Here is a 72,089-nt window from a genome sequence, read left to right as displayed (position 1 = left end):
AACTTGTGTGTAGTCCTATCTCTTCCTATTTTTTCCTACTTTTTTAAGTGATTTTTTTCCTACTTTTTCTACTTTTTTAATTTTTGATTCCTTATTTCCTACTTTTCCCCCCTCAAAAAACCAGTTCGGGGTCTGCTTTTGGTTGCATTCGGATGTTCCAAAGGGGGTCTTTTTACACCTTTTTGGGGTAAAATCATTGTATATTTCAATGTAAACTCAAGCGGTGCTATAATTTGGCAAACACTTGGCAATATATTGCCAAGCTTTTGGTCGCCAAGTTTTATCGCCAACTTAGCGACGAATTTGGCGTTTTTTTTTTTTTTTTTTTTTTTAAATCTGGTTTTAATTTGGTCATATATAGAGAGTTAACCATTGAATCACATTAAAACTGCCAATAATGCGAAACTTTATCTGTATAAAACGTTTCTCTGCTTCGGTTCGCAGCAAACTTGGGGTGAAAATATTTAAAGAGTTTCTTTGTTCACTCCGAGGCTTTAAATTGGAGTAAAAGGAAATCATGTGATGCACACATCAGCTCGTTTCAAAATGCATTTTAAATAAAGAGAGAAGTTTTAGCTTCTGGTTTGAAATGGAGTCGGGAAGTCAAAACAAAATCTAAATACTAGAAATATGAACCTAATCGTACGTATAAGATTCACTCACAAATAGGGGATTTCTCCCCGAGTAATTTTCGAAATTGTATAGTAGGGTGGGCCGAAATAAGCCGAAGAAAATTTTTCTTCGAAATCAATTTTTGGATAGCGCTCAAAAGTTGCGTAATGAGCTAGTTAGCACTCACAAAAAATTTCTTGGATATTAAAAAATATCTAGCCGGCGCTATTTGACACTGAAAAACCGAAAAAAAAAAGACAAAAATGAATTTTTGTCAAAAATTTTTTTTTAAAACTAAATTCCAAATATGTTGCTGGAATGCACCGAAAATGTTATATAATGAGCCAGTTCGAGCCCATAAAATGTTTCATTGATTTTAATGAGCATTTAACCGCTCCTTTCCGACATCAAAAATTGGAGAAAAACGAAAAAATATTGAATTTCTTTAAAAACCAATGTGAAAATTATTTTTCAAAATTAAATCATAGGCTAATTAATTTAATAGCACTATTAATCATAGTAATTATTATCACGCAATAGTATCATACATTTTCTAGAATTACATATATGAATAATAAAATTTTAAAAAAGAAATCTTCAAATTTGATTTATAATGCCTCATGCATAATGAATATTATTTTTTGGAATAATATTGTCCCTTGTTATCAAATGATAGAAGTTCTTTCCTAGCTTGAAGTTTGGCACGAATGTATCCATCTCGTGCAGTTACACCACGAACTTTTATTGCAGTTTCGGTTATTAGTTTCACACAACGTTTCACAGCTTGCGTGTGGCAGGGAAATTTCTCGAGAGTAAACTCTGTAGAATGTTATTTGAACATTTCTTTCCATTGTTGGTCTTTTAGATGCATTGTAAGAGTTGGTTCTCTTACAACACAGTTTGCCCAATCAACTAAATCAACTGCTTCAAAATTGATTTTAGGACGCTCAAAAAATCGTACACCGTCCGAGCTCTTCGTCTTATTTCTAGAGTTCAGAATGCGCCTAACAGCGAATTCCCGAATGTATTTTCTTGAGTCAAACAACATTGCCAACAGTAGCTGTTCAGGATGAGCGAAATATGCATTACTTGAGAGAACTTTGAAAATTATCTTCTTAACGTTGTCTGGAAACTGCCTTGCAAGAGAAATCATTTTCCAAAAATGTTGGGAGCCGTACTGGCAGTTCGGTTTTATTTTTATTTCAAACCACATTGGAGCATAAACTAACATTACATACTTTACAAGCATTGTAAGATTTTCTGATGGAGTTGGAGTGTCTATATGCAAGCGTAACAAACGGTTTGCAGTTATCAGCCATCGCGCATGACTGACTGAGTTTGCCTGAGCTACTGTCAGCCACGCTTGAAGGACAACTACCATCTTTTACGGCAAGACAGATTCTATACAAATATTGCTGTTGAGTACTTAAATTTTTTATATCTTCCATGTCCAAAACCAGAAGATTGCAGTCAATTTTATCAAATTTGACCACCGGATTTTTTGCAATCTCTAAGAAGTTGTTCGATAGCTCCAGAATATGAATGTGGCCACTTTGTGCAACCGTCCAATTCCAGTATAAGATGCCTCAGTGGCAACTCATTGCGGACATTGGACACAAGAGAGGACCCCTTTAATTGCTTAACTCCCAGCTGTGGAGGTGTAGAATTACAGCATTTCTTGTCGGGGGGTTTTGTCTCTTAAGTGGGTCATGAAGTCGAGAGGAAGAAATGGCGTGAGAAAAAGAAGAATACTTGCGTTCAATTCATTAATCAGTTTAAAGGACTTCAGAGGATTCACATTTTTTTAATACTCAAGGGCTCTATTTGTGAAATTTATATAAAATAGTTATAAAATAATCTTAGGAATAAAAGAAGTAGTTGAGCGCCGTTTATTATCCAGAAGAAACTATTGGAACCAAAGATTAAAAAATTAGCATCTTATGTAACTATTTTTTATTTGAGTGTGTGCATTTTTTTAAAATTGGCGTACAAATGTCGCATAAAATTGATTTTTCACTGTTTTTTCTAAGTAACGTGTTGCGTAACACTTCAGTACTTACTTATTTCGAAACTACTTTTTTTTTTTTTTTTTTTTCATTTTTCTAATGTTTCAGTCTTAAAGGAGTGTAGCTAAATATTCTACGAAATGTATAAAAATCTTTGAGGATTTCAACCAATTCACTGACAGATACTTCTAATGTTTGTTGAAACTAGCTTCAAACTTTTATTTTTGACCCCCCCCCCCTTTTTTTTTTTTTTTTGAAAAAAGTGCATTTTTGTCCTTTTTTTTCAGTTTTTCAAGGTCAAATAGCGCCGGCTAAATATTAAACAAATTTAGCGAAATTTTTTATGGGTAATAACGGGCTCATATAGCAACTTTTCCGCACTATCCAAAAACAGATTTCCAAAAAAAGTTTTTTCGGCCCACCCTATTTTATAGTCTTAAAAATGCATTTTAGACTATTTTTGGTAGTGTGAGAGGGAAAAGGTTCAAAGTCGCTTCCCTCGTCCATTTTTCATAACTTTTGAAAACGCCGTTGTTATCTCCGATTGTGTTGAGAAGTGGGGGGTTAACGGGCTCTCCCCTAGAAATCGTTCGAAATGTAACTCTAACAATGCAATTTCAGACGATTTTTAATGATGTGGGAAGAAGAGATTCGGATGCTCTTCCTTGGAATGTTTTCGAAATTCATCGAAGAACTTAAAACGAAGTTTAAGACGATCTTCAACGATGTTGGCGAGAGGATGTGCTTTCCCGGGAAATTTTTGAAGTTAACCTTCAAAACGAAATTTTAACCGGATCTTTTTAGTGGGCGGAAAAGTTTGCTGACCCTCTCTCGGTATTTTCCGAAATCTAAATTCCAGAAATACAATTGTTGATGATCTTCAATGCTGCTATCACGGAGTTCGGGTGCGCCCCCCCCCCCGAATGTTTTTCGAAATTGAAGCTATAAAATAGAAATTTTAGACTTTTTTTCATAACATTAAATTGAGAGTGGTTCAGGGATCTCCGAAAGTTTTTTCAAATTGAGGTCCAAAAATCGAAATTTTAGACAATCATTAATGATGAATAAGGTGCGTATTTCTCAGATTTTGGTTGGGCGTTTCTCTGGGATTTCAGTTTAAGTGCTATCCTTGAGAATTGGTTTTTGGGAATTGACATTTCCTAATATACAATTGTAAGCCATTTCTGATGAAGACAGTGAAAAATATGGAGCTTGTGAACTCTCCCACAGAATTCCTGCAAAATCAAAGTTTCAAAAACGCTATTCTAGGCTACTTTTGTTAACATAAATTGAAGGGACAAGTTTCGTCGACTTCCCTTCCTTCCCTGTTCTTTGCTATGTTATAGTCATCTTTTTTGTTTTTTGGTTATTGATAAAAATATTGTGGAGAGCCCTCCCCGAGTTTCTCTTTTCCAAAACCGTTTGAGTGCTTTGAATTTAAATAATGATATTTTAAATTTACAACCTGATATTTTTATTTGTTTAAAATACGACTATTTGCTGTCTCGGTAAAAATTCTTTTAACATTTTAGATTGATGTGGTACCTTTTAGTAATACAGGAGTAGCTCTCGCCGAGGGTGTAACAGGAAGAGGGGCTGTAATTTGTCAAGACTATTTCAAAAAAAAATTATGAATTTAAGTTGATTACTTTAATGATTTTTTTCGAAGAAGGTTATCAACAATAGAGCTAGAAGGGAAGAAGAGAGAATCCGTAATGCCCCCCCCCGCCCGTCAAAAAAGAAGATTTTTGTATACATGGGTCTGTTCAATACTTCTACACTGCAGTGGCGTATTTGGGAGGGGTTAGGGACGGTTTTCTGCTCCAGATAATCACTCTTTTTCGAAAAGGGCGCGGCATTTTACATCTCAATGGAAAAAGAAATATTTTGAAACAATATTCAAATAAGATACAATATAAGTTACAAATTAAAAGGGGAGCAAACTGCTCCCAGAAATATTAATTTCGTAAATGGTCCGAGAGACTGTCCCTGGAAACTATTTCACTAACGAAGGTCGGCCAAAATAACATTTTTGGAACTTCGCAAGTTCGAAAATTTTCCGGAGAGAGCCTTGAATCTCTCCTCCCTCTAAGATCACCTGAACTCCCCTAAAACTGCGTTTTTCGAACGATAATTTTGAATGTTACTGGGAGAGAACCTCCTTTCTCTTAAAAGCAGTCGTAGGTAATCTACAATTGCACTTTTAGAAATTCAATTGCAAACGTTGCCGGGTCAAGGAACCCAAACTTCTCCCTCCATTTTCAAAAATCGTGTAAAACCGAGTTTTTTTTTCAACTACAATTACGAGGCTTTTCTACGGAAGAAATCCTTGGATCCCCCTACTTCTGCAGGAATATTTTACTTACGATTAGATTCTAATGCTTCATATTAAATTGCTAATGTTATTTTCAAAAATGAATTTCTATGAAACAGTATGGGAGAGACGGGGAGGCACCATCCTTAAACTTTCCTTCATGGACTTCCAGATACTATTTAAAAAACTAGTATGATCAAAAACTTACCATAAAAGAGTTATAGACTTGCAATCAGACTGATTATGTTTACTTGCTTTTATAATATGATAACTGGAAGCCAAGGTAAAAAAAAAAAAATCGGTTATTATTGCAGTAAAAACGTAAGTTATTTGTAACACTTTTTTGAAGGTGTTTTAGGTACATTTTTAATTATTTTAATTTAGATAGCTTTTTTTCGTTTGTACTATACATTATAGTTCGATGACATTCGTTTTGGGCTGTACATTATAGTGACAAAAATTATTTTCTCTATACTAAACTACCATGATATCAAACACAATTACTAAGTCACACTTTATTACTTATGATAAAAGCAATATTATGACATTAATAAAACAAGGGTATAGTTGCCTATAACTGACTAGTGGGACAGTAAAAAAATGCAAGTCAAAGCATTGTAGCTTGAGTACAACTAACTGGATGCGTCGTTATCTCTTAAATGCAATTTCCTCATCTTGAAGTGCATTTTATGAGCATGCAGAACCATTGCCCATAGTTATGTCACTAGTTTGTGAAGAGACATACACCGTAGTTTGAAATGTAGGCATCAAGTTCTATACTAACCCTCAGTGTACTGAGATACAGGCCTCTAACAAGTACATTTTTTTTAAATCATATTTTGATGTTTTTCTTTCACTTTGCTTCTAGTTATCATATTATAAAGTATGCGAGTAAGCATAATCAGTATATTTGGAAGTTTATAACTTTTTTATGATAAGTTTTTGATCATACTAGTTTTTTAAATAGTATCTGGAAGTCCCTGGAGGAAAGTTTAAACCCGGATAGGTTGACTGAATTGAAAACTGAATAGTTCATTTTACTATTTTGAAATACGTATTGTGTTCTTGAAACGAATTTGCCCATAGTTCTGTCACTTGTTTGTGAAAATACACGTACTCTAGTTCAGTGGCGGATTGGTTGAAGAAATCGGCCCTGGCATTAGGAGATGTCGCGGCCCCATAGCTCTTATAGATACAATTCAATTTTACTTAACGATTAGGATATTACCTAAACATGAGGAAATTATTCTTAAAAATTAAATATGTTTTATTTGAATAAAATTTAACAGATAGAAGCATTATCTGTGCTTTAATGGTGAACAAATTGATACAGTATTAGCTAAACCTAGTTTAGGAGGAAATCGTAAGTGTAATTGTCCACTTAAGTTTTTTTTTGAATGTCCGGAATCTTGATTGAATGTTTCCGTAATTAAAACGTTGTTTAGCTAGTATGTCCTTTTCTGCAGTCATTAGAAGTGAGTCTAAATTGTTCTGTTCTGTAGAACGGATCTTGCAATGTTCATTAGTAAAAAGCTAGGGCCGTCATAGCACGTGATGGATCCCTAGGCACAAACATGCATTACTGGGCCCTATCATAAAAATTCCCTTTTTTATACTGGCCTACCTTGACTACCCCCAGACTCGATGCAAATTCAAAAACCTGGTGGGAGGGTACGAGTTTGAAAGCTCCTTATTTATTTTAAACGCGTGTATCAATACAAAGAGAGAGTGGAGTTAGCTTTCTGGTTTGTAGGAGACATTAATTATTAGCAATAGAAATTTCCTGGAAAGATTTATATTGTGTCAGAAATAGGGGGTTCCGGGGACCTCTCCCCCGGAAAATTTTCGAAATTATCGTCTTGAAAACTCAATTTTAGACTATATTTGATGATGCTAGGGGAGTGGAGGTTCAAGGTTTCTCCCGCGGCAATTATTTGAAAGTAGAAATCCAATTAATTTTAAATTTTCTTCGAGTACTGGTATAAAAAGGGGATCCGGGGGCTCTCCCCCAAATTTGTTTTTTTTTTTTTTTTTTTTTTAATTTTAGCTCTGAAATCGCAGTTTTGGAAGATCTTTGATGATGTTAAAACAGGAGAGATTCCGAGGTCATCCACCAGAAAATGTCCAAATTGAAGTCTTAAAATCCATTTTTGGTAATGTCAAGGCCACCGGCAGCTACTCGAAAGTAAGTTCCAAAAACGAAATTTTGGCTGACCTTCAGTGAAGTAAGGAAAAGAAGTTTTCGGCAGGCTCATCTCAGAATATTTTCGAAATTGAAGCACTAAAAACGAGATTTAAAACGTTCTTTATTGATAATGCCGAGAGGGAGGAGGAGGTGGGGGACTTTCCCACAAAAGTTTTGATACTGTTAATTTAAAAATGCAGTTTGAGACGGTTTTTGGGAATGACAAAAAAAAAAAAAAAATGAAACGTTTGAGTACTTTTCCCCAGCAAATTTTCGAAACTGGAATTCCATAAACGCAACTGTTGACGATCTTCGATGATGCTATAGCGGGAATGTAATCGGCTGATCTCCGATGAAATTATTCAAAATTGAAGCTCAAAAATTTTAAGTTTTAGACGATCTTCGATGATGTTAGAGGAAGGAAAAGTTCTGGAGATCCACCGGAATTCTTTCGACATAGAAATTCTAAAGACGAAATGACGGGTAGGGTTTATTTCTGCGTCGGTGGTGACGGTGGGAGAGCTCTTCTAAATGCATTTCGAAATCGAAGTCCCAAATGCACAACTGTAACAGGTCATTTTTAATGGTGTTAGGAGAAGGGATGACGTTCAGGAATTTTCCCCAGCACTAGAAAGAGTGAAAATTGCCATATACCTAGAAAGACTAAAGGGGCCAGTGAGGCACCATCCTGATTTTCAAGTAAATTCTAAGTAAATTTTTCTGGAAAGAGTTCATTTGCCCTACACATACCCTCAAATGATTAAATAAAAACTGAATGCAAATTAATTTCTGTGATGTTGTCTCCACCCGAAAAACTGTTAAGTGTTAGTTTCTCTTTCGAAGAGCGATCCCTGCAGTTTGGCTGGTGGACAGTCGGCAGTATATCGCATTTGGAATTACATCCAACGTCAAACCCAGCAAGATAAAAGTGGAACTAGAATGAGTAACAATTTTTCATGCAACAATACGTAGAAGAAAGGAAAATATTCTCGTTTTGTATTACAAAATACCTCAAGAGTCACTGGCCCCATCAGTCTTTCAAGGTTTTAGGCTCAGTATTCACGTTTTTGTGAGACTAATGACTGAATGATTAAATAAGCAATCAAATGCAATCGTATTATGAAAAGTCAAAAAAGTCATTACCTAGTTATTATTCCATTCACTGAACAGCAAACCAAGCGAGGGGTCACAGAGGCCCTCTTCCGACTTTTTAGTGACCAAAACGCACTTCTGGGCTAAGGTTGGTGACGTAAAAAGAAGGGATAAGCTTTGGAATCCCTGTACTCCCCCTTTAGGGCTACGTCCCTCTCTTTTGTTCATTTTTTTTATGTCATTGATGAGAAATAATGTGGAAAACCCAACAACAGTTTTCTTTTCTGAAACCATTTGACGTTACAATTTTCATTAAAAAGTTTTCATTTAGAAACCTAATATTTTATTTGTTTGAAATACAAGCGTCTGCAGCGCCAGTAAAAGAACTTTTAAAATGTTGAACTGATGAGGCACTTCGATGCGATACCTTGATCCCCCCCCCCCCCCGCCGCTTAATCTTATTTTAAATGCCACTTCTTCATAAAGTTTTGCTTTACTTTTGATTTTTACAGTTAAACACTTAGAACTACTGGTGCGAATGTTTACTGTAACACTGCTATTTATTGCAGTGTATTTTCAATTTTCCTCTTATTTAAAACTTATTTCGGCTCTCCTTGTATTTTTCTCCACTTGACTGCGATTTTCGTGATAATATTTTTTTTATTATTTAAAAAGATTAAATTTGTAAATATGTGTGCTGCCCCTGAGAAATTTTCATGTTTTTATCTACTTATTTTCTTTTCAAACTGAGGGGCCCGCAGCCCGAAACTGTGAGTTTGTACAACGTACAAAATACTTTATTTTTCGTCAAAAAATGTTTGGATCGCACATTTCGGCGACTTTTGCTTTGGTAATCTTAACAATGCAAAATCTTTCATGCTCCTCAATGTTATTTTAAGATTGCATTTTTTTTTTTGTAATTTTAGTTGAAAAATACTTTTTGTCACTTTTTTTCTAATTGTTATAAACAGGGTCGCCGAGAGCAAAAGCGGATCCGATGTTATTTTTTTCACAGGGCTCCTTCTACACCTTTTACCATTAAGATATTTTACCCTCTGCACAAGTTCAATTCCGAGCCGGGCCCCTGTTCTTCAACTAAGCTGACATGACCTCTCGTCGACCTTTGTTGCAAGTTGCATTTTATAGCAATAGTGAATGGTCATTCATAAATGAAAGCGTCAAAGGGACCCGAAGTATTTTAACATTTAAAGACCACTAAGGTCCCCCTCCCTTTTTTAAAAATTATTCATTAATTTCTTATTGCACGACCACTAAAAGAATATAGGCGGCCCCATTTCAGATGCTCCCCCTCCCTTCCTAGCGACGGTCCGGCCTCTCTCCACCCTAAAGCCCATGCGTAAAAAGGAGCTGAAGCTGGTGTTTTGTGGATTTTCGCCATTTATTCCAAAAAAAATGCGCGCAAAATTTACATTTTGCTGTTAGTACAGAGGCCCGAAACATGACTGACCCACCGGGCAAATGCCCGGTCGCCCGCCGGCTGTATCCGCTACTGCTCCAGTTTGAAATGCAGGCATCCGGTTCTACACTGACACTCAGTGCACTGAGATAAAAGCTTATGAAAACTTCACTTTTTAGCATTTTTTGTAACAAAAACTGCCAAGTTAGCCATGCAACTAATGAGGGTATTGAATAATTTATATATATTCTTACACAAATTCGTACAAAAATCATGGTTGAGCCTGAATGCAGGGAACCAGAGGTCCTCAAACATGGCACTTTTTCATTTTTTTCGACCAAGTTTGACGACCCCTGAAAGGTTGTACTGAAGGTCAGTCACAAAATTTACGATATATTTCAATTTAGGTACTAAATGTCATATTGTCAACGCAAGAATTTCTTTGACTGATGCTTAATACACAGAAATAATTGCATTAAAAAAAACACTGATTTGGAAAAACCTCTGCGTCGGCCTCCACTTTACGAATTTTTACAGGTTTCCAAAAATTTTTTTGGAGGGAAAAAAATCTGTGTCTTCTAAAATCTTTAAAAGAATCCACCATAAAAATTTGAGCAAAATCAAAAATGATGTATATCCGAACACCCCATTTCTGCCCGGTTCTTATAAAAACTGACTCTTGATTCTAAATAATTTAATTATATGACATTACGAATTATTATCAAAAGAGAAAATGATACTTCTTTGCCTTGCTTGGCTAGCGCTAATTGTTTTGCATTTTTCTCAAATTGCCGAATCGGTTAATTTTTAAAATTTTCTGTTTCGTATGTTTCTAATTTCTGAATTATGATTTAACTCTGTCATGCTATGCAAATCATCAACAATATTCTCACGGACGGTGGTAGTTTTTTTTTCAATTGATCTACCATTATTTCTTTTAACTTATCGAATTCTGTAATGTTTCTACCATTTTATTCCACTTATGATAAAAAATAATAAAATAATAGTTTAAAAAACTTAAAAAAACACGCTTTCGTAGCAAAATGAACTAAAAAGTGAAAAATAATCTTTGGATGATAGTAGTTGACCAATCACTTAATTTTAATGTAATACAAAAAAGCGTGGGGTGCTGTCTATTTACATTTTTGCTTGGACATTAAATGGAAGAAATTCAAGACAACTGATAAGAAGCCCCCCACGCTTTTTTGTATTTCATTAAAATTAAGTGATTGGTCAACTACTATCATCCAAAGATTATTTTTCACTTTTTAGTTCATTTTGCTACGAAAGCGTGTTTTTTTAAGTTTTTTAAACTATTATTTTATTTTTCTGTTTTTTAGTCTTTTGTTGGAGAATTATCAGGCAAAGGTTTTTTTTTTTTTTTTTTTTTGTGCGGTATATGAAAATTTGAATCAGATTGGGACTTAATTGACGAAATTATTTATGAAACGAGTGCGAGGTAATATCTCAAAGTTAAGACAAGGACACTCCGATGGGAAGCTACTGTGATTCATCGATGTATGTTTGCGGAAATCATATTTATATTACTTTGAAAATTTGAGATGCATTTGAATAAAAGTTTTGTTCAACAATGGTCTCATCAGCAATAAATTTCCAATTGAAGGCTCACCTCAATTTTGGCATGAAATTAGTTAAAAACAGTTATATTTCATGTTCTAATTACCTTGGAACATTGGAACAAATTTTGTCTGATGCAGAAAAATTAAAGGTTTTTGTAGATATTTTTAAATAACAAATTTTTGGTGAAACTATTCTGCTGATAATGTAAGCAATAAAGTAAAGTTGGCGCACTATTTTGGCGCTGAAAATTCTCGGCTTTTGTTTATGATAGCTCAAATTTCTTTCTCGGTTAAACGTTTTTCATTTCGTTCTACAATAATATATTCAAGAAAATATTTTGCATACTGTCCTTTCCAACTAAATGCTGCAGTAAAATAAGGTTAGTTAAGTTAATTATTTTTAAACTAGGCGGAGATGAAACCCCGAATTCTTCTGCTAATGCTATTAAATCCTTCTTTCGAGCTTAAGAAAAAAAAAAAAACATATTCGCAACTCCAATAAACTATAGGGGGCGCTGCAGTAATTTACTGTCTAATGGCGGATGAAAAAGGTAAAACAAACAAATGCCGTAACTTATAACCTGCATTGACGATTAGTGAATGACAGTAATTTTTCATCGTGTTTGTGGGAAACTTTCTTTTCTATTCTTTCTTTTCTTTTCTAAAAAATAAAAAAAAATAAAAAAATAAATAAAATAAATAAATAAATAAAAAGAAGAAAAAAGTTAATTTGAATTCTGAAATTTTGAATTCAAATTATGTGTTTCGCAATCACGAGTTGCGAAAGGATCCTACTCATTGGAGCTATTGCTTCACCCAAGCGTGCACTTCCTCTTGGGCGGTTACGAGTGTATAGTTGTGTGTGTGTGTGCGTAGGCTTGTGTGTATGTACGTAGGCGTGTGTGTATGGGGCATTCCAAGGTATTTTTAAAATTATGTAAAGTCCGTAACGTGACCTTTTTTTGCCATAACTTTTTAATTTACCTTTTGATTTGCAAATAATTTTAATTTGAGCTGGTGTGTTGGTAGGAAAAGATCAAAAAAAAAAAAAATATGCTAATCAAACAGTAAACTAAAAAGTTATGGCAAAAAAGGTTACGTTAAGGACTCTACATAAATGTCAAAAATACCTTGGAATGCCCCGTATATGTGTGAAGGCGTGTGTGTGTGTATGAGCGTGCGTGTGTTAGGACATGAACGCCACCGACCAGGAGAAGCGGAATCCGGGGAAGAATGCTCAGGACCGGAGGAGCCGCGCCTGCAGAGGACGGTGGGCGGTGATAGTGCTGCAGAGGCCCCTGGTTCAAGCCAGACTGTTAAATCATCACCGCACTAGAGTCAATGCCTGTAAACTGAAAAATGACGTCATCGTGCATCGGCCGATCGTCAGCCATGCTCATGGAGCTACGAGTGATAAGGAGCCGACACGGTAGAATACGCTGAAGCCGCTTCGGAAGCTTAGTTAACTGTTTTTTTAACTGGCAGCCATCTTGTGGTTTGCAAAACATTGGAAGATTGCAGTCAATTACATAATATGTTCTTCATGTTCAGAAATTAAATATGACAAGTTGTACGGCTTATAACTGTACAAGTCAAGCTACAAAGAAGGTGGAGTGCCCACTTAAACGAATACCGTCAGTTCCGAAGAAATATTATTTGTTTAAACGAGGTATATATTTGATTAAGCTGGGGAGAATTTCTTTACTTTTCCAAATTTACAATATCTGTAGCAATAGCAAATCAATTGCTATATACTGGAAGTAATTAATCATTTATATCCGTCTAGTTTTCGCACGAGAAATAAGGTTGGAATCGGTGTTTCTTTCAGGCATCTCCCGGGGAGGGGGCAGTGTCCCCCCCCCGGAGAAGAATTCATTGTACACTACCATGAGAAGTTTTCTTTTTCTTTTTTTTTTTGAATGAAAAAAGGAAATAATTGAATATTCCGAAATCTTTCTGGAAGGGAAGGGGGGGGGGGGTTCAGCCTCTGTGTCCTCCATTTTGTCACTTTCAGTGAAAAGTCTGCCTCTGTCCATGGGTGGATACAGAAAACAATTTTAGGGGGGGGGGCATGCTGAAGAATGACCCTCCCCCGCACGAACCTACGATTTCCTGTACGAAAAATATCTGAAACTATTTGAGGGTCAATAAAAAGCAAAAAATCGTTTAGGAATGAGGCACCTAACTGGGGGATAAACGTTGTAAATTAAAGCCATGAAACGAAGTAGTAGTTCAAATATTTACTTTAAAAAATAATTAATGAATTGAAAAGACACTGTAATCGTTTACATTTTATGCATAAATTGTTTGAACACAGTGTATACGGATAATGTTGTCGGCGGTTTAGGGAGGGAGGGGGGATCATGATCCCCATGACCCTCCCCTTGTATCCCCCACTGCCTCTATCTTCAAACTGCCATTTTGCCCCAGGAAAAATACGGGCAATTAATGTTCGACGCTTAACAAACAAGAAGCGATGTTTCCTTTTTTGTCTGTTGTCTATTTATTGCTGTTGTTCAAGACAGCCCCCCCCCGGGGGGGGGGAGTAACCTGGCGTAGACTGCGCCATTGAAATTTTTAGGGGAGATTGTTTTGAGGGGTATTTTTTTTTGTAGGGGGGATCTGACTCTTTAGCGGGTCTTTGTGGTATTTGTGTGCACCCTTGCTGTTGGGGGGATAGGCAATCCTGTGATAGGGGAGGGGGTGAAACTATGGTCTCTATCCAGTTGTAAATTTAGATATTTCATTGGTGAAGTCATGGTGGAGTGGTCTGGTTTGGGTCCTTCAGACATGTGTACTGTGGGCGCTCATGCTACAACCTGGTTGGAAATCACTGTGTGGAGGGGGAGGGAAGAGTGAGCTGTTTCGAGTTATCTTTGACGGGCTGTAATGGAAATGCCTATGTTCGTTTCTCGTTTGTTTGAAAATTTAAAATTATTATGAGAGGGTAATTTAGAATTTGTTTTTTAGAGAGAGAGAGCGGGGTTGGAAGGGGTCGTGTCCCCCCCTAAAAGTATCCAACCCTGGGTTGGATACTTTTTGGAAAGACCTTGTCTACAGTAAAAATTTGTAATATTCATTATGTTTGCAATGTCACTTTACTGTGAAAAGTGGAAATAAAAGTTTTTTTTGTTTAGAATGTATTTAAACTCATCGCACAGCAATTGTTCAGTTTTTGTTACAGGACGCAAGTCCTTTTAAGGTCCAAGTGAAATATTATAAGGTTTTTATTTTCTATACGTTTTCAAAAAGTAATGTTGTCCTTGATTGAAACGGAGGAAAACTGCGATTGTTCTGCTCCTTTTGTTTTTCTCGAATAAAAAATTAAAGACATATTTTGTTGCTCCGGAATGTGTTTTTCAAAAACGAAAAATATAACTTCATTAATTAATAGTAATATCTTTGTTATGTAATTCTGAAGTATTCAGTAAATAAATATTTGTAATATTCATTTTGTTCTGCATCTTCTCTTTTCAAAAAGTAAATTGAGAATAAGTGATTCAAATCAAATGGAAAAAGTCTATTCATTTTCCTATTTCCATCTTTCATTCATGTTTAAAGCCCTTTTTGAGTATATTTACCTAATGCAAAATGTTTCGTCGGTTTCAGTTAATTTTAATTTTCATAGTACTCGATGAATAAAGTATTCAAAAATCCAATGTGGTTTAAATTTATTTCAAGTACCCGATACTTAAAGATTTAGTTCAAATAAAAGTCATCGGTTCTTGAAACAAGAGCCTTGAAATCATTACTGCACAGTTGGAAATGTATTTTTATACCCTGCTTTTAGCATTAATTTTAATAAACCCCCCTTTGCTCTAAAAAAAAAATCACATCCTATACAGAAACAAAATATATCATGCATAGCAACAGCTTTTTACTTCTTGAATTAATTGAAGAGCTTTTATTCTTAGAAGCAACGATTTTCCACCCCTTTTTTTTTATTATTAAACTGGTGGGGAAACAACATTTGAGTATTGCTCTTCAGAAAACCATAAATTATCTACTCTTATTCTTATTGTTCAAAAGCAAAGCTATTGAGTCAACAAACGCATACAGGGTTTGTCCGGAAAGTAATGAGCCTTATTTTATTGTGATGCGACCGTATACCGCCAAGCGGCGCGACCGCTTGGAAGTGGTGGGGGGAACCCTAAGCTTTCCAGCGAGCCATGCATCAGTCGCCTCCGAGCTCTGAAACGGTGAGGACGTCATTTTAAGGAGACCCCTGTTTCGCGCCCTTGTCATACTAAAAATGGAAAGAACGATTGAACAACGCTACGCGATAAAATTTTGTGTCTAAGTGAACAAAACTGCCAAGGAAACCTTGGATATGCTTCAGGAGGGTTACGGGGAGGCTTGCATGTCCTATTCGCAGGCAAAAAAGTGGCACAAAGCTTTCAAAGAGGGTCGTGAGGATGTCACCAACGAGGCCCGGTCTGGACGCCCTTCAACCTCGAAAACGGACAACAATGTGAGTTGTGTGCGCGAATTGTTGAACTCAGACCGCCGAATGAGTGTTCGTTTGTTGTCAGACTCTTTGAACTTGCTGAAAACAATTGTCCATGAGATTGTGTCGGAAGAATTGGGCATGCGAAAGATTTGCGCAAAACTTGTGCCCAAAGTATGACCGATGCTCAAAAAACGCATCGCTTGGAAGTCTCCAAGGAGATGAAAAAAAATGTGTAGGAACAACCCTAATTTTTTGGACAACGTCATCACTGGAGATGAGTCATGGATATTCGAGTACGACCCAGAAACGAAAAGACAGAGTGCGGAATGGCACACCACGGCGTCGCCTCGCCAGAAAAAAGCTCGAATGAGCAAGTCACGCGTGAAATCAATGCTCATTGTCTTCTTCGATTTTAAAGGAGTAGTGCATCACGAGTTCGTCCCACCTGGCAAGACTGTTACGGGTCAGTTCTACAAAGAAGTGCTTCAACGGCTGAATAACCGCGTCACCCGCGTCCGAAAGGAGATCAAAAATTGTTGGAAACTCCATCATGACAATGCACCGTCTCACACCAGCTTTGTTGTGACCTCCTACTTGACCAAAATTCGCGTCGACGCGCTTCCCCAGCCACCCTACAGTCCCGACTTGGCCCCGCCCGACTTTTTTTTGTTTCCCAAACTGAAACGAGAGCTGAAGGGGAAACGTTGGGACACCGTGGAAACCATCCAGTCTACTACGACGTCACTTCTAAGGAGCTTATCGGTCGAGGACTTCCAGGGAGCCTTCAATTCATGGAAATCGCGCTGGCAAAAGTGTATCGACGCAGAAGGGTCGTACTTTGAAGATTTTTAAGTATTTGTAAGAATCTGATCATTAAAAGTATTTTTTAAAAAATGAGGCTCATTACTTTCCGGACAAATCCTGTATAGTCGAAAGCGTACGATGCAAACCACAAGATGGCTGCGCGAATCTTCGCGGTTGCTTCACTCCCATTTGCTGAGTTTCAGTAGCGATGTCTTCTCCTTATCACTCGTAGCTCCATGGCCATGCTACTGTGTTACGGAAATTTTTCATATCACCGCTTCTTTTAATCTCCAAGTATTTGGTATTTCAAAACAGAAAATCAAAGTTGGAAAGTTTTATTCAAAATCCGTAATAAGCGATATTTTCCCAAAATTACAAAAAAAAAAAAATTGTAAATTATTGAAAATTTTAGAGTGATTTTCTTTGACGCAATTTTTCACTTGGCGAGAATTTTTGATGTTATTCTTTGCCTCAATTTTTAGCCTAAATTACATAGAAACTACTTTGGCAAATCTATGTACGTTGTTTTTTTTTTTTTTTTTTTTTTAATTTTAACGAAACAATAAAAAAATGAGACTAAATTCGCCATTGCAATGAAAAAATATCCACCAAACATTTAAATTAAGCTTTTAAAATCCGCAAATAAAAACTAATTCATAAAATAACATAAAAACGTGGTTAAAATAATCCTGAAAACAAACAAACCAACATTAAAAAATCCACCAATATTAATCCGCCAAAAAGACTTTTTTATTATAGGTGCGTCACTTTACTTGGCAACTTGTTCATTTTCTACTTTGGCGAAACAAGAAAATATTGTTCATGTTTGCTCTTCTTTTTCGAGATTTACATTTCTATAGAACTTTTAATACTAATTAATGATGCAACTTATATGGCGGTATGTTTTTGTTATAGTGTGCCATTTGACACAGTATTGCTTTTCACGTCTTCACCTTCAACATAGAATAAAATATTTGGCCCTGAAAATGACCTTTCTTTTGATAAGGAAGGTATTTTTAACACTTAACTTTTCAAGAAAGGTGAAAAGATTTACTTCTTTAAAATAAAAAGTTTGAATGTACAAGCAATTAAATCAAAGGCAATTTTTATTGAGAGGAAAACGGAAAATCTTCAAATTTCAAAATTATTTTTAATTGAGAGGAAAACGGAAAATCTTCAAATTTCAAAATTATAAGTATGCTGCATATATATTTGTACAGAAAATATATATCGTAAAGGTATTGCAGGTATTAGTGTAGCAGAAGTACAGTTTCAAAAGGCATATTTTTCATCTTGGCGATTATTTTTCATTTTATTTGCTGTTGCAAGTTTGATTAAACTTACAATTACTTTTTTTCGCGAAATTACTTTTTTTCGCGATACCATGCATTATTTTGTTTATTAATGAACTTATGATAAAACAAACCATTAAATAAGACTAAATGTTGCGTTAAAATAAAAAGTAGTTCGCCTAATGATTGAATTAAGCTATTAAAAAGAAAATTGTCCGCCAAACAAAAAACAAGTTAAATGAAAACCGTTCTTCTGAATGAAAGGTTCTTCTGAAATTAAATCGCCAACTAAAACAAATCTTTTATTAAGAGCTGTTTCTTCAGTGTCAGAAACTTTCGTTTCTAAAACTTATTAGACGTAGCAACAGCAACAACTTTTCAAAATACAACAACAGGTTTCGTTAACTAAAACTTTCTTTTACTTACTATACTATAGAATTAAGACTTATTAAAGACTGTTTTGACTAGCGAAAAAATCAAAATTATACTCATTGAGTGATAACATTGTCGACTGGCAAGTTTTTACTCTCAACAGTTCAGAAATACTTACTTACCCAAGTGGATAAGGTAGCAACTTTTGAACACCTACTGCTGTAACTATATAAATTATTTTCAAATAAAAAAAGAACAGCCTTCAAAAAACAAAGAGGAACTAAAAAGTAAAAAAATAATTGTTCATACTTGTATACGATTTCCTACCCAAACGTATAAATCAAATTTATTTTAAAATTCCTGTACAAAAATCAACTAAACACCCAATTTTAAAATAAACACCGATTCTAATTACTATATACCTAACTAATTATATACGATCTCTTAATTTTTAATAACCATTTGAAGTCGGGGCCTCCTATAAACTACTACCTAGCATAACTGAGTAGGTTTAGTTTTAAGAACTCGCGTTCTGTTAAATTAGTGTTTAACTCAGGATAGGTGAGTTGTCATTTACATTAGGTAGTAGTTTATAGGAGGCCCCGACTTCAAATGGTTATTAAAAATTACGAGATCGTATATAATTAGTTAGGTATTAAAATAATTCATCGTATAGTAATTAGAATCGGTGTTTATTTTATAATTGGGTGTTTAGTTTAGTTGATTTTTGTACAGGAATTTTAAAATACACTGGTGTGCAAAAATTAAGGACGAGACGGTGTTTTCAATGTAACTTTGTACAAAAGCTTTCCAAATCAACACATTTAATACCGTAAGATCCCCAATACGTAAGGACATGTGTAATGTAAGCAACACTTACTAAAAGCGAAATCAGAGGGATAAAAAGAAGCTTTATTGAAAAAGTAGCATGGAGCGCAATGCGACTGAAGGCTGAAACATCCCTGTGATGGGTGTCCAGCAAGAAACATCCGATCTTTAGCAGGGGATATGATCTCCCCCGACTGCTAGGCAGGTTTCACAGCGTCTGCCCATGCTGAGAATGAGGGTGTCAATGAGTTGTTGAGGCATTGCTGCCCATTCGTCTTGCAGTGCAGTTCGAAGCTCCCGAATCGTTACTGGTGGTAAGGTACGAGCTGCCAAGCGTCTGCCTAGAAAATCCCATACATGCTCGATGGGATTGAGATCCGGAGATTGTGCCGGCCAATCCATACGTTCAATATCCTCACTCTCTAAGAGCTGTTCGGCAGCTACTGTGCGATGACATGGTGCATTGTCGTCCATGAAAAGGAACTGCGGACCCATAGCGCTTCTAAAAAGACGCACATATGGAAGACGAATCTCGTTACAATAACGGGTCTTGTTGACTGAACCGGCGTCGAAGATGTGAAGGTCTGTACGACTACCAAGCATGATGCCTCCCCAAACGAGAACATGCGACTCCATACCTGTCCCTTTCAATGATGTTCGAGGGATGATTGTGGCTTCCCCGCTCTCTCCAGATGAGTATGCGATGAGAATCGCTACTCAGACTGAATCTGCTCTCATCTGTAAAGAGTACTCGTCCCCATTCATTGTCTCTCCAATTCCGGTGTTCCCGGCACCACAAAGAACGCCTTCTCCGATGGGCAGGCGTTAGAGGTACACCCCGTATAGGGCGTCGTGCAAACAGACCACCACCGTGCAGTCTTCTGGCCACGGTAAAACGCGATATCGGTCGTCCAGTCGCCTATGTCGTGTGTCTAGCGATTTCTCCAGCTGTCTGCCGCCTGTTTCTTCTGGCCTGTAAGACAATATACCAGTCATCTGCGGGTGTGTTCCTCCTGGACGACCACTACTCAACCCCCGCATAACTGTTCCTGTAGTTTGAAATTGTCTCCAAAGTCGTGAAACGATGCTGTGAGCAATTCCGAACTCTGCAGCCACACTTGTCACACTGCGGCCTTCCTCCAACTTCCCAATGATTCGACCTCGGGTAAAAGCATCCAGATGTCGTCAAATAGATTGATTATTCGCCATTTCTCGCTGAGGCAGCAACTCGGTGTGATTTTAACTGCTATACGGCGTGCAATCTCTTTGCCAGAAATACTGATCTTACACCGACAACATGCTTTATACTACTCAGACACTCCCCCATTACGTCTGCCTGCATATCTGCGCATGTGCTACCGTACATCACCTTACTTAATCTCCTGATTGGTCTTTCTGTCCGCTCCGCCTCTTCGTTCAGCTGATATGCTAATTTTTCGACTTCGTCCTTAATTTTTGCACACAAGTGTAAATTTGATTTATACGTTTGAGTAGGAAATCGTATACAAGTATGAACAATTATTTTTTTACTTTTTAGTTCCTCTTTGTTTTTTGAAGGCGGTTCTTTTTTATTTAAAAATAATTTATTTTTTGCTCGAGTCAGAAAGTGTCTAACACAGGAGTCTGAAAACAGCTAAGATGAGCAAAATGGAGAAAGAAATCGAGCACAACATCTCGGAGATTTCCGAAGACTGAAGAAAGGCTTTTTCAAATGCTCAATTATTTACAAAGAAAATTGTCTTCATCATCAGTTTAACTTTATCAAAGTATGCTTTCCGAAAAAAAAAATCACGAGTCACTAAAAAACAACAGAAGTCGCTTTAACTTTGCCCATATAATTTGAAGAGTTTTCTTGATTTTTCAAGGATCCCATCTTCAGATACTGACCTGATGACCATGTGATCACCTAAGAAATATATACCTTTTTAAACGAGAAAAAAAAAAAAAAAAAAAAAATCCATATTGGTCTATGGATGTTTGAGTTTCGGGGGACACACATAAAAAAGATTCTGACGAATTGAGACCGCCTTTTTCGAAGTCAATTAAAAAAAGAAAAAATCTTAATGCGCATAGCATTTTATACGATTGGCACTAAAAACTGATCTTTGTTCCTCTCCAAGATTTATTTGTGCGCTAGTGTAATTAGAACCATTTAAATGTCAATGGTTTTCCTAACTATTTTATATTTCACAATAATACGTGTCACGTAACTCGTGAAAAAAGTAGCATTTCTTCTTGCTTGGCCATGTTCAACATCACACTAGAAACAGAGTATCTACTGTGATGTTGTATATATAAAGATCAAAACATTACTAAAGCAATGATACTAAATGAATTTCCTGTTTGCTTCAGAAGTCTTTATGCAAAATTTGCGATATGACAACTACTGTCTAATACAGGGTAATATATTTTTTGGAGGGGGGGGGGGGTATTCCCCCCATAGCAAGAACCCTTCTAAAAAGGAAAAATACCCCTCAAAACACCCCCCCACCCTTAACGGGCTCCCCTGATTAATATTAATGTTTTATAGTACTTTCTTTAACATTGAGTAAAGAAAGTACCTTTGTTTTATGGCACTTTCTTTAATAATTGATTTTATATTTAATCGTTAATATTAAAAATAAATGAAGTTTATTGTTTTTTGCCCATAACTTTTTCTAAAGAACAAATATGGTGAAGCAAAGGTTTGAGGCCTAAGTTAGATCACTCCTATCCATTAAACAAAAAAAAAAAAAAAAAAACCATAAAAATCGGTTCACTAAGTGAGACTTGAATTTACAAACAACAAAGCGCGAGTATGAAATTTGAAGCGTTTCCACGATTTCTTCAGTATCCCTTATACCCGGACTTGAAGACTATTAGACGACCGGGAGAAATATACCGTTTCAAACAGAAAAAGAATTTTTCTAATCAGTCGAGACGTCTTCTAGTAATCGGGGAGCATAGTACATAAAGAAGTTCCAACGAAGTCTGTTAATTAGTACTGCCATAACTGTAAATTGAACTGACGGCGTCATGAAATATTAAATCTAGAACAGTCAAACTTCAGAAATTGGACATCTCAGTTATGATATACAGTAAAACCTGTGAAGTTGTCCACCTCTCTAAGTTGACCGCTTTTTTCAGGCACGGAATTAGCCCTTATATAGATCAACCTCTGTAAGTTGAGCACCTGTTTAAGTTGACCACTAAAGTAGTACACCGCAAGTGGTCAATTTACACAAGTTTCACTGTAATAAATAAGGAATATAAGTTTAATCAGCGGGGGGAGGGAATTTTTGTCTTCAATTCCCCTTGAATTGAACACTAAATATATTTCAAAACTGAAATATTTGAAAAAAAAAAAAAAAAACTTAACTAAATAAAGTTATTTATAAACAAAATTTTTTTTATATTAAATTAATTAATTCAACTATTTTCGTAGCAAAATGCATTTAATTTACTCATTTGCTACATAAGTAATGAATACAATAGTAAGACTCTGCTTAAAATTAACAGACGGCTCCAAATCAAACATCCCGATGCGTGAGAATTAAATACTGTTCAAGACAAGATTCCTCCGTCGAAAATTCACCGTTCACGCCAAACCACGTGACCTGTGAGTGACGTATAGGCGTAGCAGCTAGACCCGACTTTCGGGGGGGAGGGGGTTACTTCATTTATATATATATATATATATATATATATATATATATATATATATATATATATATATATATATATATATATATATATATATATATATATATATATATATATATATATATATATATATATATATATATATATATATATATATATATATATATATATATATATATATATAATACTAGCTGACCCAGCCACGCGCTGCTGTGGCGAAGTAGTTGGATTAAAATATTCTTTTACTCAATATTTTGATAGAATCTAATTAATATTTTCAGTAAAGCTTAAAATAGTCTAGCCAATTTTAAAACAAATGAGATTGATATTGGGCGTGTTAGGCTGAATTAGGTACTTATTGAATTTAGTAAGCACTAACTAAATTTTCAAGAGTTAAAACACTATACTTTAAGTAAATTTTGCAAGTATGACTTTGACCAAATATAAAAGCAACATAACTTGAAAGTGATAGTAAATATCGAAACTAATTGTAAAATATCAGAACGTAGAAATCAAACATAAACCAACATACACTTTTAGAATGTACACTACATTTTATTCATCTCAGATTTATCTATGGTTTGTAATCAATAACTTATTTACAAAATGCATTAATTAAATTAAAAACATATAAAAATTAAATTTTATAAATGAGGTAGATAACATTGACTTCGAGCTATTGTTTCTATTATTTGAAAACTGAAAATGATCTAAGCACTGAGTTGTGCACAATATTCTTGCTTAACCCATCTTTTGCTAACACGAATAGATATGATAACTTTCCCACTTGTGAGTAGGCGATAGATAGTTGCCCATGACAGAAACATGTATGTTTCAAGTACAAACCGAAAGTAGACATTGTTTGGTATTGAGATCTATTTATGGTCTTTTCAAAAGCTAAACAAATTGGGAAGCCTTCCAAAAGTGTTTGAAAGTTATGACGCTATTAATGGATTACGTGGCAACACAAAAATTTCTCCTTTAAACGTTTCCGTCAAAGTTATTGAAATTTTGATTAAGAAACGTATACCATTGCATAACCTAGGTGGGTTTAAACTGTGAAAAAGAATAATTGGTTAACGAATTTTCAACCGGAAATCGTCTAGTGGCATTCCTGATATATCCAGAGAATTTGAAATTCCGTTGGAATGTTTACAGCTTTGTTTTCATTGACAGCTGTATAGCCTTGTTCAGCATCAACGGTCAGCACAATCTGATTATGATTTTTACTTTCTTCTATATATCTTATATATAGAAGAAAGTATTGGATTCGTGCAAATTTTCGAATTTCGAATTTTGACGGATTCGAACGTTTTGAGGTGTGCTGAGTCCATTTCGACTATTTTTGGAAAATGTCTGTCTGTCTGTGTGTATGTGTGTGTGTATGTGTGTGTGTATGGTGTGTGTATATGTGTCACGTCTGTGTGTGACCAGTTTTTTGTGGCCGCTCTACAGCAAAAACTACCGCATGAAATCGAACGAAATTTGGTACACATATGTGCCCCTATGTGAACTTGTGCTCATTGGTTTTTGGCGCGAATTCATCCAAGGCGAGTGGAGCAATAGGACGTTTTTTAAGTTACGCGTGATTGCTATTCCTCAGGAAGTAACTGGCGGAATCAAACAAAATTTGGTCCATATGTTGCCAGTAACAGGAACAGGTGCTGATTCAATTTTGGTGTCACTAACTCAAACGGGGGTTGAGCTATAGAACGTTTTTTGTCGTCAATTGTGACTGCTGTATCTCAAGAAATAATGAACGGAATGAAAGAAAAATTCATCGGCAAGTAGCCCTTAGTGGGTATAAAAGCTGATTTTATTTTGGTGTCAACAGCTAAAAAGGGGGGGTAGCGTAATCGCCCGTTCTTTTTTTCCATTGTGAGTGCCCTATCTCAAGAAGTAATGCTACGTTCTGGTTGAAATTTGGAATATATGTGAATCCATTTGTAAACAGGCTTTGGTTCAATTTTGGTGCCAATCGCGCCAAGAGGTGCTGATTTATTTTTATTATCATTATTTTTTTAGCGAATAAAAATAGCTTTATTAATGCAACAATAAGAAAAAATAAATCGTAATAGATTGTCGTCTGCGTATTTCTCGTGATTTTAATTGTATGGAAATGATCGGAAATATTATCTCAATGATTTAAAATTTTTAACTGTTGCCATCTTATGTTTGATAACAAATAAAATATTTGTAATTAATTCAAGCAAGGCTTTTAAAATAACTTTCAATTTTCGCTCTTTGCTTTGCTTTTGCAATAATTCAGACATTGGGATGGTCGTCAAGTTTTTGCATGTGTAATTTTGTTTTTGTTGGGAATATTGCTTCCTCGTCAAGCATGGGGAGGGATCAGAAAAAAAAAGAAAAATATAGAAGAAAGTTTCGTGATAGCCACAACATACTAGTTTTTTTCTGCTGTCAGTAATGACTTATTATTCACAATAATTGTAGCTAAGATAGCGTCATTGCGCTGTTTTTTCTCGTTGCATCTCAGTGTCAACTAAGTCGGTGACCAATCGATCAGGAGATATCACACCATAATGACTAAACAACAAATTTGAAATTGTAATGCATAAATCTTCAATCAACACTAAAATTTCATTAAACATCTTTGGTGTAAAATTTAGATTTGGATATCGGTGTGTTTGTTTAAATCTGTGGAGTACATCTTCTAGCATAAAATTTATACAGTTTCCCCACAGAAATGATGATTGTGTTGCATATTATGTCGTGAAAATTATCTTAAACATTTGACGGTTACTGTTTCTCGTTATGCAAAACCTGCATTAGAAAATGCAACTCCCAATGATTGTGTGCTACCAATAATTACAATTTGCGAAATGCATCGTGATATGTATTAAACACTCGACAGTTAACGGTCCGCAAATATTCCCGTTTTTTCGGGAATATGTAACGAAAGCAAATGCAAAAACTAGATTCACTTTGTTTTGGATGCACAGTTTTGTTTTGGATGGAATTTTGGTCCCAATGTCTTGTCTTTAATGCTCGAGATTGATGAATGTTGTGTTCTTTGTTTGCGTGGCTTTCATGATTTTTTTGATTTTATTTAACACTGTAAAAACAATTAAGAAACGTCCTTAAAAATAATGGGCAGCGAATACGCCCAATTTCTGCCAGTAACATATCTTAGAAGAAAAATAACAACGTATTCTACTAAAAGTCAGAAACCTTCCTTAAATTATCCTGAAGTATTTTTGAAGAATTCCGAAACCTCTCCGATTCGAGACAATCATTTCTTTGAAACCTTTAGAGAGAACCGAAGTAAGATTGAAAATAATAGCTTGGTACATTTTTTTACTCACTAAGAAAATACCAAATGCATTATCGCAACCATAGTTACTGCTAAAAAGTACTTTCAAGCACAGACAAAGAATTCTACTTGCTTGTTACAATTTGGAAAGTTACGGAATCAAGAGACTCACTTCCTCACCTTGAAAGCTATATCAATCTGGACGGATGATCTGGACGGCAATGAAGTCATCACTAACATTCATTAACCCTTCCCCCCCCCTTCCTGAAAATTATCTTGGAATCTTTGAAGAATTCGGTACTATCCTAGGCTAAAAGCCAGTCGTGTCGCTGTACCTCCAGAAAAAGCTTAGGGAAGTTGAATATAAAGCGCGACACCTCTCTACTTTTCCAAGAAAGCGCCACGACTAATGCTGCAAGCATGGCGAAAGGTAAGACAGACTTGCAAGCAAGTATCATGAGTCTAACTCGTCTGCGATTACCTGCAAAGCTACGGAATCCAGAATCTCATTCACTCTCATTGAGAGCTTAGTCAAAGTAGAATGAACTTGATCGAACAGAAGCCGATACACTTAATAAATACGCTCAGTTAATCTTTAAAGTGGAAATTTAAAATATTTTTCTCAACAGTGAAAAGTCTGAGAATCAGGCAAAAAAAAAAAAAAAAAAAAAAAAAACAGTGTTGTTTTTGCTGGTTCAAGTGCTTTTCGTAGAAAATCTCTCCGGAAAACTATATTCGTTGACCGTTTTCAAGATGTACTGCAAGATGTTGTACAGAAGGGTCTCTTTCGTATATGGGGAGCTAGATAGTTTCGTTGCTGTTTTTATGTCACTCATTGCGTTTTTTCCACATCTCTTACTTCAAACGCGACCTAATAAGGACCTTTAATAACGTATTTGACATATTATTTAATGGATTTCACAGAGCAGCAAAACTCGACATTTATATGAGCCTCATACGTTTTTAAATGCAGTGGTGAGTATGGAACTACCCGCTGCTTATCAATTTCAATTTGATTTGTAGAATTTGACATTTAGATTGAAAAGTGTGGCCTCTATACTCCTCCTTTCTACGGCGATATTGTTGATAACCTTCAATATCCGTAACATAGTATCATTTGTGAATTTTAATTAACTTAAGAATAAAATTTTTGAGGATGAATTAACTTACAGCGACATCTATTAAGAATTTGCAGAACCAAACAATCAATACACACTATTAATGTAAAATAATCATTTTATTTGCAGTAAAAAATTATAAAAACCATCCTATCTTTTAAGTTGGACTATATTACAGATACGTATGAAATTTGATAAGAATCGGTTGAATAGTTTGGGAGTTTACCCCGAACAAACATCGTGACACGAGATTTATATATATATAGATGTGTGTGTGTGTGTGTAATTTTTTTTAGTATTAAAAAAAAATTAGAGGGAGGTGAATCTTGCATACTTTGGAATGGGGTGCCCCAATTCCGATACTTGGGTCAAACAAAACAAAAGCAAAGAAATTTTTTTTAATGTTATAGAAAATTCCACTTTTTTTTTCCTTTCCCTCCATTTAATTTAAAGTGAAATTTTCTAGCAACGGTCTTGTCAAAACCAGTTTATCCAAATCAGGGGGAAGTCAAATATCTGATGAGCGTGTTCCGTTCATTTCAGTGTGACTGCTTAATTTAGAGGCTAACACATATCTACAAAAGTTGTCATCCCTAAAAGCTAATAGATACTTTCATTTCCGCCTGTAAACTGGATGTTTGACTTTCAATCTCATCGGTGGTCAGACTATAAAGACTTTTTTTACTAACTTGGTTTGCACTAAAAGTATGAAGAAAAAATAAAATAAAAAAAGACTTTTTGAATTATGACCCGCAAAAAATGTAATTGCTTTTCATATCGTTATATTTATATGTTGCTTTTTATGTTTACAAGCATTTACATTTATGCTTATTCTAAAGCAATTAATAAAACTTGAATAAAAAAAAGTTAGGGAAGAAATATAGGCGGTAGAAAGTTATTCGCTCAAATACATACCATCTGTTCTCCTCTGAAGTCTTTATTTTTAATTTTATTAGCTGCTTTAGAGTTTACATAAATATCTATTTGAGAGAGCAACAGCAATTTTCGAGTATTATAAACAGAAATCTTTTTTATTTTCTACTTTTTAATGCGAACCAAGCTAATAGAAATAATCTAGATTCATTTCGTTTTTAAACATTTTATTCATGTAATGCTATGCAGTTTTTCTTTTGAATTAAAATAAAATTACCTTCAGAAGGGTCCGATGGGACTAATGCTGCTTTTCAGACTGTACTTGTTTTCTTCAGCCGACGTTAACTTTTAGAGCAATCCTTTTCGTCATTTTAATTTTTTTCTTTGGGTTTAAAAAAGCTTGTTATCGGTTTTGCTCGCTTCATTATGCAACAACTTTCACTTAGAATGTACTATTTTAAACAGACTGTACCTTTCCAAAAGAATACGCAGTAAATATTGGCTGAAAAATCAATGTGATTGCAATGGGTACTCTGGTTAGCAAAGGTTGTTTTGACTATGACCTATGACACACACAATGCCAGACCAACAAAAACCTCTATCGTCTCGAATTCCGGTTTTTGCTATCATTTTCGGATTTGAAGCCCAATGATCTTTAAAGCAGCAAACAAAAACATTTTCTTCAACTCAGAAACAGTGGAATTGTCTTCAAGAACTGAGGAGGCAGTGGAAAAAAGGGAGAAATGCGTTCCACGAATAGACTTTCCAGGAAGATTAACCAAAGTACAGTCGTTTCGCGCACTTTCTTGGAAGAAGAGTAAAAGGGGTGAAATTCACAGGTTTGAGATGTAAAATGAACATTTCCAAGTTCATGGTCATTCAAGTTAAAAGCCATTTCGCTCTGTTATCTGGATTAGTACTGTTCTTTGGTTGTTCTCTTTCTTAAAATTATGGTTCCTTAGAAAACCGAAATGATTGGAGTGAAAAAAAAAGTATACTTTTTTTCAAATGATGAAAAAAGGAAAATCGTAGAATACTGGCCAAGTTAGATTTGCAGCAATTGCTAACCTCAAGAGGATAAATAATGAATCCAAAAAGAAAAAAAAAAAAAAAAAATCAGGGACCAAAAAGGAATAAAAGACTTTTTCTTGAAAAAGATATGCTTAAAGTTTCTTTTACTGTCAAAATGATTCCTTAAACTCGCAATAAAGCACTTAATAATGTAGTAATAGAATAAATACCTAACAAAACTAATAAAGAGGAATTTTAATCAAGAGCCCATATTGTCTTCAGTATCGATTTCAAATTTTCACCATCATATATCAAATTTCTATAAAAAGTTTTTTAAAGCCCCCGTATCTCAAAACCTCTTTATCTCGATTTTTAATGTGAAATTCGAAATATACAGATTCGACTGTACGCAATATTCCCACTGTGCGGTCACTCATGGAGCAGATTTTCAATGGCATTGGGGGGGGGGGGGGGAGGGATCAAAGTGAATTTTTGACCTTTGTTACTCAGAAAAAAAAAGTCGTTTTGATTTTTTTTTTCTTTCTCTTCTCTCTTCTTCTTTTTTTTTTTTTGAGACTAACGTTTCGGGGGGAGGGGGGAGTTTTGTCCCCCCCCTTAGCTACGCCCCTGGCGCAGTGACGAAAGCTGTTCTACGTAGCTACAACGTATGAAATTTGAAGTTTCTTAGATTTCTCCTGGACCCTTCATCAGATCCAGACAAAATTGACATGGGACTATCTGGAAAGTATACACTTCCAAACAAACAAAAGAATTTTTCATATCGGTCCAGTATTCTTCAAGTAATACGAAAACACACATAAAAAGCCGCAAGACGAAATCATAACCTCCTTTTTTGAAGTCGGTTAACAAAACTACTACATTTTTTACATGCGGGAAAAAGGTAAATTAGCCCTCTCTGTCAGGATTTTTTTTATCTAATGATGCGAGGAATTCAAAGATAATTTTCTATCGACGGTCAGTTTTTCTTGAGCCGACATCACACTTGAAACTTTAATGTAGAAAATGCAATGTCCAGTTAACTATAATGTAACAGATAACAAAGAATCACATTACTTTTTGTCGTCATTATGTACTTGTACTAGAGGTAAAACATCAATAAGATGAGACAGCTTATGTGCATCCTCGGCAATTCATCATAAAAATAATCATTCACAATGCTACAAAACTCATATGGAGCCATAAGACTCATTTACAGCCTGCTGCAATCATATGTATGAATTGGATTCAAAGTTGTCTTATGTTATTATGATCCTGCTAATTAGCAATATTTCCAAAATCTAGCATCCAATGGATCACTTCGTATAGATCCAGGGCAAAAATGACGTTATTTGCTCTCCTTTGGAAACAAAAAAGTAATTTCCTTTGCAAAGTTAGACAACACATTTATGGACCAAAAATATATTCGTTGGACTAAAGAAAAATTTTAAAGCTAAACTGGCCGATCTGAGCTTACGTCATCAAATATATCGTTGCCAGTTAACAGGCATTGACTTTAGTACGGTTATGGTTAAATAATCCGCAAGTTAAAAAAATAAATAAATAAGTCATCAGTCAACTAAACATCTACATTTCCATAATAAAACGTATAACTAAACTTCACTCGACGTTAAATCCCGGTTATCACAAATTTGCCATTTCAACTGCGCTTGCGCACGGACTTAGCTTTTTGGGTTTTCTGATTTCGTGATGCTTGTTTATAATGAAGCTCAGCTAGAGTCAAAAAAAAAAAAAAAAAAAAAAAAAAAAAAAAATGTATGTGGTTAGAATATTTTCACAGCAATTTCGTGATACATTATATGAAACTACGGATGTGAATAACTGATAATCTTTATAATGTAAATAGAAAAAATAAAATAATAGTTTAAAAAACTAAAAAAACACGCTTTCGTAGCAAAATGAACTAAAAAGTGAAAAATAATCTTTGGATGATAGTAGTTGACCAATCACTTAATTTTAATGTAATACAAAAAAGCGTGGGGTGCGGTCTATTTACATTTTTGCTTGAACAACAAATGGAAGAGATTCAAGACAACTGATAAGAAGCCCCCCACGCTTTTTTGTATTACATTAAAATTAAGTGATTGGTCAACTACTATCATCCAAAGATTATTTTTCACTTTTTAGTTCATTTTGCTAGGAAAGCGTGTTTTTTTAGTTTTTTAAACTATTATTTTATTTTTCTGCTTTTTATAGTCTTATGTTGGAGAATTATCAAGTGACGAAATTATTTATAAAACGAGTGCGAGGTAATATCATAAAGTTAAGACAAGGGCACCCCGATGGGAAGCTACTGTGAGTCATCGATGTATGTTTGCAGAAATCATATTTATATTACTTTGAAAATTTGAGATGCATTTGAATAAAAGTTTTGTTCAACAATGGTCTGATCAGCAATGAATTTCCAATTGAAGGCTCACCTAAATTTTGGCATGAAATTAATTAAAAACAAGTATATTTCATGTTCTAATTACCTTGGAACATTAGAACAAATTTTGTCTGATGCAGAAAAATTAAAGGTTTTTGTAGATATTTTTGAATAATTTTTGCGAGCATTTTTTGATGTATTTTTTAAAATTTTTCCTTTTCCACATTGTTGGATTTATGCCAAATATTGATTAAAATTGGTGGAAACTAACAATTAAAAGGGTTAATTAATTAATTTGATTATAGAATATTGCATTGTCATCGGGTCTGAGATCGCGTGCCAAATTTCAAAAGAATCCGATCGCAGGAAGTGGGCGAAATTTGAGCTGCAAGATTCCATTACAAGATACATACATACATACATACATACATACATACAGGTGAAGCTAATGAAAGCGTGTTAAAAAAGACACTTCAATATTTATTGGTTTGGAAATATTTATTGAACACTAGCCGCCTGCGGCGACCAGCTGGTTCGCCTTCTTACGCCATTCACCTTTCTATGCAAGCAGCCACCTACGGCGGCTGTTTGGCATTTACCTTTTTACTTGGCATTTACCTTACTTGCCATTTACCTTTTTACTTCAAGTTTGCCGCCTTCGGCGGCTGTTTAAACAAATTTGGCTGCAGTATTAATCAATCCATCTCTATCTTTTTTTGTGCCATTCACATTTTTACGCCAAGATTGCCGCCTTCAGCGGCTATCTACCTTTACGATCAATCTCTAAATTTTCTTTTACATCTCTATTTATTTTAACCTCCCCGCTCATTTCCTAATAAAAACAAAGATCACTCAAAAAACCGCTTTTTTATTTAAGTAGAACAAAAAAAAAGTTATCTCCAAAACTCAAAACTCCAAACTGTGCAAAAAGTAACAAAGTAAAGTAAGTGACAAAGGAAAACAAAATCTCGCCGTTTTTATTGAATTAAATGCGCACAACTATGAAATGTAACGTAATATCGAAACAGAAAAAACGTCCAGCTTGGGGGGTGGGGGAGGCGAGATGGAAAATGAAATAAATGCATTCCCTAAAATAAACAAAAAAAAAAAAAAAAGGAAAGAAAAAAAGCAAGCGCTGCCGGAAAAACACGTGATCATCACGTCATAAAATGTAGAAGTAAGTTATATAGTAAAAAAAAAAGATTAACATTGTTTGCGATTAAGATTCCGTCGTAAATATCGAATCGATAATCCAAGTAGTGACGTCAGAGGCATAGAAGATTGAAGAATGCTTTTTTCGACCAATGCATAGAAAGATATGATGTGTTCGCATTAAAAAAATTGTAAAAAAAAAAAAAAAAAAAAAATTGCGTATTTTTAAGAACTTTTTTCTTTTGAATAGGGCGAAATGTTTTTACTATTACCAACTTAAATTTTAGAAATGAGGCTTTGATACCTCTCGCAGGATGATATTAGAAAAATGTAAAACCCAGGAAAAAATGTAAATTGAAGGTTTTTTCAAAAATTCATAAAAAATACAAAAATTGCTCTATCTTCAAAATTTTTTCATTCATCATATTTAAAACTAGCCGCCTGCGGCGACCACCTGGTTCGTCTTCTTACGCCATTCACCTTTCTATGCAAGCAGTCACTTACGGCGGCTGTTTGGCTAACTTGTCATTTACCATTTTAATTCAAGTTTGTCGCCTTTGGCGGCTGTTTAAATAAATTTGGCAGCAGTATAAACAGTCCATCTCTATCTTTTTTTGTGTGCCATTCACATTTTTACGCCAAGATTGACGCCTTCGGCGGCTATCTACCTTTATGATCTATCTCTAAAATTTCTTATCCAACCTCCCAGCTCATTTCTTAATAAAAACAAAGATCACTCAAAAAACCGCTTTTTTATTTAAGTAGAGCAAAAAAAAAAGTTATCTCCAAAATTCCCCGTAATGTGCCAAAAGTAACAAAGTAAAGTAAGTGACAAAGAAAAAAAAAATCTCGCTGTTTTTAGTGACGTAAACGCGCACAATTATGAAATGTAACGTAATATAGATACAACAAAACGTCCAGCTTGAGGGGGGGGGGGAGAATGAAAAAAGAAAGAAATGCAATCCCTAAATAAAACGAAAAAAAAGGAAAGAAAAAAAGCAAGCGCTGCCGGAAAAACACGTGGTCATCACGTCATGAAATTAGAAGTAAGCTTTATAGTAAAAAAAAAAGATTAACATTGTTTGCGATTAAGATTCCGTCGAAAATATCGAATCGAAATCCAGGTAGTGACGTCAGAGCCACTACCATAGAATATTGAAGAACGTTTTTTTCGACTGATGCGTGGAAAGACATAATGTGTTCAGCATTAAAAAAATTGTAAAAAAAAAAAAAACTATTGCGTATTTTTAAGAACTTTTTTCTTTTGAAGAGGGCGAAATGTTTTTTCTATTACCAACTTAAATTTTAGAAATGAGGCTTTGATACTTCTCGCAGGGTGATATTAGAAAAATATAAAACCCAGAAAAAAAATGCAAAATAAAGGTTTTTTCAAAAATTTATAAAAATTACAAAAATTGCTCTATTTTCAAAATTTTTTCATTCATCATATTTAAAATTAAATTTCCGACCCTATAGTACAAAAAATATTTGTCTGGCGCGATCGGTTTGGGGTCTATGAGGTTAAAAGTACTAAAAAGTGCTAAAAATCACATAAAACATTAAATAACTTTTTTTCTAATTAAAATATCAAAAATCGAAGCCCGAGGTGCACAACTTCAGCAAAAACTACACCTGTATACCAAATTTCATCTTTCTAAGCCTTACCGTTTTCCCGGGATGCGCGCCACACACACACACACACACACACACAAACATCTTATTTTATTATATGTACTAGCTGCGTGCCCGGCGTTGCACGGGCTACCTAAAAAATGTAAGAGCAGTCCAGTTGATGCTTTTGTAGTACACTGACACTAGTTTCTAACGCGTTAAGGAATAAATAAATGCGCGTAAAGCAAGGTTTGCAAAACACCAGTAAAACATATTTTTGCCAAAACACCTCATCAACGTTAATAATCGTTATCAATGATACAAGTTATGAGTACATTTTCAGTCAGCACAAAAGGGGAAAATATATGCATTATCAACTATAATCCTTACTCACGTTAAACTGAATTACATCTGATAGTCTATATCGGAAATATTTATGCACAATAACAATCCGCTTTTTACATAAAATAGTCTACTACCCGGCGTTGCCCGGGTGTTTATTAATGCAACATACCACTCAGATAAATATTTGGATGGATTCTATCCACATGGTCGTACAAGAATTACATCAATCCGTTTTCCAGGTACAAACCCTCAAAGAACTCAAATAACTTGTAAATCACTCATTTACTTTACGACGTGCACGGTCCTCCTCTAAAATGAAAGTTATGTCATGTGACGCGTATTTAACAATCAGGCTTAAACAAAAAAAAAAAAAAAAAACAGCAAAATTTTGCTGCAGATTACGGCAAAATAATCGAAAAGTAAACAACTTAAACACCCTGATTACAGGAAAAGCCTTAAAACAAAAGCCTAATTTTATTTCTTTATATTCGAGAAAAAGAAATGGCAACAGATCTTTCATCTCAATGATTTTCTTCACGCTGTAAATTTTAATAAAAGCGTTCATCCGGAAAGTTGAGTTGAAGCACTGAATAATAATTTGAATGGAGGAAAGCCTTCGAAAAATAGTGATTTGATTTTGAGATCTAAGAGTCATAATTAAAAGTTTTTAATTGATATCTCCGCTAATTATTATCGGAGAATTATGTTAAATAGCCAAACATGAAGACGGGAGGATTACGAATCCATCGATACCTGGTTCGATGGTCAGTTCACTGTCGTTCGGGAGAAGAAGCTTGGACATAGATAGATAGATAGATAGATACCCAGATTTTATATGTATAAGACTAGCTGCGTGCCCGGCGTTGCACGGGCTACCTAAAAAATGAAAGTTATGTCAAGTGACGCGAGTTCAACACTCAGGCTTGAACCAAAAAAAAAAAAAAAAGTCACTGAAATTTTGCGTCAGATTGCGGAAAACCCCCCAAAAAAGTAAACATTTTAAATCCCCTGATTACAGGAAAAGCCTCAAAATAAAAACAAGAATTTTACCTGTTCATATTCGAGAAAAAAAATGGCAACAGATCTTTCATCTCAATGATTTTCTTCACCCGCTATACATTTTAATAAAAGCATTGTTATGGAAAGTTGAGATGAAGCACTGAATAATAATTTGAATGGAGGAAAGCCTTCGAAAAATAGGGATTTGATTTTGAAATCTAGGAGTCATAATTAATAGTTTTTAATTGATATATCCGCTAATTATTATCGGAGGATTATGTTAAATAGCCAAACATGAAGACGGGAAGATGACGAATCCATCGATACCTGGTTCGATGGTCAGTTCACTGTCGTTCGGGAGAAGAAGCTTGGACATAGATAGATAGATAGATAGATACTCAGATTTTATATGTATAAGATAGATTAAATTTCCAACACTATAGTACAAAAATATTTGTGTGGTGCGATTGGTTCGGGGTCTGTGAGGTAAAAAGTACTAAAAAGTGCAAAAAAACACATAAAACATCAAATACCTTTTTTTCTAATTAAAATATCAAAAATCGAAGCCCGAGGTGCACTTCTTCGGCATAAACTGCGTACCTGTATACCAAATTTCATCTTTCTAGGCTTTACCGTTTTCCCGGAAAGCGCGCCACACACACACACACACACACAAACATCTTATTTTATTACATGTATAGATAAACGTAAAACACGTTGTGATTGAGATATGAGTATTATATATTTTTATTTAGGTTGAGGGTTCGGCTTTGTATGAGAAGTGATGCTGCAATTTTAGTACGCTCTTTTGAGGTTAAAACTTTGCTGTTATTTTTGTTCCTTTTCATCTTTTTTGTTGAAAATAATCTTCTTTGAGGTACTATATTTTTGTTTGATGGCAAATTTGATTTAGGAAGCGATCCTTTGGCAGTGTTTTCCATCATTGACGGAAGCATTGCGTTGATGTATGTAAGGTTATTTTTAAAGAAAACAAAGTTGTTGTCTATTTGCTGAATCGATGATCTTGCACAACTCTTGTTTCAATGCATCTTTCTCATGTTCAGTATTATCTGTAACTACATCAGTTTTCTGTATTTGTTTCATTAGGAACTCAGTTTCGGTGTTTGTTTTTACTTTTAGCTTATCTTGATTTGAAAATTTTGAGACAGATGAGCTTTCACATTCTTCTTTTTGAAGCATACAGACTTTGTGAATGTGTTTGCACATATTCCATTTTATAGCTGAATCTGAACAGCTGCAAATAAATTTGTGGATGCATACTTCACATTCATAGCACATTAATTTGCATTGTTCAGAAACGCACTTTTTACTACTCTCTTCAACCAAATACATTTCGCTACAGTCTTTATTAAGGACGTTCCATCCTTCTTCGCACTTTGTAACGATGGTGTCCATTTTGAAACTCGTCTGATATTCTTAATTTTATTTGACACTTTCCCTTTGTATAATACCGTGAGACGATTGAAGATTTTACTGCGCAAGAAACTCATTAAAACGTGTAGTGAATGGTCTAGACGTTTAATTGATTTTCACTCTAAATAAATATGTTTTATAGTACCATGCATGCGTTCTAAATGCATGTTTGTGTTTATACCACTGTGCAGTCTGTAACAATATGCCCAAGTACTGATTTTATTAGCATAATGCTTTTGAAAATACTGAGCAAATGCGACTGTGTCATCATCATTGCTCTGAGAATGTGAAGAACGCCTTGAACCATAGCGTCGATTGCTGATGCATCAGTTTCTTCCAATAATGTTCTTAACAGTTTATATGTGTAATCTTGTTTCTCTTTGCCCTTTATCTTGGATAAATTTTTGCGCCAAGCGCAAACACATGCCATGTGCAGTATAAGTGGTGGTGTGGTTCGCTCATTACTTGCTTCCAAGCGTTATAAAACGCATTTTCCATGTCCGACATAAATGATTCAGGAATTATAATTCCAGCTTCAGTTTTTATGTGTTTGGAAAAAACGGACAGTGCTTCTTCATCGATTCTGTTTGAGACGAAAAAAGCGCACGGAAAACCTTCCCGTATGTTGTCTATAACCATTAAAGTTATTAGCTCGAATCCATAGCCATTGAGACCATGTGTTCCGTCAATACTAATACAGTCTGATCCATTCATTTTCAACATTTCTCTCTGCGCCTCGTTCATAATAATTAAAGCAAAATCCTCATTTTTGAAAATCGGCTCACTTTCTAGTACTTCTCCTTGAGGTTTATAGAAAAGAACGCATGAATCACCATTTTGTGAGTCTTTCATCTGTTGTACCCAAACGTCAATGCTTAAAGCATCATTGGAGTGCTTTTGAATGCCTGATTTTAATTCAAAACTTTTTTCAATGTTGTGCAAATCTTGTTTCGTTAATAAATGGATTCTTTTCAGATCAGTGCTGTTCGTAACAGAATTTCTAACTTCATCTAGTATTTTGTGCAACGGAATTTTCATAGAATTTTTTGTGCAATGCTTTTCCTTTCTGGAGATGACAGTTGAATGTGACAAAGCTCCATTTGATGTCCAATATGAGTTTTAGTGTACGTTACTGTACACATCCCATCAGTATTTTCCTTAATTTTCAAACTACCTGGGCAAAGATAGCTTGCTTTCTTACTTACTTGAATTTTTAAGTGTCTAATATTTGTGCTTTTAGACTTGAAATATCCCGATCTATGGCATTCAAAATAATGATGTTTAACACCACCATGTGTTCTACTTCTAGAGCCTACGATAAATTTCAATTTGTCCTCTGCTTCAATTCCCTCTTTCCACGATGTAAATTCCGCATAATTAGAAAATGTTAGCTTCTCTTTTAAAATTTTTATGCTGTGTTCGTTTTCATAGTGATTAAAAAGAGCAATTTTCGGTAGAGAAATAGAACATAATGAACATGCATGAGAAATGGGCTCAAATGCAACTGAACAATGTTTCACTCTTTGATGCGCCTTAAGATGATGTGCATAAGAAAAGTTCTTGGAGCACATGTTGCATTTGAAATTCAAAGCTCGATTAGGTTGCTGGCTTTGAAAATCATCAGTTGAATGAAGTTTCATAGAATGCCGCTTTAAATTCCGTTTACATGGAAACCTCTTATTGCATTTTGAACATTGAAAAGCGGAATCTGTACTTACTGCTAAGGGACAGTTTTCAGACTCAATATTTTCAACTGCAAGTTCACATGCATTTTGCATGTCATGTGGAACAGGCAAATTTGACCCTGAAAAGGGCCTTTGTTTGATAGACTCCAAATCCATAAATAATTAACCTCAAACAGTTATCAAAACTCAATTTTTATTCCCACGGAAGTATAAAGTTCATGCTTGTGGCACCTGGGGCGAAGCCCCGCATCCACTTGTGTGCTATATTTTGTTCAAATTTCCCCGAAGGGAGGCATAGCTGTGATTCGCCGAAGTGAAAGCCGATCGAGAGATCCTGGCGGTTCCAAGGTAGAACAATTAAGGGGGACACAGATGCATGGGAAAGAGGGGTGAAAAAAGGTGCTTGAAAATGCGAAAGGAAAAACAGACAAATTAGTCCAAGTTGCTTAAAACTTGAACTATGGAAGATAATTTCTCTAACAAGTTGCCTTGGCTTTTTAGAATAGGGAGGATTGACTTGAGAGTGGAGATGAGTTTATTGATGTTGAAAACTTTATTGATTTCCTGTATAATTGAGAATAAATCGGTGAAATTTTGTTCAGGGTAGTTATTGAAATGGGGATCATTTTCAGTGGCGGAAATGCCTTGAGTGGTATTAGAGTAAGAGCGGCGTGGGTCAACGCGGGCAGTATCCCGGTTGAAGTAGCGCCGGTTGCCTAAATTGATCTTGGGCTTTGGGAAAGCCTTACAGCCCCTATAAGAGGCTGCATGATTCTCCCCGCAGTTTGCGCAACAAGATTTTTCCTGATTGTGCCTGTTAGGGCAATCTGCTTTGTTGTGTGCTTCACCGCACACCACACATCTGACATGCCTGAAGCAATTCTCTGCCAGGTGGTTAAACCCCTGGCATGCATAACATTGCAGAATAGATTTACGATTACGATATTTTTCGACAGAAATTTTTGTGTTCAGAATACTTTCTAGGTCCGAAAAAAGCGGCCGAATCTTTGGAATGGGGGAGTTGGACGTGGAAAAGAGGGAGTGGAGTTTTGTCCTTTCTTTTAAGCTGTGCGACCTTATTAATTTTAAATCCTTGCGCGGTAAGTTCTTCAAGCAGGTCAGAAGTGGAAGTTGTTGAGGGCAGTCCTCTAATTACAAATTTTAAGACCTTTTGGCCATAGGGTCTACCAATGTAGAATTGAAAGTTAACAGATTTTAAATACATGATAACTTTATTACGTGCAGTAGGATCATCCACGAAAATGGCACTTTCATTATTGCTCCTATTCCTGATTTGGAAATTCTTGCAGTTTTGGGTGAGATGCTTTACAAAATCAGCATAATTTTGTGGTGTTTGCACCACGATAGGGGGGAGTTTGGGAGGGGGCTCCTGACTGGGGGAGGGGTTATCTTCCACCTGTTTTTCCAGAGATGAGAATTGATTGCTGACCTCAATAAGAGGTGAAGCAGCAGGAGGGGGACTTTTGCAAGTTCTTTTAGCTGGGGAGAATTCCAATTGAGCATCTTTTAGAGTTTGGAGGTGGGGGGCCATACTGGCTGAATAAAAGGCTGTCTCACCCAGGATTTCCACCAGGCGTTCGGCAACTTCGGCTTGGTCAGCACCATGCTCGGCCATTCTCAACAGTTGTACTTCGACTTTCTTGCATGCTGTAAAGCCAATGCTATGACGAATAAAATCGTCAGAGATTCCATACTTGGCAGTTGTAAGGATTGTCGTAACATCACTATATGCAAGTGGTGAATCGTACCCGGAGGTAACATTCATTTCATCATCATCATCCTCAGACGGGACTAAGTCCGCCCAAGAGGTGTTAGCTTTGGGATTCAGGACCGCTTGTCCGAGAGCAGACGAGGGGATAAGTACCGGCGCTGGGTTCGGAGGGTCGGGATTACTCCCTGCCACCTCGCCACCGGCCGACACCGCATTCCTCTTCCCCTGTTTCTTCTTTGTCATGGCGAGACTTCCATCATTCACGAAATCCAGAAACTGAAATATCTTTCCGTTTGTGTGCAATTTCATTGAAAATAACTTTTCTTCACCATCGCAACGGCGATTCTTAAATATTGTGTTCAATTGAGCATGGAAATGATCCGAAATATTATCTCAATGAATTTTTATTGAGGCCTAAAAACTGAATCAGAGAAAGCTTTGTGATTTCTAATTTTTATCTGTTGCCATCTCATATTTATTAACAAGTTTAAAATGTTTGTAATTAAATTTAGCAAAATTTTTGAAATCAGCAGAGTCCGCGCGCAAGCGCAGTTGAAATGGCAAATTTGTGATAACCAGGATTTAACGTCGAGTAATTTCAGCAATTGGAAATTGTTTCACCTGTTTTGGATCCGCCTGTTCCACGTTGAAAATTTATCTAAACAAAGTATTTATAATTTATGTGTAGTTTTAGCTGGGACGAATTACGCAGCAAATTGAACTATAATGACAGGGTATGCTCATGAATCTTGTAAGAATCAAATTTATTGTCGGCATTTGCAAACTGACTCTTGTGTTTGCAGTTTGTCAAACGACAGTGTACGGCAGAAGTATTTGGATCCTGCCTTAATCTTTGTGAAAGGTCCGGAAGATAACAGGGTAATACATTTCATCCAGCCGGAAATAGAAGACTGTGAATCTGAATATCGATCACACTACAAATGGCCGAACACCAGATACCCCCCCGAAACCGTACGTGGCTCCGAAACAGCACATTCGATTCGAAACCAAGCGAGAATATGAAAAACAGTACTCAATTTCTAAGCAGGAGCCGAGGTTTTCGAAATGGCAGAAAGGTATTGCAGAACAAATATTTGAAAAAAAGTAGTTGGAGAGCTTGATGGTATTTTAATGTCAACATGTTTGAGTTTTAAAATCTTTGATTAAAATATTTTGAATCACTGTTTTCTCATTTAAAGACGTTTAAGGAAAAAATATGAATAGCACATAGCTGAAATCGTTGTAGCGATTTTTGCGCGTCATGCTGTAACTTTGCATTTCAATGTCGATTTTGTTGTTTTTTTAGTGATTTTTATGTCTTATTTGGCGAATCAGTTTTATGGCTTAGTACAAATATTTGGCGCTATACTGAGCAGCCATGAATTGTTTATTAACATCATGTGACCGAAGTTGATGTCGATCTGTTTTTTCAGATTAAAACAATTTCGGGGAGGATTTAAAAACTTTCATGTGGAGCTTTGCGCTATTTGTGCTAATGTTCAAGTCGTCGGGATCTATTATAAAAGCGTTTTATGCAATTAATATACATATGAAAGACATTTGAGTTTTGTAACAATATATTTTGGAAATTTTTAAGTATAAACATTTAAATGTCAAACCGAACTTTTCGGGGGGGGGGGGGGGATTGAACCCTAAGAATCCCCCTCCCCTTGCATAAGGCCCTAGACGAGAGTAAGTCTAGCTTTCTGTTTTGGATATTTAGTGAGTGGATTAATTCCCGTCGCTATGGTTACAAATCGTTCGCTTTTGTAACCATTTTTTCCCAAGGTTAACTGAAGTAGAATTTAGATTAAACGAGCTGATGTGTGCGCCACATATGCCTTCCGTTTCCTCTTATTTTATGATTTTTACTCACAACTTTCAGAAAAATACCATTACCTTACCTTATTCGAGCGTGTCACTCACATTGAGGAATCTACAAACATTTCAAATATCGACTAGTTTGTCGCGAACCGGTGCAAAAAAGCGTTTTACAGAGATTTATTTTCCCAATAACAATTTTAACGTGATTCAATGGATGATCTCTAAATAGCGCCAATAGAGCGAATCTGATACCAAATTTATAGAATATTTTTTTTTCGCCAAATTTGTCGCGGGATACCTCCAAGTTGGCGACAAACCTTGGCGTCCAAAAGCTTGACGATATATCGTCAAGTGTTTGCCAAATTATATCATCACTTAAGTTTTCATTGAAAATATCTACGGCAAATCGTTTTTAAGTTCTGCGAAATACGTACATACGCACATACAAACATACGTATATACGGATGTCACGAGAAGAAAAACGTTCCTAGGTACATTTTCACTTGCGTTCGGGCGAAGGAAACCAACATTCATTTGGAGGTGAGCAAAATGGAAATTTAGGCCGATATTTCAGGAAATTTTTTTTGTAAATACAATACTTTTACTGTCTAAAATAGGAAGTAAAAACGGGAATGTTCTTGTGAAAACTCACGTTTTTTCAGGAGAAAATCTAAAAAGGAACTAAAATATGACGGGTGCGAATTTTTTCTCCCTTTCCACACCATTTGTAGGAACAAGAAACAATGAATTGAGTCCTTCAGTGGCGTATCCAGGATTTTATTTTGGAGGGGGTCCAATCAGAGGCGTAGCCAGGAAGTTATTTCGGGGGGGGGGGGAGGTTTAAGAAAAGTTGACAAATTGATATGGAGATCTTCTTAAAATAAGCAAAATAGATTTTAGAAATGACAATTTTATTTAACTGTTAATAATGACAAGTAATAATTTTGAATGCATTTGAATTTAAAACAATAGCAGCAAAATTTAATGCAAAATAGATTCCCCACTTCCCCAGGAAACCCACGCGGGGACAAAATTACAAGAACTTTGAAGGGAACTAGACAAAGGAGAAGTGCCTTTTGTTAGGTTCTAAACAGGTATATTCTCAGAATTTGCATCTACTTCAATGATATGAGGGAAAATCAATGTTTTGGAGATTGCAGAGAAGAATATTTTCTCACACTAGGGAAAAATTGAGAATCATTGCAATCAAGGTCTACGTCTTACCAGGGCTGGATAAAGGATTTCGGGGCCCATAGGCATTAGAAGTGTTGGGTCCCCCTCACACATCTATTTTATTCATAATCTCACATATATTTTCTCTAGCCTGTATTTCCGTCACCACGCAAAATCTTCCTTATTCCTTTATCGAATTTCATAACTTACCCCTCATTTTAAAGCTTATAGTTTTAGGTTCTGACTACAATTTTAAGTATTACCAAAACTGTTTATTAACAATTAATACATTAACTAAAATGTGTTTATGCAGGGTTGTCGGTAGGTCAAAAAACTGGGGAGAGGGGGAGGGGTATACTCATTTGGCGGCCTCCTTAATTGTTTCAAACGCATATTCCAATATGCAGAGAGAGAGAGAGAGAGAGAAGATTTCGCTTCTGGTTTAGCAGGGATAGTCATATTACTAGACCTTAGAACTAGCGATATAAATTTAATTGTAAGGATAATATTCAATCCGAAATAGAGGGTGTCAGAGGGCTACCTAAAGCATTTTTTGAAATTGAAGATGTAAAAACGCAGTTTTAGACTATATTTTAAGTTGGGGAGGAAGGAGAAATTAGATCCAGGATAGTTTCTCCCGATAATTTTTCCAAATTTACGTTCACAAAACACAATTGTACGTTATATTTGAACATGTTCAGGAAAGGGGCTCGCCCCCAGGAATTTTTCAAGATTGTTATTTGAAAGACAGTTTTTAGACGATCCATGGTGATGTTAAGGAAGGAAGAGACTAGGCGTCATCCCTTGCAAATTTTTCTAATTTCAAACTCCAAACACGCGATCGTGAATTATTTCTGATTGTGACAGGTAAAGGGGGGGGAGGGGTCTGGGGGTTCTCCCCCCGGGAAATTTTTTAAAATTGTAGTTCGAAAAAGACAGTGTTAGACGGTCTATAGTAATATTAAGGGGAAGAGAGATGCGAGGGAACTCCCCATGAATTTTTTTGAAATTGAAGCCTTAAAAACGCGGTTGCAGGCTTTTTTGTTAAAATTTAGAGCACAACCAGTTTCTTGAAATTAAAACTCCGAAAACGCAAGTAAAACCGACCTTTGATTAAGGGGGCGGGCAAAGGGGCTCGCATACAGAAATGTTTTATACTTGAAGCACTAAAAGCGAGATTTAGGACGATTTTCAATTTCAAATATATTTTGTCGACCCATGCAATTACGTATGGGAATATTTCGGCGGCCCCTATGAAGTTATCCTATTTATTTATCTATTTTTTTTCTTTCTTTTAAACTGAAGAATCATGAAGTATAGTTTTGTATAACCAGGGTCACCGAGAAACAAGGCATGCACCATGTTAGTTTTGTTGCGGTCCTCCCTCCCATCATACTAATTTTACTCTATGCACAATACTTTAAAATTTGAGCCGGGCCCATAGTTTCCGATGAGGCAGACTTACCCACTCTGCGGCCTAGTGAATAGTGTAATGAGTACTTTTTTTGCGTTAAAAGATGTTTGAAGCATATATTTCCGCGGCCCTTACTTAGATAACCTTAATTTAAAAAAATCATGGATGTTCCTAAAATGTGTTTTAAGATTACATTTTCTATTCAAATTTTAGAGAAAAATACTTTTTGTCACTTGTGACAAAAATGATAAATTATTTCAATTGTTCATTTAAAATTACTATTTTAATTTTCTTAAAACAGCGAGGAATTTCTCTTTTTCTTTGTTTGTTTCATCGCTAAAAATAAATTGGCGGCCCCAATTCTGAAAAACTGGGAAGAGGTAGCACCCCCCCCCCCGGCGTCGTCCCTGTGTTTTTGTTTACTTTTCATTTTAGAGCTAGAAAAAAGATTTATAGACCATTACTCAGTAAAATTTTTCTGAAGCGTTTATACCATTATTGTTAAGTGTAGCAGATTTGAGGGGGGGGGATCCCTCCCGAAGAGATGAAAATGACTTAACTACATTATTAACTATATTTTAAGTTACTTCTTCAGAATATAAGCAAAAAAATTAAAACACACACAAATAAAACATATATTTCAATAAAGTGCCTTTGGTTTTATTATGAGGGTAATATTGCAGTCAGAGGTCAGTGCAAAAAAATACATAAAGCTCACAAATTTCGAATTCAAAGGTACAAAATGTCACGATTCCTTCATTAATACTTACTTCTTTGACAGAAAAATTTGATTTTTTTTGTTTTAACACCCTCTTGTTTTAATTATTATAACAATCTTTCAAAGTAATACAAAGCATTATTATGCCATTTTGGTGAAATTATATAAGAATTAAGGGGCTTAAAATGCTAAAAAATATATTTTACCACCAAATTTGAAGTAAATTAGAACATCAGAATTATATACTTTAAAGTAGATTAATCGGTTTTAAGGTTTCTTTCAAAACATTTTAAAGGAACCTCACAAAAACTTTTTAATAAAACATTATATGGGGGAGGGGACACTTCTGACTTTTTCATGACCCTCCCAAAAAATATATCTACCCACGTCTGATAGCTAATTAAGTAAATTTCGGTAAAAAATTAATATCTTGTTACAAATAATATGCCTGCAGCAGAAATGAATGATATATTAAAACGAATTCTTACTTTTTTTTATTATCAGTAATTGTTTTCTTACCTTTCTCATAGAAAACTTTTTGCTTCTTAAAGTATTTCAATATCGTTGTGCTTTGATGCTTCATTTTTAAAGCAAAAAAAAATTAAATAAATAAATAAATAAATACTGCAATACTAGAAAAAATATCAACTCAAAAACCAGCTTTATACAAGAACTCCACTTTAAAGTTTTATTACCATACTCATATGAAAACTGAAGAGTACCAAGACTTCGTTAGTGAAACCTCTCTTATTAAAACCTTAAAAACCATCACCTTTCATTCTGGGGAAAAGTGGTCGGAAATGATAAAAAGAAAAGAAATGGTTTGCAGGCGTCGAACCATAAGCTCCTACAGAAAAAGGGTGTTCTTCCAAAGAAAAAAGAAAAAAAACAAAACCGCTTCGAATTTCGGCAAGTGCCACACAACACGCCCTTCCGCGCGTTTCAGCAAATACATGTGCTCAAGTTCTCTTTGATGACCCGCCTATACTTTTTTAGACTACAACCACCAGGGGGCTTATTACGAGCTCTTCGGCTTCGAATTCGGGAAGTTAGAAATCTCACCTTTCTCATTCCGAACGAAGTCGTTAGGCGTATTACGAACTGCAAGTGAGAAGCATACTCACAGTGGGAAAGACTTGCCGTTCGGGAAAAAAATATGACGCCGTTTTGTAGGCGTGGTGTAAGATGAACCAATAAGAGATTGCAGCGTGAAAATTTGAAATGGTGTTGTTTCTATGCGTTCTCGTTTCATATGGATTTTGTGAATTTTATTAGTGGCTTTGTTTTTTGTTTGTTTGTTTTTTTTTTCACCACATGTTAAACATTTTTTTATAACTAATGAAATTTCAAAAATTAATTAGAGATACAAAATTTCCGGAAATTTTGCGGCGGTGGGAAAAAAAAAACTTTTGAATTAAAATGGAAAAATTGATTTTTTTAAATTTAAAATGTATTAATTGGTATATTTTATCAGAAAGCGTTTAAAATTTTCAATATTTGAAGGTGTATGCAATCCATGGTATTTTTTTCTTTCAAACAGATATATTCATAAAACTTTTGCTATTAAACTAAATTCGCCACTAGCTTTCTTTGTTCTAAGTATCAGAGATTTTCCAAATTACAGTGTAACAAAAAAAGAAAAAAAAAAAAAAAATCAAAATGCTTCTGACATAATTCTCGCTGCTTGTAAAATGAGCCCCGGAATTCAAATATGATCACCATTTTCTCCCTACATGTCCCATTTTTTTTAGAAATGGTGCCCCACCCCCTCTCCCCATTTTTTCCCCGTTTTCGATAGTTTAATAGCCATTATTTTTATTTGGAGGGAAAGGAAGCATAAAAATAGCCATTTATACTATTCTGAAGGTCTAGAGAGGTGCAAGGTTCCAAAGTATGAACATTTAGACTAAGTTAAGAGACTCACAGTGGTACTCCCCCTAAAATATTTTGAAAATCATCAGAACCCATATTTTTTGTATAGGGGTTTTTTTTGTTACAATTTTTTCACTTATTTTGCGATCTAAAACTAGAGTGTACAGCTTACTCCTGTAAGCTCCATGTCCAAAAAATTTTTTACGAAGTCAAAAAATTAAACAAAAAGAAAAAAAAAAGAAGCATCGCATTTTTTTCAGAGTCGCATCGAAGATCTTCAGTAAATAACCTTCCTGTATTATTCAACTTGCATTCCCAGATATAAGTATGATTAAAAATGAACTTAGGATATGCTTATAAAGTTGCACTAATGTATAGGGATTTATTTAGTAAAATATCTCTCATGATTTAATTTACTTCATGTAAAAGTTACGGCTTTGTTTTGAAATTTAATGAACAAGACTTTAAATTCATTTCATTTTAAATTTAGCGTACAGTAGTTTTAAAAAATGTCGAAACCACATTGATATCTACACTAAAATGTAATATATTTTGCAGTATGCTTCCGTATTCTGTTTCTGCTCCATGGAATAGCCAGTAATTTTGATGAATTTTCCCTCCCCTCTTGCATACACTGTTTCATTTTTTTAAAAATAAACATCGCTTGCTGATTTCCTTTGCTAGGGCTTAATGTTTTCAATTTATTGTCCTTGTGACTGGCAGATAGCTAGTCACGGTGATTTAATATCATTGCGAAAATCAACCATCGGTTCGTCGTGTTACTGAACGTAAATAGCGAAATTCGGGACCCCATTCATTAATTTAACTTTTTTTTTTTTTGCAGGCGATAAATCTTTTCGTAGCTTATAAATTATTTTCTTCGTTTTATTTATTTAAATTTTTGACACGATAAATCTATAATTTGTCAGTATTTCTCCTGTAAATAGACTTCTATTATTTTTGTATTTTGCAAACGTCATTTTCTAATTTGTTTCTCGATGATTGTTGTCCTTATTCTAATTAAAGTTATTTTATTTACTTTAGAAATGTTATGCGTTTTTAATTACTTTTATTTTATAGACAAAAACATTTGTGCGTATTTTTATTATGCCTCGAAAGGTTTTTTTTTTATTTTTGTATTCCTATCCTATTTCAAATTTGATTACGAAAAATACAGTTTGACTGTCTCTAAATCAAGACTAATTCCAGGGCCGATCCTAGCAGGTGTGCAGAGTGTGCACCGGACAAGGGCGGCCGAAGCAAGGGGCGGCCGCTGGCTGCATCATGTAGTTCTTATAATAAAGAAAAATTCCTCAAGAATTTCTCACAAGATCACTTATAATAAGTCGAATAAATCTGCTAAATTTTAAATGTTCAATTATCAAATTAAGTGTCAATTTCCCGACAGCATATAGCATAGTTTAAGAAAAATAGAATGTTTGGGACCAATGGGTTAGTTCATTGTCCATTAATATTTACTCTTTGCACACATGCTTCATTTGGTTGCAAAATTTGTGACAGAACCGGTAATCAGGCATGGATACAGGGGAGGGAAAATGAGGAAAATGGCCCCCTCCTGAAGCATGAAAGGGTGCCTTCTTAAAGGAGCACCGAGGGCGGCCACTAATGTTTACCTCCCAAGCGCTTATAGACCTAAACAATGAAGACATTTTCTATTTATATATATAAAAAAAAGCTATACTGATTAGATACTCTCATCATAAGCATTTCAAACAACAAAATCTGTGTTCAATAATCGTGGATGCGTGGGAAGAAAGTAAAAAATTGCGACTCATTTGAGAGTCAAACATATATGAATGACAAACTAAAATTTTGTAATTTTCCCCCTTTACGGCAATTTTTTCTAATTAAAATCCCGAATGAATTGCCCGGTTTCAGATCAGGTAGGAGGACAAGGCTCTTGCCCCGGGTAGTAAGTTTAAACGAAGATCCAAAATGATGCCATGACCTCCTTGACGAGACTAAAGAAGGTTTAAAATTGCGTTTCTAAGACTTTAATTTCGGAACATTTCACTGGTTGAACCACCGACCTTAAGCACCCAATTAAGTCTCTGATTCACCCCTTCCACCTTAACTTAATCAAACATAGCCTAAAAATGTTGGCTCGAAATTTAAAATGTGTTTTTAGAGGATAGCCTTTTCTAATGTCATCAAAAATAGCTTAATGACATTTTTCGGATTTCTTTTTCGAAATTTTTGCGATGGACTTTTTGCAATTACTACCAAAGACAGTCTCAGTTAGCGTCTTTAGAGAAGCCTCTAATCCCACCCCCTCTCACTTAATTTATTGAAAAACAAACTAAAATTGCGTTTTTCAGACATTAGTTTCAAGAACTTTCGGGGAAGGACCCCAGATCCCGCTTTTCTCCAAACTATTTTTTCCGAACTAATTTCCAAACTAATTTTCTCCAACTATACCTCCAAATTTCGTTTTTAGACGGTTCCGTGGAGCCACAGAACCCTTCCTGCCTAAACTAGCCTGAAATTGACTTCAGTTTCTAAAAACAGTTCGTGAGGGCACACTGAACCCCCGCCCGCTCTTAGTCCCATCGTTATCAAACAATGCCTAAAATACGTTTTTGGTACAATCAATTTCTAAAAAATTCCGGAAGTGAACTGCTTGGCATATTTAGCTTTTCGCCGCGCTAGTGCATACCCATCAATCGTCGAGGTAAGGTGGACAAAAGTGTATACAGTAAAACCTTTAAAGTTGACCACCCTTGTAAGTTGACCGCTATTTTCAGGCACAGAATTAGATCTTATCATATAATTCAACCTCTGTAAGTTGACCACCTGCTAAAGTTGACCACTAAAGTAGTGCACCGCAAGTGGTCAACTTACACAGGTTTCACTGTAGTTGTATTTTTCAGATATTAATATCGAAAAATATCCGTAAGATCCGCCGATGCTTCCCAGTATCGTTAACGTCACCAAAAATAGTATAAAATTGCGCTTTTAGAAACATCCGTTTATAGTCTCAAATCCCTCCTTTCTAAAAAATAGCCTATAATGTATTTTAGTTCTGAAAAATATTTCGGTTCGGAATATCTTCACATTTCCCCTATCGTTTTCAAACATAGCCAAAAATGGGTTTTTGAAACAATAGCGTCGAGAAATTACCGGAGGAAAGTCACCAGATCCTCTACATCACCAAAACAGCATGAATTTGCGTTTTGAACTTCAATTTCGAAAACCTTCAATGGGAGACGATGGGATTTCCCTCCCTCTAGCAACGTCAACAAAGGTAACCCAAAATTGCGTGCTTAAAACTTCAGTTTTGGAAAATTTTCGGAAAGAGCGTCGATCCTTCCTACGCTACGGCCACAAAAAAAGGCTTCAGACTGATTTCAATTTGGAAAAAATTTTAGGAAAGAACATCAGCATTACTATCTCCTGAAGTCTCGAAAAAGTTCCTAAAATTGCGATATTTGACGTCAATTTCGAAAATTTCTCCATGCACCTTGAGTATACCGGACTCTTTTGTCCTTGCAACCGAACACAACCAAAGATTAACTAAAACTATTTTTCATACGCCAATTTCGATAATTTTCTCGGAGTAATCCCCCTTCCCTGATCCCCCCCCCGTCTTTCCTCTGATGTCACCGAAGACAGACTATAAAATGCGTTTTTAAGATTAGTAAATTTTGGTATCAATTACTTTCTTCAAAGATATAAATTGTACCTAAGGAGTTTCTTATTATAAAACATTTCTTCCTTTTTATAAGTTCATCATTCTTCCGTTCTTTTTTTTTTTTAATTCGAACTTGGTATAGAAATTTGAAGAAAGATTTATATGGACGTTAAAGATGAGTCAAAATATGCAAATTACTCTTGAGGGGCGGCACATTAGGTCTTTGCACAAGGGCGGCCGACACCCTAGGATCGGCCCTGACTAATTCAAGTCATTTATTTATTCCTTTGTTTTCCATTCGGCAAGGAGAGAAGCATCCTTCTAGAGTTGAAGTAGTTTTCTGAAAACAAAATCTATTTTTCAAAAACAAAAAAGAAAGGAAAAAAAAAAGAAAAGAAGAAGGAAAAACATGTTTTGGTCCATATCATGTTTGTGCTCTCTGTTAGGCGTTATGTAATTCAAGCACATTTGTTTTTAATATCGTATGAGGAAGAAAGTCACAGAACCGAATTGCACCAACAATCTTTCCTCACATAGTTAAAAATCATTAGGTTAAAAAAGAAATTTAGAGCAAAATTTATAATTATTTTCAAAGGTTATCTATTTGTGAACAAATCGCATTAAAAAAACGAATTCTCAATTTGGAAGAAAATATTTTATGATCTAATTGTTGATAAAAAGAAAAAAAAAACTGTCAACATTAATACTAAAAAATTAAAAAATAAAATTATTCGAGTTTTTGAAAAACATGCCAATGGTGGGATTCGAACCGTCGATCGCGTTAACACATCGCGCGTGCTTAAACAACCACGCCACACAGGAACACAAGCTCGCCGCCCAAATACAAGTTAAACCCTTTGAATCATACGCTACTCCAGCTATCTAAGATGTGTATGCATTAAATGAGCTGTTTAAGTTTACTAAATCATTCAGTTTGCACGTCAGTTGATATTAAGTAAATGTAGAAAGTTATTTCCATTTTTATTGTTATGTTTTTGTGAATTCTTGAAGCTTAAAACTGAGAGCAATTATATTCGAATAACGTTGATGATTTTTGGCTGCAGAAATCAGTTGTTTTAGTTCAAGGGTTCTAAATGTTTTAAATCTTTTTCTTTCTTTCTTTTTTTATCTTTAAGTTACTTTTAGGAAAAGTAGGGTAACATAAAAAGTAAAATTGTATGTAGTTCGACCTGGGGAATCCATTGGTTTAGTTACGTTAATAATGTTAGTTCTATAAACTATTTTCAGAGCGCTGTGTTTCATTTTATGTGTATAAAAAAGTTGCTTTTGTAAAGGGTTCAACATGTAAGACTCTCCAGTTAGATGCAAAACGTTTTAATTGATTGCAATGGCAAAATACAAAAATCGCGCTAACACTAACATGTCCGCATTATTGAAAAAGTTCCATCTCACTGTATCTCACCACGATCTCACCACCTCTGAAGCGAATGAGTAAAAAACCCGAAAACGGGTTCTTTTTTCCCGATTCCGTACAGCTCGTAATAAGCCAACAGTGCAGGACCTGGGGCCTACTCCGAGGAGATCAAATATTTCGGCAAAGTGACTTGTTCACTTATATAAGCCATTCCAAGGAATGCCCACTAATAACAGTCAGCAGGAGCTGAAATGTTATCTCTGGTTTCTTTCCTTTTTTTTCAAAGAGAAACCAGAGAGATTTACTAAAATATTTAAAAAAGAGCTTTTTACAAGAAAAGCCCTGTCTCGTCAACACATCTTCAGCTGTCCAGCAATCCAGGCTGAACTTTTTAACATCGGCTTAGAAGACCCAGTGGACCTACTCTATACAGATAAGGCTGTCGAAGTTGAAAAGGCTGTCTACGACATCTACGACAGCTTCGGAGTCATATAAATGCACATTATCATAGACACGACATCATCATCATCACAAGAAAAGCAGTGTCCGTGTCAGGATAAGTAAGTCTCCACACTATAATAAAGGGAGATTTAATAGTTTAACCATAGAACATGGGGGTGGGGTTATGAAAAAAAAATATCCGTAATGAGGGGTGTTCGTGCTTAAGGGTTGTGCGTTCGGGTTCGGAAAGATTTTCACTGTGTTTGCAGAATTAAGAAAATTTATAATACGCGGCTATTAATTGTTTAGCGGCGAATCAAATACAGATGTAACTGAAAATTTCTATGTACATCATATTTCATGTATAAGAGATTCAGTAAGTTTACTTAGTCACAGATGCATAATCTTCAACTGCGTTTTTGATGAACAATAGAGGTTTAACTGTAACTTATTCGAGTTAAACATTCCTCTTTAAAAAAAAGGCCCAGAAGTAGTTTCAGGTTTTAAAATAAAAACTTATTCGTTAGAATTTGCTATATTTTATTATGACGATCAGACACACACAAAAAAAAAAAAAACCTTCCCGCACCACTACCCCCCCCCCCCCCCCATGAATGAAATTTGGACCATCACTTTAAATTGATGAAATGGGCTAAGCTTAGGCCCCTATCACTCGTTAATCGGGTCCTAGGATAACGACCCCAGTAATTGGCACTTTAAGAGTTTGTCCTTAAACTTACCTCTGTTTTCAGTAGTTAGAAAAAAAATATTCTCTTGCAAATATTTTTGTTTCAAAGAGTGCACATCTGTGCATCTATTTGGTTAACTAAAATCAAAAATATTTGAATCGATACTCTTATAAAAATATGCATATAAAAAGTTACCAAAATCACCAGTAATTGGCACCTGATACCCCAGTGATCCCTTGTGATCCAGTAATTGGCACATGTTAATAGAACTGGAAAATCACTTTATTTTTTACTTTTAAATTACTTACAAATTTTATCATCATAAGAAACATGAGTAATGTTTAGGTAAAGTAGGTAATCTTTACTAATAATAAAGCAGAAAGTCTTTCTGTCGGGATCTCTGTCTGTCAGGATCACTCTCTTTCCGGATCTCTGTCAGGATCTCTGTGACGCGCATAGCACCTAGACCGTTCGGCCGATTTTCATGAAATTTGGCACAAAATTATTTTGTAGCATGGGGGTGTGCACCTCGAAGCGATTTTTCAAAAAATTGATGAGGTTCTTTTTCTATTCCAATTTTTAGCCCATTTTTCATATAAATTTGATAATATGGGGAAGAATGTGTATATCTTTCTTCTTCTTTATCTTTACTAATAATAAACCTGGAAGTTTCTCTGTCTGGATCTCTCTCTGTCCGGATTTCTGTCTGTCTGTCAGTATCTCTGTGACGCGCATAGCGCCTAGACCGTTCGGCCGATTTTCATGAAATTTGGCACAGAATTAGTTTATAGCATGGGGGTGTGCACCTCGAAGCGATTTTTCGAAAATTCGATTTTGTTCTTTTTTCTATTCCAATTTTAAGTCCATTTTTCATATAAATTTGATAATATGGGGAAGAATTTGTTTTCTTTATCTTTATCTTTACTAATAATAAAGCTGAAAGTCTCTCTGCCTGAATCTCTGTCTGTCTGTCTGGATCTCTGTGACGCGCATAGCGCCTAAACCGCTCCTCCGATTTTCATGAAATTTGGCACAAAATTAGTTTGTAGCATGGGGGTGTGCACCTCGAAGAGATTTTTCGAAAATTCGATGAGGTTCTTTTTCTATTCCAATTTTAAGACCATTTTTCATATAAATTTGATAATATGGGGAAGAATGTGTTTATCTTTCTTCTTCTTTATCTTTAATAATAATAAACCTGGAAGTTTCTCTGTCTGGATCTCTCTCTGTCCGGAATTCTGTCTGTCTGTCAGTATCTCTGTGATACGCATAGCGCCTAGACCGTTCGGCCGATTTCCATGAAATTTGGCACAGAATTAGTTTATAGCATGGGGTGTGCACCTCAGAACGATTTTTCGAAAATTCGATTTTGTTCCTTTTCTATTCCAATTTTAAGCCCATTTTTCATATAAATTTGATAATATGGGGAAGAATTTGTTTTCTTTATCTTTATCTTTACTAATAATAAAGCTGAAAGTCTCTCTGTCTGGATCTCTGTCTGTCTGTCTGTCTGGATCTCTATGATACGCATAGCGCCTAGACCGCTCCTCCGATTTTCATGAAATTTGGCACAAAATTAGTTTGTAGCATGGGGGTGTACACCTCGAAGCGATTTTTCGAAAATTCGATGTAGTTCTTTTTCTATTCCAATTTTAAGAACAAAATTGTCATAAGATGGACGAGTAAATTACGAAATTATCATAACGTGGAACCGTAACATGGGCACAAGCCAATTGGCGAGATACGAAATTATCATAACGTGAAACCGTAACGTGGGTACAAGCCAATTGGAGAGAAAATTCGCCACACAGGCGAACCAAAAGACCTTTTAATTTTTCGATTACGGGCAAAGCCATGCGGGTACCACTGGTTTTATATAAATTAATGCTAAATCACTCTTCTTCATGTTGGAAAAGTATTTTAAAGAAATAAAAACATAAATTTGGAATGTTCCATGGAAAAGATATTGAAATTAATGCTGTGTCATCCTTCGGTTTACAGTTTGGATTTTACGAATGCTACCAAGTTAGGTTTGCCCCAAGTATAGTTAAAAACTCATATAGCATACTTTTTTGCATAAGTTTTGCTCCTTTTTATTTATCAAATGTAACAAGTCGGTTTTCTTTCTCTTGAAAAACCACCCGCTGCAGGCGACATTGAGATACCGTAGGTGGCGAACAGGGTTAGCGAGCGAATCGAGCAGAGGACGGAGCCCCCAGTATAAAATTAATTACTGTATAATTTTCATTTGAATTTTTTTCTGGTGAAAGTCACTCCATTTGACAAAAAGCCGCAACTTCAAAAATTGACGATTTTGATGCTTTTTTTTTAACTATTACTGTACAAAAGCTACCGATTTCAATTTCCGCTTTATTATATTCGTAATCTACGCAAAAAACTGAATATAATGACCCCTCACTCAGCTTTATCGCGGAAATGACGCTATTTCCCCAGTACTTGGCACACATGCCAATTACTGGGGACTAGCAAAATTGAAGCACCAGTAAATGGCACCCATCATTATTTTGAAATTCCAAATAGGGACGAAAATATAACTTCTACACAATTAAAGTAACTCCTTTCAACTAAACAAAACTTTTGACGACGAAAATTTAAAATATATTTTAAGTCAGATTTTAATGGATTTATGTACATGCTTCCCTTAAGCCAGACTCCTTAAGCTTTTGCAACAAAAATGGCTGATTTGACACAAGCCACAATTGTTTCTCTTTCCTATGTACTGCTGCCATTTAGTAACATGAATTGAAGTTATAATCTTTAAAATTAATGTGCATTCAGTTGGTATATAACCTTCTATTTTAAAAAAATTGGATACGAGTCTTTTTTAGGGCATTTTTGTTGGAAGTGTCAATTACTGGTGCCGTGCCAATTACTGAGGGTGTTACCCTATTCTGCTATTTGTGAGATTTTGCTTGATAATTTGTAACGAGTAGGAAGCTGGGGCATGCTGCTGATAACTGTGTCCCCCATTCCAGATCCTATCCCTTTTCCGGATTTTCCTTTTCTTTTCAGGGATTTTCTCTTCTTCTCGTGTCAGGTGGTCTAGGGATGGAAATATGGTACTTTTTGCAATGAGTCAAGGTTTGGTTTTCGTGCACCGAAGTACGGCAGTGGGTCTCCCTTCTCTCCACTCTGGGTCTGTTTAGTGAATAGGAAAATTAGACCGCGGTCTCTGCTATGTGAGGTCCCCAAATGGCTAAAACTGTTTTAGCAAATGCAAAAAAAAAAAAAAAAACTAATGTTTGGCTACAAGGGGGCATCGAAAATTGTTAGGGCTATGGCCCCGATATCTTAATTGGGAGCCCTTGGTCAAGGTTCTGGGACTCTAGGGGGCCCCAGAACCAATATAAGCATTTGAAACCAAGTTTGATTTACGGAAAAATTTAACAAAATTGAAAACAAAGATCAAAAACTTTCGGGGCCCGTTCCAACTCCGGCCCCTATTCCCCAATCCAGATCTACCACAAAACTTCTCTTGGCTGCCTTTTTCCGGGCTCCGGTACTGCCAGGACTTTTTCCTTTTCTTTTAGGGATCACTTCTCTCCATAACAGTTGGCCTAGGAAGGCAATATCGCCGAGCCAAGGTTTGGTTTTCGAGCATGGAAGTTGGAACGTGGCCGTGGGCCTTCTTCTCACTACTTAAGGCTTGTTTACTGAATAGCCCTACTAGGCTATAGCAAAGTCCCTGCTATTTTTGGGGGCCCCAATTTGCTAAAACTATTCTAGTAAATGGAAAAAATTGTGATGTTTGACTGCATGAGGGCACGGAAAAAAGTGTTTGACCTAGCACCCCAATATCGTAATCCTTGGTCAATAGGTTTTTGGGCTCTAGGGGCCCCAGAAAAAATATTAGCGTTTAAAACTAAGTTTATTATTATTTTTTTAATTTTCATTAAATTGAACGAAAACAAAGCTCAACAATTTTTGGGCCCCTCCTGACTCCGCTCCCTTCCGCGGTGTGGAGTCTTGCGCTACGTAGTTACGCCAATGAGTTATGTAGTTTATCGTTAGCCTACATTTAGTGATCTGGTAGCTGTCGGGTCACATTGACGTATCTACTCATTTTTTTGGCCCAACTTATCCAACGTAAATATTTTTTCATGTTCAATTTAAATTCCTCTTGAGGCTCTTATGTTGTGGGGTCCCTCCCATTTGCGACGTTTTTGAGATATGGTAAATCGTGCCACTGTCAGCCCTTTAGCAGCTAAAACAAAAGATCATTGTCTCCATGACCTTTGAAATATGAATAATAAAGCCTTTTGGTAGGGGCCCCATAGCTGTTGTGTATGCCCCGGATCCAACATGTATAAAAAATTTCCTGTTTGACAGAAGTAAAAGATGAGATAAAGAGAAAAAAAAAGGAAGGGAACCCCTTTTTTTCAGCCACAACTGAGCTTGTGGTAGTATACTTCTCATTAAAGCTGAGATTGCATTCCCTCTGGTATCATTTGATTCATCTCACCTCTCATAAAAGCTGAGATTGCCTTCACACTGGTAACTACATTTGGTTTAACCGACCAACGAAGCAATATAGTACAGCTCACCTTGCATCGTCAATGTACAATAAATGCTTGGGTAGTAAACAGAGAGCTACATTCCTTCAGGCTGCTGATCATCCGTAATAGAAGAGAAACTGCAGTCTCTGAATGTAACAACAGTTTGGTATTTGCTTGTAGTTCTGCCTGGCATGGAGCTGGCTCGTGGGGAGAGGGATCTCAACATACAGTGGGAAATATTTTAAAAATAAGTAGAATAACTAACTTTGAATGTCTTAGTTTTAAATGAGAACGAAGTATTTGAATGATTGATGACTGATGAAATGATTTTAATGTTTAATAAAAAAAGTTTTATGCACAGTTTAGATCTCAGATGCAGGAACTGGAAATTTTAATGGAAGGATTCGAAAAAATGGACTATATTTTAAAAATTTCTCAAATGCAATTGAGAAGTAAGATGACATCTTCAGATATATAATAGCCAAAACTTATCGAGTAACGCTCTCTGATGTCTCCAACAATTATAATTATTGTCTGCTTTGAAATTGTAAAATTATATTCTCAAAGAAAACAAACGAAAGAAGGTCATCCCTTTCAATAAAGTCGTCTGCTTTGTAATCATTGTTGTTTGATGAAAAATGAATGAAAGATTGTTTTATATTCAAAAATAATAATAGGTTTAGTTTTATTTTTGTTTTAACATCGTCTGCGTTTTCTTGCCAGTTTTATTAGCTTTTGTGAAGCACGATATATGGGCAAAATTCTGTTTCGTTGATATTCGGAACTCCAGCGCTCGAATACGCTACCTTGCGGTGATTTACAAAACTGCCGATGAAACTAAAACATTGCCACGTTGCGTTCGACGTGTGTCTGTTGACGTAAAAACAGACAGTTTGTTCTGAGCATAGACTAATGATAAGAGTAGACCGAGCTTTCTCATTCTTGCTGATGAAGAAAATTGGTTCATAAATGTATCATGTGACTTGCGGAAGGGCTTGGCGAAGACTTTGGCAGCATGGTTGCTAGATGGCAGCATTATCTACAGTTTGGCACTCGACATGTATTTTACGACAATGTGTTTTCATTAAAAAAAACTTCCAGGTGCAGAGATTGAACTGTTTTTTCTTTTTTTAGTTATGCATTATTTTGACATTAGTAATAGTTTTTGATCAGTTTTCGGTAACTTTTATTTCATCTGGAGCTGTCAGCGTTGGCGTGAACGAAATGGCGTAAACGTTTTGCGTTAACGCAAAAATGTACTAATCGGTATCTTAAATTGAAACTGTAGGTAAATATCTTACCGTTTGCTGATTCTTCTTGGTCGCTTGCATCTTTTATTGCTTAGAGAGTTATTGAAATTGACTAAAGAAAATGCACAATACTATCTAAACAAAAAAGTCACTATATTAAGAAAATATTTACAACTTAGAATAACAAATTTACAAATCGGACTCCATAAAAGATCATTCTTCCGTGTTCCATAAATTCTATTTATTTTATTTCGCGTTGGCGTTGATCGTCTGCTACGATTAACGCCCGCTGTTGCTAGGATATCCACCAGTCACATGGTTTGGTTTATGAGCAGCAAAAGGGTTGCCATAGCTCGGTCTACTCTTATTATTAGCCTATGGTTCTGAGTATTTATTAACGCAATCGATGAGTCTTAGTTTGCTTTCAGCTACAGAAATTAATTCGTCCCTTAGTAGTATTCTCGAGCTTCTCAAAATAATGTTAGTTTTCCTTATTTCCTTCTAAAATATGAGTTGGTTGAAAATGGTGAAAGCGAAAACTGGATTAACAAACTTGGATAACGTTATACAAGGTAAAATTTTTTATTGTTTTGTATGAATTTGTAAGAATATGAGTTTTTTTTAATCTTAAATTAATTTAATTAACCATCTTTTACAGCAGCATTTAGTTGGAATGGACGGTATGCAAAATATTTTCTTGAATATATTATCGTAGAACAAAATGAAAAATGTTTCACCGAGAAAGAATTTACTTTATTCCTTTTATTCTCAGCTGAAAGGTTTCGCCAAATTTGTTTAGGGTTATAGTTTTAGTATTGTGCGAGCAAAGTAGCCTTGGCGAGATTTCGCGTTTTTAGTTAAACCATTTTTAATTTTATCATGAGTGGAATAAAATGGTAGTAAGATTACAGAATTCGATAAGTAAAAGGAAATAATGGTCAATCAACTGAAAAGAAAACTACCACCATATATCCGTAAGAATTCTGTAGATGATTTGCATAACTTGGCATAATTAAATCGTAACTCAGAAATTAGAAAAATCGAAACAGAAAAATTTTAAATCAACCGATTCGGGAATTCGAGAGAAATACTTCAGCAACAAATGCAAAACAATAAGCGCTAGCCAAGCAAGGCAAAGAAGTATCATCTTCTTTCGATAATAATTTGTAATGTCAAATTGAATTTTCTAGCATTAATTGTTGTTCTTGTCAGGTCACAATTATTATTCAGTTTTATCAAGAATTGATAAATATCGAATTCAACATCGTGGAAATAGCAGCTTAGAACTACGAACTACGTAGTTTGCATTAATCTTTGACGTTTAGTAATGCTTCTTGAATTCTCATTTCTTTCTACGTGGGCCAGAATATCCACAAGACTTTGAAAATTAATTTAAAAAGAATAAAGCGAAAAATATCATACATACGAACAAAAATCACAACACTTTTAGCATTTTCTTCGTTACCAAATGCATTTGTTTTAGTTTTTAAGTCGGCCATTAGACAGTGACTGCAGTGCCCCCTATAGTTCGTTGGAGTTGCGAATAAATTAGTTGTATATTACACGCGAGGGTTATTCATTGCAATCGCGGTGATACACTTTAACAAAATTTTCTGAGAATGTGGACGAGCTGAGAACAACTTTTTACTGATTATGATTTCGAAAGGGAAATCCTTAGAAAATTAAAACGTTTGATGAGTTGCTAATTTCATGGTTTTTTGAACAGAATGGTTATTTATTTTGTGTATAGAATCCTGTAAAAGTTTTAAACATTTTCCTATCATACATATCTACTTTAGAGTCATACTAACGTGTTTAAAAATTGTTATTTTCAGTTCCACATTAAGCCATAACAAAGTAATTCTGTTTTTCTTTAAAACAAAAACCCTTTATATTTATTTACCAATGTTAAAAGAGCACGAGTCCAACCTTCGTATATAGTATACAAACGTTTTTACGCTCTCTGGTAAAGTAGTAAAAATGTGATTTACGTTAGTCTGTTTTTCAGGTACAGATATTTTTTTGGAACACGTCAAATTTGATGGCCAATCTGTTTTATTTCCGTCGATTATTAAATTTTTTTTCCATTTCCCGAAATTCTCTGCTACGAGTAACAGGTCACGCAAGACCCGTCAAAATTTGAACACAAGGATAAGGTCTCAATATCTCAAACTCTATTTTTATATACTGTCGTTTATCTGCCCACAGCAGTACTGCTCAAGATGGCGTCTTCGCTTTTTCAGACTGTTTTGCCGCATGTAACAAATTGCGTGTACGCTAGATGTGATATTGCTAGAGTTTTTTTTTTTTTCAAAGCGTGAAAATACCCTTTAACATTTTTTAGAGGAGAGGCATTCATTTTAGAGGAGTGATATATACACTGAGATGACAAAAGTCATGGAAAGCCCCGAGTCCCTATTTCCCTAGCATCATCGAAGGTCCTTTACTATTGTGTCTTGTGTCTTTAGAGCTTTAATTTCAAAAAGTTTTCGAGGAAAAGTCCTTGAAACGTCCACCCTATCCCCTGACGCAGTGTTGGGCATTAATCAACTAAATCCTCTATCGACTAAAGTAATCTGACTCCCATTTAGTTCAGACTAATATTTTAAAAATTTAATTCAATTGCAGACGAAGATTAACGTTAGTTTAAACTAACTCGTTAGTTGACTAAAAAAACTAATTTAGTTCAGATTGATTTAGTTCAGATTAAAGTAATCAGATTGAATTTAGTCAAACTAATTTAATCAGATTGATTTAGTCAACTAAAGTAATCAGATTAAATTTCGTCAGATTAAAATTTATACTAAATCTAATCAGATTGAAATAAATCTACACTGTTAAAACTACAGATTGCGTTTGGATTCTTTAAGGGGTTCCTTTCTCTTCTCCCCCCCAATGAATATTAAGAAGCTCCTAATGTGTTACGGGGGGGGACGTTGGGGGTTGGGGGCTGCCCCCCTACCGATTTAAGACCTTAAAAAATCAATAACTTTTAAAAACACCCCCTTTGGACTGACGCAGTTTGCGACATGACCCACACTACCTCCCCCCCCATTTGGTACACAATACTGCTTTTGGTCTTCCTTATCTTTATCTTCTTTATCTTTACTAATAATAAAGCTGAAAGTCTCTCTGTCGGGAGGATGTCTGTAGGATGTCTGGATCTCTGTGACGCGCATAGCGCCTAGACCGTTCAGCCCATTTTCATGAAATTTGACACACAATTAGTTTGAAGTAAGGGGGTGTGCACCTCGAAGCGATTTTTCGAAAATTCGATGTGGTTCTTTTTCTATTCCGATTTTAGGAACAAAATTATCATAAGATGGACGAGATTACCATAACGTGGAACCGTAACATGGGCATAAGCCAATTGGCGATAAAATTCACCATACATTATTTTTAAATATACAGGCGAACCAAAAGACCTTTTAATTTTCTATTACGGGAAAAGCCGTGCGGGTACCACTAGTACTGGAATAAAGGCTTGATTTTTTTCATATCCAGATAGCCGATGCCTATTCCCTATTGCAGTTACTTATATGAGGGGATGCCCACCTCTCAAAAAGAAATTCACTTCACTCAAATTATGGGGTGTGGTTAAAAACGCGAAAATTTTCCAAAAACAAGCCTTAAAATTTTGAAGTCTGCGCCACCCGCCCCACTACCCCCTCCCCCCCCCCTGTAGGCCACACCGCTTCTGATCTTATTCGAATAAAATGCTTGAATTTTTTTTATCCAGACGGCTGATGCATGTTCTCTTTCAGAGTAACTTGCGTAAGGGGATACACCCCTTTAAATAGAAACCCCCTCAAATTACGGGGGGTTCCCCCACCCCGAAAAAAATCATTAAAACACGAAAATTTTTAAAAAACAAACCTTAAAAATTCGAAGTTTGCGCACCCCGCCCCACTACCCCCCCCTGGAGGTCACACTGCTTCTGATCATATTAGAATAAAATGTTTGAATTTTTTTTATCCAGATGGCCAATGCCTGTTCTGTTTCAGAGTAACTTAAGTAAGGAGATACCTCCCTTAAATAGAAACTGCCCTCAAGTTATGGGGGGTGGGGGACTCTCCCCCCCAAAACATTGTAAACGCTAAAATTTTTCAAAAACAAGCCCTAAAAATTTTACGCCACCCGCTATACTGACCACGCCCCTTCCCCCCCCCCCCCGTAGACCACACTGCTTCTGGTTTTATTGGAATAAAATGCTTGAATTTTTAAAATCCAGATGGCTGATGCATGGTCTGTTTCTGAGTAACTTACGTAAGGGGATACCCCTCCTTAAATAAGAAAGTCCCTCCTATTCTGGGGGGCTCCCCCACCTTCAAAAACCTATTAAAAACACGAAAATTTTTCAAAAACAAACCTTTCAAATTTGAAGTCGGCGCCACGGACCCCGTTAGTCTGAATCACCGGATAATCCGGCTCGATCGATTTGACCGATTTCTCTTTACATTTAAAGAGCGATCGTCAAAATTTCATAATAATTATTTATTTAACCCTCTCACGGGCAAGACCGTGTTATGTCGTTGATTGAGTTCCCTTTTCTTCGCAATGCAACTTTTGAATCAATTTGTTTTACTCGATAGGGAAAAAATTGAACTGTCACAGGAGAAGATTACAGACTTTGTAGACATGTTTACTGTTTATTTGTAATTCTATGTGTTTCCTTTTAAGGTGATTTTCAGTGAGTATGTTTTATTTTGCTTTGTTTTTTTCATTTTCCGGATTTTCGATATTCCGGAATGGGTCGGATTCCAATTAATTCGAATTATCGAGGTTCTACTGTAATGCCCCCCCCCCCCAAAAAAAAAATCAAAAAGATTATTACATTTTCTTATGGTTTCGATATTTTTTTGTATTTTTCAAGCAAACGTTCAAAATTTTCCCAGCGGTGTGGGGGGGGGGGAGCGGGTCCTGACCTTCATGACCCCTCTTTGTATCTGCAATTGACATACACTTGGACATAAAAATATACATCTGTACACCAATATACTCGGGATAACAAGTTACACTTATATACTCGTATATAAACGTATTTACTTGTGTTTGCACGTATTTTGATGTACATACACGTGGCAAATACAAAATTAGTGTGTAAACGTATATACTCTGATTAACACGTTTACGCACATACTCGTATATTCACGTACTTACTTGTACATACACGCATTAGCTCGTGTATGCATCATAAATGTGTATTTTAACTTACAAATACGTATGCACGTCTGTACACGAGTATACTCGGGTTAAACAAGTATCTACACGCATATTCTCGTCTGTACACGTACATACTCGAAAATATAAGTATTTTTTCTTATATGCACGCATGAATATATATATACACGTTTTAAAGCTAATTTACCTCTGTACACGAGTACACTTGGGGTAACACGTATCTATACGCATATTCTCGTGTGTACAAGTACACACTCGTATATGCACGTATTTACTCGTGCAAAAATGCATAAATATGCATATACGTGTAGAAATACAAATGTACCATTGTACACGAGTATACTCAGATTAAACACGTATCTATACGTCTTTTCTCGTGTGGAATCGCACTTACTCGTTTGTACACGTATTTTCTCGTATATGCATGCATAAATATGTATATAAACGTTTAAATACAAATTTACCTTTGTACGCGAGTTTAGTCGGGTTAACACGTATCCATACACAAATTCTAGTATGTACACGAACATACTCGTATATACAAGTATTTACTCGTGTTTGCACACATAAATAAGTATACAGGATGTATCAGTACAGCGTTTACATACTTTCAGGGCAGATACAGTGCACCTAGACGCGATAGTGACGACACAAAGCGTAAGACAGTGCACGATTATGGGGAGAAAACATGTTTATTATTTTTAATACAGCAAAAATACTGGTAAGATTTGTCTGGTGCATACAACAGATGTTGCTACGTAAACCGAAGCATCAGATGACGGTGCATGCGCACACGTGGTTTTTGTTCCACCAGGAAGTCCGGGACCCGCCCGGTATTTTTGCTAAATTTCGATATTACGGGCGGGGTCGTAATTTTGAACACCTTCTTTGATGATGATCGTTGGCCCCTTAATTTTCTTTTTCCTTAGTTTTTTGCTGTACTAAAGATTCTGAACATGTTCTCTTCTCTTATTCGTGTTTTGTCTTTTTGGTGATTGGTGTTGTCACTACCGCGCCAGGAAAGTGTTTCCGACCATGCATTGCTATGTGTTTCCCCTCGTCTAGGTGTACTCTATCTGCCCTGAAAGACTGTAAACGCTGTACTGATAAACATTGTGTACACTTAGAAGTTTGAATATAAATCCGTGCACTAATAGACTCGGGAAATACGTATTTATACGTAAAATTTCGTGTTTACACTTACGAACTCGTATATACACGTATTTACTTCTGTTTGCACGTAGAGATACAAAATTCCTGTAGACGCGAATATACTCAGGTTAATACGTACAGCTCCGTATATACACGTACCCACTCGTATATACACGTATTTACTCGTATATACACGTACTTACTCGTATATACACGTACTAACTCGTGTATGCACGCATAAATATGTATTTTAACCAAAAATACAAATGTACCTCTCTACTCGAGTATACTCGGGTTAAACACGTATCTATACGCATATTCTTGTGTGTGCACGTACATACTCGTATATACTTGTATTTTCTAATGTATGCGCGCATAAAAATGTATATGCAATCTTAAATACAAATGTACCTCTACACACGAGTATACTCGGTGTAACATTTATTCATACGCATATTCTCGTATAAATACAACGACCTCTACGCACGAGTATACTCGGTGTAACATTTATCTATACGCATATACTCGTGTGAATACGTACATACTCGTATTCTCTTATATGCACGCATAAATATGTATATACAAAGCAAATTTCTCTGTACACGAGTATATTCGGGGTAAGAAGTATCTATACACATATTCTCTCGTGTGTTCACGTACATACTCATTTATACACGCATTTATTTATGTATAAACGCACAAATATGCATATACACATAGAAATACAAATGTACCATTGTACACGAGTATACTCGGGCTAAAAAAAACCTAGACATCTATTCTTGCTTGTACACGAACTTACTCGAATATACACGTATTTTCTCGTATATGCATGCATAAATATATATATATACGTTTAAATACAAATTTACCTCTGTTCACGAGTATACTCGGATTAACACGTATCCATACGTATATTCCTTTGTGTACACGTATATACTCGTGTATACATGTATTTACTCGTGTATGCTCAAATAAATTTGTACATACACTTAGAAATTAAACATATCTCCGTGCACGAATATACTCGGAATAACACGTATTTATACGTATAAACTCGTGTTTACAAATATGTATCGTATATACACATATTTACTTGTGTTCACACGTACTTGTAGGTATATACACGTAGAAATACAAAATTCCTATATACACGAATATCGTCGAGTCAACACGTATATACACGTATATGTACAAAAATACTCGTATATACACGTACTTACTCGTATATACACGTATAACTCGTGTATGCACGCATAAATATGTATTTTAACGTACAAGTACAAATTTACCTCTGTACACGAGTATACTCGGGTTAAACACGTATCTATACGCATATTCTCGTGCGTACATGAACTTACTCGTATATACTTGTCTTTTCTCGTATATGCACGCATAAAAGTGCGTGTACTAGATTAAATACGAATTCACCTCTGTGCACGAGTATACTCGGATTAACGCATATCTATGTGCATATTCTCGTGTGTACTCGAACATACTTGTATATACACGTACTTTCTCGTATATGCACGCTTAAATATGTATATAAACGTAGAAATACAAATGTACCTCTTTACACGAGTATACTCGGGGTAACACATATCTATACGCATATTCTCATGTGTACACGTATATACACGTATCTTCGCTTGTGTGCACGCATAAATATGTATATACACAATTAAAAGCAAATTTACCTCTGTACACGAGTATACTCGGGGTAATATGTATCTATACGCATAATCGTGTGTACACGTACATACTCGTATGTACACGTATTTACTCGTTTATAAACGCATAAATATGCACATACACGTAGAAATACAAATGTGCCATGTTACACGAGTATACTCGGGTTAAACACGTATCTATAAGCCTATTATCATGTGTGCACGTACTTACTCATATATACACGTATTTTCTCGTATATGCCTGCATAAATATGTATATACACGTTTAAATAGAAATTTACCTCTGTACACGAGTATACTCGGGGTAACACGTATGTATAAGTATATTCTCGTGTGTACATGAACATACTTGTATATACACGTACCTTCTCGTATATGCACGCTTAAATATGTATATAAACGTAGAAATACAAATGTACCTCTTTACACGAGTATACTCGGAGTAACACGTATCTATACGCATATTCTCATGTGTACACGTATATACACGTATCTTAGCTTGTGTGTACGCATAAATATGTATATACACAATTAAAAGCAAATTTACTTCTGTACACGAGTATACTCGGGGTAACACGTATCTATAAGCCTATTGTCGTGTGTGCACGTACTTACTCGTATATACACGTACTTTCTCGTATATGCCTGCATAAATATGTATATGCACGTTTAAATAGAAATGTTCCTCTTTACACGAGTATATTCGGGGTAACACATATCTATAAGCATATTCTCGTGTGTGCACGAACATACTTGTATATACACGTACTTTCTCGTATACGCACGCTGGAATATGACGTAGAAATACAAATGTACCTTTTTACACGAGTATACTCGGGGTAACACGTATCTAGACGCATATTCTCATGTGTACACGTACATACTCTTATATACACGTACATACTCTTATATACACGTACATACTCGTATATACACGTATTTATTGGTGTATGCACACATAAATATGTATATTTACTTAAAATTTCAAATATACCTCCGTACACGAACATACGCGGGATAACACGTTTATATACTTATATTCCCGCACGTAGTCGTATGTACACGCATTAACTCGTGTATGCTTGCACAAATATATATATACACGTAGAAATACAAATGTGCCTCTGTTCATGTGATATTTATATTTTACGAATGTAATCTGAATTAAAAATTAATCAAATCAATTTGATTACTTTTAATCTGATTACTTTTAGTCTGACTAAATTCAATCTGATTAATTTAATCTGAACTAAATCAATCTGAACTAAATTAGTTTTTTTGATCAACTAACGAGTTAGTTTAAACTAACGTTAATCTTCGTCTGCAATTGAATTAAATTTTTAAAATATTAGTCTGAACTAAATGAGAGTCAGATTACTTTAGTCAACTTATCAATCAATTACAAATTTAGTTGATTTTTTTAGTTGATGCCCAACACTGCCCTGACGTAATCAAAGATGGCCTGCAATCGCGTTTTCCAAGTTTCCTGTGTGTGTGTGTGTGTGTGTGTGTGTGTGTGTGTCAGGGTCGTGAACAGAAATTTTTGGGCCCATCACAAATGAATTTTTCGGACCCTCTCTATATTGTTTATTCCTACGTCCCTACATATATTTCATCCCTCAATTTAAAAATCTCGGACCCTCTTCAGACTCGGGTCAACAGGTGTCCCTTCTCCCATCTTGTGCACGCTCCATGTGTGTTGGCCCCCGAACCTCTCCTTTTACACAGTCACCATAGATCGTCTAAAATTGCGCTTCGAAACACAACCTCGAAAAAAATTCCGGAAAAGAACCCTTGAGCTCCAGTATATCTTCGAATGTTACAAATTCTCTTTATCTGTATATGTAAAACAATTCTTTTGATTTTTGTGTTTAAGACTCAAATGTAAAATAACCTGAAAAACTAACCTTTTATTACTTTTTTACGATGTGTCAGGCCCTTCTCCGGGCCGGGCCCAAGGGATTTTACCCCTTCTACCCTTCCCTACCGGTGGTCTGAGCACGTGGTCAGTACGAAAGGTCGGACATTTTAGATATTCATTTGTTTGCGAGAGGTAAAGGTGTAAAGACATGAAGTACATCGATATATCGGGTCAAACTGATTAAGAAATTGGTCTTCGGTGAAATTCAAGTCACGCATATACATCAAATGCATCATTCAACTGGTTAAATTGCTTTTTGCTACTGATCAGAATCGATTCAGTAAATATTTGTGCTAACATGATAAACCTTTGCGTGCAAGTAAACAGTTTGCATTTAAGTTAGTGCATAAGCCATCTCTCCTGCATCGCATTTTCGATCGATTCTGTCTTAGAATCTTATTTGAAAGAGACAGGAGAAAGATTTTAGTGTATACATACTTATTGATTGCTGCTAATAGCTGCCCAATTCAAAACGAAATTAATTTAGATAATTGTTAAAAGTGTCTTCTAACTTCATGTAGTATTAACGTAAGAAACAACTTAAATATCCGTGTGGTTCATACAAAAAGAATGTAGTAAATTCTATTGCATATTTCTTTACTGTTTTGTTGGAAATGGTTACCGAGATAATGCAAATTTATTCATAAGCATAGTGTTCAAGTATTAAATCTTCAACAGATGTAACCGTATTTGTCATTTTTTTCACGTAAATATAAAACATAGGGCAGAAGCGAGTCTAACTCGATTTTTCGACCATTTCTGGTACGTTTTTGGAATTAGTCGCACATGAAAAGAAGGAATAATTAAGCAGTCGAACTCAAATAAGTCGACCCGTGGTTTTAAGTTCTAGATTGAAAATGATAATTTTCGTAAACTTTTATTTTCAAAATTTCGATTGTGAATGGAACATAGTTTCTTCGTCGCTTCTATGAAAACTCTGTAACATTTACTAATTAGGAATATGAGTTAAAAGTTAAACCGATAAATGTTGTAAGACTTTTTTAAACACAATGCCGGTTACAGTAATTCAGGAAGAAGAAATGGAATGTTCAAAAGGGAATCACAGTAGTGAATTTGATTATTTAATAAGAGTGCTCAAATGGAGCGGTATAGATATATCTCAAGCAATATCTCCAAGGAAAAAAATATTTTGCCTGCAATTTTTCATTTTTCTTTTCATTTCTTTGGATGTATGTGTTATGAACTTAATAAATAATAGTGAGGTTTTCCAAACAAAAATTGCACCGGTACTGATTCAATGTTTTAGTCTTTTACTGTGGTGCTTAATGTACCGGCGAAGACAATCAGTGAAAAATTTGATTGACAGAATTCAAGATTTACAGAAACACGACCTAGAAAACGGGAGGTTTATTGCAATCATCGTTCTGATCTTGAACGTTTTGTTTACTTCGATTTATGCATTTAGCTCACTTATAGCCATGATTTTCGTGGAGGACTTCGATACATATTGCAGCTTTTATTTCTATCAACGAATGCAAAGTTGTGTGTTTACTTCATGGAGCTATATGTATATATTTTTAAAATCTTTCCTTCATAATATTCTTACACCAATGTTTACTAATGTTACAGCCATTCTATACTGTTGCTTGTGCTTTCGCTGTAGTAAAGAATTCCACAAGTATGGGGAAGATGTTGAGAAAGCTATTGAAGAAAAATCTTTTGGAAATATTAGTATCGGTTTCGTAAAAAACTATACGGAAATAAGTCGATACTGTACATGTTCTTCAAAATGTGTTTTCTATCCCATCATTTTTCTTGTTTTTGTTAAATTTTTTGGATGCTTACAGTGTGTTGGCTGTTCTAATTCTGTACAAGGATAACTCTGTTATGCTACAAGTGTGGGAAAATCTGTTTCAGGTATGCTATTCGGGCATTATCATCCTCATCGTACCAATTTTTGCGTCAAAAGTTTCAGTAGAAACTAAAAGAAACTGTAGGATATTCAATCGTTTTTACGAAAGCATGATTGTGTTTTCGGACAAATTTGATAACTCAGAAATGTTTGTAGCAACAACTCTAAAAGATATGCAAGCATTTACTCTCAGTGCGTGGCATATGATTGAATTTACACCTAATGTTATTCCATCAATCGTCGGAACTTTACTTACCCATAGTCTTTTAGTAATAAATTTAAAATAGAAGTGCCCATTTAGCATGAAATTAAACATAACAGACGCTTTGCTATGTTTTCATTTTTAAACGATGATTGCCAAAGTCATTTCATGTTAGCAAAACTCTCCGCAAGTGGAGCTACATAAAGTCCATGATGTTGTGTATTCTAATAAAGTAAAAGAAAAAAAAAAAAAAAACAATGACCTATAAATTTTGTACGGAGTCAGTGCATGGAATGTGATTGAATTTACATCTAATGTTGTTCCAGCAAATCATCGGAGCTTTGCTTACTCATAGTCTTTTTGCTAATATAGTTAAAATAAGTGTCCCGTTCCATTTATCATGAAACTTAAAACATTACAGAAACTTTGTTATGTTTTCACTTCTAAGCGATGGGCACCAAAGTGATTTCATATTAGTACAGCTCTGCAATATATCAGCAGAGCTATGTCAAGTCCATGATGTTGTGTACTCCAGTAAAGTAAAAACAAAAGCGAAAACCTACAGATTTTGTTCGGAGAAACTCAAACAATCATTAAGAACATGATTGGAAACGGTCTGGTAATTTGCTGTTACAACACTAAAGCCGGTTGAGAAGATCTTGTTACTATTGGAGTAAGTTAGAGATCTAAGGTAACCATAGTCGGATTTAGGCTGTGAATTCTGGGGGGTGCAACAATATAGCAGTGGCGTAGCTAGGAAGGGGCGGAGAGGGTGGTCCGCCCGGGACAGCAATTCAGCACTTTTGGTGTGAAAAAATAAAATAGGGGAATACTTTAAATCTAATACTGGAGGCAAAGGAGAAAAAAACCCTTTGAAATGTAAGGTTTTGGTATGGACTGAACGATCATTTCAGTGTTCAAAGTTGAAAT

Source organism: Uloborus diversus, unplaced genomic scaffold, assembly GCF_026930045.1.
Source record: "Uloborus diversus isolate 005 unplaced genomic scaffold, Udiv.v.3.1 scaffold_94, whole genome shotgun sequence".
NCBI classification, from domain to species: Eukaryota; Metazoa; Arthropoda; class Arachnida; order Araneae; family Uloboridae; genus Uloborus; species Uloborus diversus.
This window is presented reverse-complemented; position numbering follows the sequence as displayed.